At 43.0% G+C, this 62,860-nt stretch overlaps 1 protein-coding gene across 1 annotated transcript; it reads left to right on the top strand.

The window, feature by feature from the left end:
• Nucleotides 1–25,502: 25,502 nt before the first annotated feature.
• On the top strand, nucleotides 25,503–59,613 carry LOC121540154 (mast/stem cell growth factor receptor Kit). Its single transcript, XM_045207719.1, has 21 exons — nucleotides 25,503–25,655; nucleotides 33,744–33,998; nucleotides 35,557–35,856; nucleotides 35,937–36,076; nucleotides 36,565–36,733; nucleotides 36,952–37,138; nucleotides 37,356–37,471; nucleotides 39,765–39,879; nucleotides 42,476–42,660; nucleotides 48,690–48,796; nucleotides 48,999–49,125; nucleotides 49,694–49,798; nucleotides 51,031–51,141; nucleotides 51,518–51,665; nucleotides 51,996–52,093; nucleotides 52,270–52,397; nucleotides 53,089–53,211; nucleotides 55,424–55,535; nucleotides 55,668–55,767; nucleotides 56,104–56,209; nucleotides 57,255–59,613. The coding sequence occupies exons 1-21, from the start codon at nucleotides 25,601–25,603 to the stop codon at nucleotides 57,456–57,458; spliced, it is 2,991 nt and encodes a 996-aa protein (XP_045063654.1). The 5' UTR covers nucleotides 25,503–25,600; the 3' UTR covers nucleotides 57,459–59,613.
• Nucleotides 59,614–62,860: the final 3,247 nt, after the last annotated feature.

The following is a 62,860-nucleotide window of genomic DNA, read 5'->3' as shown; positions in this document are numbered from 1 at the left end:
TGTGTGTGTGTGTGTGTGTGTGTGTGTGTGTGTGTTGGAGTGTCAGTGTTGTATGTGTGAGTGGGTCAGTAGAGTCAAGTGAGTGTGCATAGAGCCAGTGCAAGAGAGTCAGTACCAAAAAATTACAATAAAGAAATAAAGAATAAAAGGGGTTAATGTAAATAGTCTGACACCGCCTGCTATAGACGTCCTGGATGGCAGGGAGTTCGGCCCCAGTGATGTAGTAGGCCGTACGTATTACCCTCTGTAGCGCCTTGCGGTCAGATGCCGAGCAGTTGCCATACCAAGCGGTGAGGCAAACAGTCAAGATGCTCTCAATGGTGTAGCTGTAGAACTTTTTGAGGATCTGAGGGCCTATGCCAAATATGTTCAGCCTCTTGAGGTGGAAGAGGCGTTGTCGTGCCCTCTTCACAACTGTGTTGGTGTGTTTGGACCATGATAAGTCCTTAGTGATGTGGACACAGAGGAACTTGAAGCTCTCGACCCTCTCCATTACAGCCCTGTTGATGTGAATGGGGGCGTGTTCGGCCCTCTGTTTCCTGCAGTCTACGATAAGCTCCTTTGTCTTGCTCACGTTAAGGGAGAGGTTGTTGTACTGGCACCACACTGCCAGGTCTCTGACCTCCTCCCTAAAGGCTGTCTCATTGTCGTTGGTGATCAGGCCTACCACCGTTGTGTCATCAACAAACGTAATGATGGTGTTGGAGTCATGCACGGCCACGCAGTCGTGGGTGAACAGGGAGTACAGGAGGGGACTGAGCAAGCACCCTTGAGGGGCCCCCGTGTTGAGGGTCAGCGTGGCGGATGTGCTGTTGCCTACCCTCAACACCTGGATCCAGTTGCAGAGGGAGGTGTTCAGTCCCAGGGTCCTTAGCTTAGTGATGATCTTGGAGGGCACCATGGTGTTGAATGCTGAGCTGTGATTAATGAACAGCATTCTCACGTAGGTGTTCCGTTTGTCTAGGTGGGAAAGGGCATTGTGGAGTGCAATTGAGATTGCGTCATCTGTGGATCTGTTGGGGTGGTATGCGAATTGGAGTGGGTCCAGGGTTTCTGGGATTATGGTGTTGATGTGAGCCATGACCAGCCTTTCAAAGCATTTCATGGCTACAGATGTGAATGCTACATGGCAGTAGTCATTTAGACAGGTTACTTTGGCGTTCTTGGACACAAGGACTATGGTGGTTTGCTTGAAATATGTAGGTATTACAGACTGGGTCACGGAGAGGTTGAAAATGTCAGTAAAGACACTTGCCAGCTGGTCAGTGCATGCTCTGAGTATGCTTCCTGGTAATGCGTCTGTCCCTGCGGCCTTGTGAAGCGAGCATAGAATACATTTGCCTGTTTGATGGTTCGTCGGAGGGCGTAGTGTCCGGATTAGTGTCCCACTTCTTGAAAGCACCAGCTCTAGACTTTAGCTTAGTGCAGATCTTGCCTGTAATCCATGGCTTCTGGTTGGGATATGTATGTGCAGTCACTGTGGGGATGACGTCGTCGATGCACTTATTAATGAAGCCGTGGCTGATGTGGTAAACTCTTCAATACCATCAGATGAATCCCGGAACTTATTCCAGTTTGTGCTAGCGAAACAGTCCTTTAGCTTAGCATCTGCTTCATCGGACCACTATTGAGTGTGTCACTGGTACTTCCTGTTTGAGTTTTTGCTTGTAAGCAGGAATCAGGAGGATAGAGTAATGGTCAGATTTGCCAAATGGAGAGTGAGGGAGAGCTTTGTATGCATCTCTGTGTGTGGAGTAAAGATGATCTAGAGTGTTTTCCCTCTAGTTGCACAGGTGACATGCTGGTAGAAATTAAACAGATTTCAGTTTTCCTGCATTAAAATCACCCGCCACTAGGAGCGCAACCTCTGGATTAGCATTTTCTTGTTTGCTTATTGCTCTATAAAGCTTGATGAGTGTGGTCTCAGTGCCAGCATCGGTTGTGGTGGTAAATAAACAGCTACAAAAAATACAGATGAAAACTCTCTTGGTAAATAGTATATTCTACAGCTTAGCATGAGGTATTCTAACTCAGATGAGCAGAACCGCGAGACGTCCTTAATATTAGAGATTCTGCACCAGCTGTTGTTGACAGAAAGACACACACCGCCCCCAGCCCCGATCTTACTGGACTCAGCCGTTCTGTCCTGCCGATGCTTAGAAAAAACAGCTAGATATATATATTATCCATGTCCTTGGTCAGCCATGACTCCGAGACGCATAATATATTACAGTTGTTAAAGTCCCATCTATAGGATAGTCTCAAACGGATCTTGTCCAGTTTATTCTCCAGTGATTGCATATTCGCCAATAGAACAGAGGTTTGAGGTGATTTATTCACTCGCCGCCGTAGTCTCATCAAGGTGTCCGCGCGCCGGCCTCTATAGTGCCGTTTTCTCCTTCTACGAGTTTCAGGGATTTGGGCCTGGTCCGAGATAATAAATATGTCTTTCGCCTCCAACTCATTGAAGTAGAATTCTTCGTCCAAATCGAGGTTAGTGATAGCTGTTCTGATGTCCAGAAGCTCTTTTCGGTAATAGGAAAAGATGGCAGAAACATGATGTACCAAAAAAGTTAAGATTAGCTTTAAAAAAAATACACAAAATAGCACAATTGGTCGGGAACCCGTAAAACTTCAGCTTTCCAAATCGAATAAAGCATAGGTGGTCATGTTCCCATTGTATTGTTGTTTTGTAAAAGTAAGGCAGCTACAAAATGCAGCTGTTTCAGCCACGCTCTGTGCTTTCTGTGCTGGAGGGGCAGACAGAGAAAGTACAGAGCGTAGGTGTCGTTGATCTTCTCTGGTTGCACGTGATTGGCTGAGGGTGCTGTCACTCATGGGGATACTACGTCACTGCAGCACCTGCTGGGAGAGCTAGCCAGCAAAAGCCCCTGTTCGGTGCTCCATTGATTTACAGGTGAAGTGCCCACCCAAGAAGGTTCATTGTCATTGGCCACAGATAAATCAATGTCTTATGCCCGGTAACTTTGATTGGACTGATGTGTCAACTTCATAGCTAGCTAGTTGTTTACCACGCACTGTTACCACTTTTTCAAGCTAGGTATCTTAGCTAGCTGAAACATGTGGACTAGCTTAGCTATCCTCTAGCAAATAATTTTTAAACTTAGCATTATGAAGGAAATGTAGAGATAAAACATCTCGGTGCTCATTAGCCACCTAAACTTTCAAATATGTCCATCCATTCAAATAAAGCAAGCTGGAAAATAAGATTCAAGTCGAGTGGTTTGTGGTGGATCATGGAGCAGTGGCTAACATCTGTTTTGAGGTAGGCTAGCTATAATATCCTATAGGCTACATGTCTTATTGTTGATGTTTGATGGCAGACTGTAATACCAATGGAACCACATGTAGAATAATAGTTATAAATATATTTGATGGAACTGTAACTGTGCAATAGATGAAGCAAGGGAATAGCGTTATAAATGTTGCATATTGTTAACCGGGCCCATTTGTAACAGGCAGGCAGACGCACATGCAGTGCCGCAATGTTGCAGACTGATTACTAGCTAGTTTACTCTATAAAAGTATGCTCGACTACTGTGGTCTTCCATGCAATAAGAGCTAAAGATATCGGAAGTAGCCATAAACTGATCATAACCCAAATGTTATAATGTTATAACGTTTGTGTGTGTGGATCATTTCTGGGATTGGTTATTACTAGTGCATTCAATGTGTAGCCACTGTAGTGTATTGGTTTTGATGCATAATGGTTTTTGTTGATTGAGTTTGCCCCACCAATATCTTAATGTTAAAATCGCCACTGGTGCTTGGGGTTATTGTCTTGCTTGAAGATTTGAAGAAATGTAAGCCTCCTGGCAGAGGCAACCAGGTTTTGGCTAAAATGTCCTGGTTCATGTTGTCGTTGACCTTAACAAGGGTCCCAGGATTTCATGCTTGCTTAGTTTCTTTTTGCTTACACATTCTTATTTACAACAATGAGTAGGATTTAGGTTCTTATTTACAACAATGACTAGGAATTAGTTCTTATTTTAATATTGTAACTTTTAACCAGCTCATCCTTCACCAAATTCTGGTTTCTGCTGGTATAAAAGCACCAATAACATAAAACTGCTTCCTCTTTCAATGGTAACCTATTTCAATCACATCGCCATAAACGCCTCTTCATCCCAGCTAAAAATGACATGCCTGGGAAATAGATATGACCCCTGTATGATATAATATTTCATAGTGTCTGTCAGAAGTCATATTCACTGTGGCCCAGAGTACAGTTCTAAAAAGGCAGACCTCACTCCTACTTACTTCCCCTCTCTCATGGCAGTTAGACGTGTTTCGCTACACCCGCAATAACATCTGCTAAACACGAGTATGTGACCAATAAAATTTGATTTGATTTGAATTACTGCTCATTAGGCCCATGGTGATGGGTTTACGACAGATAGCAAACACGGGATCATTTTTACAGTACTATGGAAGAAGTTTACTTCCTTACACAAATAGTGTTATAGTAATTCCTGCTATAGGTGTCTTTCTGTCACCTCAGATTACAATTTATGTTAACACCAACCTCCTGTCCTCCTCTCTGTTTCTCCTATTTTATCCATTGAGTTGTGGGAGGTTGTGCGGAACACAAACATCTCTAATAGTGTTTGGACAAGCGAGAGGAACAAGGAGGAGTGTCAGACTCACAGCTACTGATACAGGACTGACGGGAGAGGAGGCTCCTCAGTGGATGTTCACTAAATCCCATACACACGCTATAACAAGCCCCATCACCCAACTCGACCCCATCATCCCCCCTTCTTTACATTTCAACCATGTACAGCTTGCAGAATGCTGCTATTATGTTAACTATAGCAGCCATGTCACAATGCAGTACATACTGTCTACAGGTTTGATGTTACTGTACCCATGACGTTGTTACTAAGGATCAATGTGGGGTCAACAGAGAATGTGACAAGCGTTCCATCATTCATGCCGGGGTGCCATGGAATCCTTCATACACTAGACTAGAGTAATGTATATATTTTTTTGTATGTCGCCACCCATCATCACTGGTATTCATCACTACAAGACTGACTACCATGGTGTTCAGTTACAACATCATCTTTATATGTCTCTCACCCTGTTTCTCTTTGTCTTTCTCTTTCATTTTTCCTCTCTCTAACCAAACACACACACACGCGTGCGCTGCATGCACGCAAGCTGTTGGCGCTGGAAAGGGTCATGTGAGAGAAGCATATGTGGCATGAGGCACAGTAGACGCTCTGTTTTAGGTGGGATAGTGGGCGGTGTCAATATCCCCTCAATCCTTTAACTTCAAGTAAAGAAATGTCTTTACTTGGATTACGTGTGCTTGCCGAAAGCAAAGACAACTTTAGAAATGCGACATACTTCGTCTTATTATCTGCTGTAGCTCCAAAACCATAAAAGCTACTTTTCACACTACAACAATATTTGCATAAATCCCAATGCATTTTAATGGCCGTAGACTTGAATAGGAAAAATTCTGGTCGTAACTAGTCTTCAACCATTTAAGCTTGAAATGCCATTCAAATGCTAAAACATGCGGACCGGTCTGGAATAGGTTGCTTGTGTAAAGCATTTTGATACCATTTATAATTTTGAACTATAACCTATTTATATTTGCATAAAAGCTCCATAGGCTACAATGGGAAGTATTTGGATTAACCACTGCTCTGAACTGTTAAAGCTTGATGGAGTTTCTATTGAAAAAATCTACACCCCTAAGGTCTAAATGAGGAACTGGAACTCATGTTTTTTCTAATAATGTGTCTAGACTTTAGATGCGTCTTCTTAAGTACGTGTCTCGTCTAAATTTGTAGCCTACAGCACTGATTATGTTGTAGGACAGTGTCTCGCTTGCGCAGGTGAAAGATCTTTTAAACCAACTAAAATAATTATACAAGGAGCTGTTACAACTGCAGGAAAATAGCTTCAAAAGCTTTTCCCAAATACTGGTAGATTCAACAAACAAAAGAATGGACGATCTGACCAGAGAGTTCCAGGACCTGAAAAACAGTCTGCACTTCTTCCAGGGAGTGATTGATGGGTTGAAAAAGGACTGCAGCAACATGACATGACATCAGCACTGTCTGTGAATCTATGTTAACAATGATAGGGAAACAGGATTATCTAGAAGGACAATCAAGGCAAAATAACACTGCTGTGGATGGAATCCCAGAGTCTCCACATGAGACCTGGTCAGAGTCTTAGGAGAAAGTGAGGAAAATAATTGATGATAAACTGCAGATGGATCATAAGAAGATTGAGGTGGAGTGCGCCCACAGGACTGGTAAACCTACTGTATCTCCGGCCCAGGTGACAGACCCCGTCGATAGTTGTAAAATTCCTGAGGTACAAGGACAAGGTGGCTGTTATGGAGAGAGCCAAGAATTTGAGAGAAACCATCATCTTCCTCAACGAGGACTACTCTGAAGCTGTGATCCCAGCCATGAAAGCTGCCAGCGTGGGTACATACGCTACGACAGGCTCATTGTCCACCTTCCCTCCCTAAAGTCTGAAAGGGGTGAGAGAGTTAAGTCGATGGGTTCATAGATTCAGCCCTGAATCCTGATTGACTGCTTGCTTGATTTGTTGTTTTCCATATTATGTCTATCTCTAAAAAGCTACCCAGGAAAGGGCTAAAAATATACCATTATAATATATGTAGCCTTAGAAATAAGGTTCATGAAATCAATACCTTGCTCACTTCAGATAACAATCATTTATTGGCCATCACTGAGACACTAATTCCTTTGACAATACGGCAGAAGCAATGCAGGGATATAACACCCATAGAAGAGACAGGAATACATATGGGGGAGGTGTATATGTTCAGAGCCATATTCCTGTGAAGCTCAGAGAGGATCTCATGCCAAATATTGAAGTGTTGTGGTTGCAGGTTCACCTTTTGGGCCTCTTCTTTTGGGGTGCTACTGTCGGCCACCAAGTGCTAGCAGTCAGTATCTGGATAATATGTATGAAATGCTTGATAGTGTATGTGATGTTAACAGAGAGGTCTAATTTATGGGTGATCATGACCTGAATATAGACTGGTTTTCATCAAGTTGGCCGCTCAAGAGGAAGTTGCTCACTTTAACCATTGCCTGTAATCTGGTTCAAGTTATTATTCAACCTACCAGGGTGTTTACAAACAGTACAGGAGCTATATCATCCATGTGTATTGATCATACATTTATTAATGCTGCAGAACTTTTTTCCAAAGCTTTATCCGCACCAATTGGATGTAGTGACCACAAAACATAATAACTGTATATAGAAAATCCCAAAATTGTTACTCTTATACTGAAGCTGTAAAAACAAAGTGTGTAATGAGGGGCATCCAGATGCTGCACTTCATGCATTTATTAAATTGCTTCTTCCAGTATGCACATATTAAAAAAGTAACTGTTGGAACTGTTAAGGCCCATGGATTGATGAGGAACTGAAAAACTGTATGGTTGAGAGTGATAATGCAAAAGGAGTGGCTAATAATGTAAGTCTGGTTGCACATCTGATTGGCAAACTTACTGTAAATTGAGACATTATGTGACTAAACTAAACAAAACAATTAATAAACTATATTATGAAACTAAGATAAATTATATAAAGTATGATGGAAAAAAGTTTTGGAGAACTTTAAATGAAATCATGGGCAAAAATATTACTTTCAACTCTTTCTTTTATTGAATCAGATAACTCATTCACCACAAAACCTTTTAGTCATTTAGCAGATGCTCTTATCCAGAGCGAAGTACAGGAGCAATTAGGGGTAAGTGCCTTGCTCAAGGGCACATCGACAGATTTTTCACCTAGTCAGCTCGGGGATTAGAACCAGCGACCTTTCGGTTACTGGGCCAACGCTCTTAACCACTAAGCTACCTGCCGCCCTCTTGATGAGGCCTATTATTTTAACTACTACTTAATTGGCAAAGTGGACCAACTCAGGCATGAAATGCCAACAACAAACTGTAAGCCATCATATTCATGCATAAAATATGAATATAAATAATCTAGCGGTTAAGAGCATTGGGCCAGTAACTGAAAGGTCGCTGGTTCGAATCTCTGAGCCGATAGGTGAAAAATCTGTTGATGTGCTCTTGAGCGAGGCACGTAACCCCAATTGCTCCTGTAAATCGCTCTGGATAAGAGCGTCTGCTAAATGACTCAAATGTAAAATACCTGATTATGAAAGGAAAGCAATGTACAGTACATTTAAATATTGTAAAGTTAGTATGAAGAGGTGGGAAAATTATTGTTGTCCATCAATAGTGAGAAACGACCTGGTATTGACAACTTAGATTGAAAGCTACTGAGGATGGTAGTGGAATAAATTGCAGCTCATATTTCTCATATCTTTAATCTGAGCCTGGAGAAAAGTGTTTTTCCTCAGACCTGGAGGGAAGCTAAAGTCATTCCGCTACCCAAGAACGGTAAAGCGCCCTTTACTGGTTCTAACAGCCGACCAATCAGCCTACTGCCTGCCGACTCTTTGCAAACTTTTGGAAAAAATAGTGTTTGACCAATGTTATTTCTCTATGAACAAATTAACAACAGACTTTCAGCATGCCTATAGAGAAAGGCACTCAACATATACTGCACTAACACAAATTACACAAATGAAAATTGTGGGAGCTGTACTGTTAGACTTATAATAATAATAATAATATGCCATTTTGCAGACGCTTTTATCCAAAGCCACTTACAGTCATGTGCGCATACATTTTTACACTTCATTGTAGCCTTTGATATTATAGACCATAATCTGTAATTGGAAAAATGTGTGTGTTATGGCTTTACACTCTCTGCCATATCTTGGATAGAAAGCTATCTATCTAAGAGAACACAGAGGGTTTAACGTAAAACATGTAAAGTGTGGTAAATCAAATAAAATCAACGTTTATTGGTCACGTACACAGATTTGCTGGTGGTATGCAGTGAAATGCTAATGTCACTAGCTCCGAAAGTGCAGTAGAATGTCTTACAAATACAATACAAATACACAATAATTCAAAAATCTAATCAAGAAATCAAGAAATAACAGAACGGGTCCAATTAACCAGTGATGGAAAAAGTACCTAATTGTCATACTGGAGTAAAAGTAAAGATACCTTAATAGAAAATGAAGTATAGTATAAATTGTTTCAAATTCCTTATATTAAGCAAACCAACAGGCACAATGTTCTTGTTTTTTTAATTTACCGATAGCCAGGGGCACACTCCAACACTCAGACATGATTTACAAATGAAGCATTTGTGTTTAGTGAGTCCGCCAGATCAGAGGCAGTAGGGATGACTAGGGATGTTCTCTTGATAAGTGTGTGAATTTGACAATTTTCCTCTCCTGCTAAGCAGTCAAAATGTAACGTGTCTTTTGACTATAAATACATGGTGTGTATAGACAGTATATAATTTGGAAAGAAAATGGTATGTATAGTAGTAGGTATATTAAGATGGGCTATGTCAAGAATACAGTATATACATACACTGAGTGTACAAAACATGAAGAAATGTATTGTTCAAAACTGTTGTCTTTTACTCTCTTTGAGTCAACTACTCTCCACATTTTATGCACTGCAGTGCTAGCTAGCTGTAGCTTATGCTTTCAGTACTAGATTAATTCCCAGATCCTTTGATTGGGTGGACAACATGTCAGTTCATGCTGCAAGAGCTTTGATAGGTTTTGCATGAAATTCACTGAGGAGGATGGTCCTCCCCTTCCTCCTCTGAGGAGCCTACACTGGTGTCTATGTATGATGATGATTCAACCTTATTAACATCAGCGGCCACAGCTGGTGAAATCACTGCAGCTCTAAACAAAGAGTTGCAGTCAGTTTTAGAATGGGTGGGTAGTAATAAACTAGTCCTGAATATATCAGTGACTAAGAGCATCGTATTTGGTACAAATCACTCCATAGGTTTAAAACCTCAGCTGAATCAGATGAATGATGTGGCTGTTGAGCAAGTTGAGGAGACTAAACTTCTTGGTCTCACCTTAGACTGTAAATTGTCATAGTCAAGGCAAATACGGGAATTGTCATGGTCAAGGTAAGTCTGGGGAATTCAGCAAAACAAGGTAGTTTTCTTCACGTCATGGGAACATAGCAGGAGTGAAACTTCGGTACAACTCCACACTATTCAAGGTAGCTCCCTTCATGTCAGGAGAACATAGCAGGAGTGAAACTTAGGTGCAACTCCGTACAATATAATATGTGGTTTTGTTCACGATAGGGGAACTGAGCAGGAGTTAACAACTTTGTTGAAACTCCACATGATTATTGCATTTCCATTTTAGTTTTTGTGTGTTGCACATGCATTCAGCAGCATCTATGAATCACATGATTATGCATAGTATTGTCGTCAATCGGAAGAACCAAGGACACAGATGGTTCCTGATGTTGTAAGATTCTGTCTGGTTTTTATAGAACAACGTGTGCTGTGAGATTAGGATATCAGGACCTGCTTAGAGAAAGCAATTGTAACAGTAGAGCAAAGGATCACAATATATGGGGAAATTAGTGGATGCAGCGTTGCCGTTATAATGACTACATGATGCATGGAATGCTAAGGCATAAATGTATGAAAGCGTGTATTCTTATTTTAAATGTATGTACAGTACCAGTCAAAAGTTTGGACACACCTACTCATTCAAGGGTTTTTCTTTATTTTTAATATGTTCTACATTGTAGAATAGTAGTGAAGATATCAAAACTATGAAATAACACATATGGAATCATGTAGTAAACAAAAAAGTGTTAAATAAATCAAAATATATTTTATATTTAAGATTCTTCAAATAGCCACCCTTTGCCTTTATGACAGCTTTGCACATTCTTGGCATTCTCTCAACCAGCTTCACCTGGAATGCTTTTCCAACAGTCTTGAAGGAGTTCCCACATATGCTGAGCACTTGTTGCCTGCTTTTCCTTCACTCTGCCATCCGACTCATCCCAAACCATCTCAATTGGGTTGAGGTCAGGGGATTGTGGAGGTGAGGTCATCTGACGCAGCACTCCATCACTCTCCTTCTTGGTAAAATAGCCCTTACACAGCCTGGAGGTGTGTTGGGTCATTGTCCTGTTGAAAAACAAATGATAGCCCCACTTAGCCCAAACCAGATGGGATGGCGTATCGCTGCAGAATGCCGTGGTAGCCATGCTGGTTAAGTGTGCCTTGAATTCTAAATAAATCACAGACAGTGTTACCAGCAAAGCACCCCCACACCATAACACCTCCTCCTCCATGCTTAACGGTGGGAAATACACATGCAGAGATCATCCGTTCACCCACACCGCGTCTCACAAAGACACTGAGGCTGGAACCAAAAATCTCAAATTTGGACTCCAGACCAAAGGATAGATTTCCACCGGTCTAATGTCCATTGTTCGTGTTACTTGGCCCAAGCAAGTCTCTTCTTATTATTGGTGTCTTTTAGTAGTGGTTTCTTTGCAGCAATTCGACCATGAAGACCTGATTCACACAGTCCCCTCTGAACAGTTGATGTTGAGATGTGTCTGTGACTTGAACTCTGTGAAGCATTTATTTGGGCTGCAATATCTGAGGCTGGTAACTCTAATGAACGTATCCTCTGCAGCAGAGGTAACTCTGGGTCTTCCATTCCTGTGGCGGTCCTCATGAGTGCCAGTTTCATCATAGCGCTTGATAGTTTTTGCGACTGCACTTGAAGAAACTTTAAAAGTTCTTGAAATGTTCCATATTGACTGACCTTCAAGTCTTAAAGTAATAATGGACTGTCGTTTCTCTTTGCTTATTTGAGCTGTTCTTGCCATAATATGCACTTGGTTTTTTACCAAATAGGGCTATCTTCTGTATACACAACTGATTGGCTCAAACGCATTAAGAAGGAAAGAAATTCCACAAATTAACTTTTAAGAAGTGTGGAAAGCTGTCATCAAGGCAAAGGTTGGCTATTTGAAGAATCTCAAATATAAAATATATTTTGATTAGGTTAACACTTTTTTGGTTACTACATGATTCCATGTGTTATTTCATAGTTTTGATGTCTTCACTATTATTCTACAAGGTAAACATTTTTAAAAATAAAGAAAAACCCTTGAATGAGTAGGTGTGTCCAATCTTTTGACTGGTAGTTTAGGTCTGTCCTTGTGCTGTACTTGTCTATTAATGTTATTTATTATGTCATGTTTGTGTGTACCCCAGAAAGAGTAGCTGCTGCTTTCGCAGTAGCTAATGGGGATCCTAATAAAATACTAGAAGCAGAAACGTATGCTCCTTTTTTTGTTTAGCACGTTTTATCTCTTTGCTCTTTTACCTTTTATGTTCTTTTGAGCACGGATTTAATGAAGTATATTTTTGCATCTCTGCCTCCTTGGTTTTTTCCTTTTTATGGCTTGATGGCGAGTACCTTTTGAACACTTCATTCTAGCCTGAGCGCAAACCCTCATACTTGCTTTCAACTTGCCCGGCTGCCATGAATGCCATAACTTTGTCCATCTTTCACTTAAACAATGGGGCCTACTGGAATTCACTTGCCCCAGGCAATAGAGCAACCCTTAAGGTCAATCCCTGATTACTACTGCCGTCACTACTACTACCTCCACTACAACTATTTCACAACGATAAATACTTTAAGACTAGCAGGCACACATATTTTCTTTAGGAAATGTCATTTTCTAGTTACAATTATTTCCATGAATTACTTAAAACGTTTATGAAACAGTAATAAATGTATGTCATATCTTAAAACTGTTCAAAACTGGTCCTATTCTGAAATATCTGCTAGACCTACATCCAACTGATACACCAACAGATAAGGCTAATGTTTTCTATTGTTTGCATATAAGTTGTCTTTTTCAATAGGATGATGCATATTTGATTGAGATGTATCACATCTGTTGAAATTCATAAGGAGAAAGATCTGGTTGAACATTCACAGCAAATCGATGGTTGGTTACATGAGCGTTCATCTGAGGAGATCTAAAGGGGGGTTAATTGTATGAGATGGTCAGACTGAGTTGTAACAGGGGTCAGGTTTCATAGTATGTTAGCCACCTGACCCGGCAAAAGGGGTCTGCACTCAGGTTATCTAAACTGAGCTGAAGTGTTAGGTTGTAAGTATGGTTGTAAGAAATGCATGCATGCAGGCTTTATGTAGTCCTACCTGTCCTGTACATTATCGCTTGATTGTGTTGCATATAGTGTGTTTTCAATATTTTTATGCATGCCTACTGAGCTTGCGGGCTGTACACACAGTTACATTTAGATATTTTTTTGCAATTAAGATTCAGATTCAGAGTGTTTAATAGTCACATGCACAAGGTTGCAGGTGTGATTGCAGGGTACAATGAAAATCTTAGGCTCTGAGCTCCAACATGCAGGACTAGTGAAATTAAATAATGAAAATGATCATTTAAAAAAACTATAGAAATAGAAATAGCACTATATACATAATAACAACTGTAGCAGTGATGAATAGATGAATGTCTATTTTGGGGAGGAGGCAGAGTAAAGACTGTTGTGGGGGGGAACAGGACATGGCTCGGGTGGCTGGGGTCCCTGATGATCTTCTTGGCCTTCCTGTGACACCTGGTGTTGTAGGTGTCCTGGAGGGCAGGCAGTGTGCACCCAGTGGTGTAAAGTACTTAAGTAAAAATACTTGAAAGTACTACTTAAGTAGTTTTTTGGGGTATATGTACTTTACTTTACTATTTATCTTTTTGACAACTTTTACTTTTACTTCACTACATTCCTAAAGAAAATGATGTACTTTCTACTCCATACATTTTCCATGACACCCAAAAGCACTCCTGCTTAGCAAGACAGGAAAATGGTCTAAATCACACACTTACTGTATTAAAAAAATCCCTGGTCATCCCTACTGCCGCTGATCTGGCGGAATCACTAAACACATGCTTTGTTTGTAAATTATGTCTGAGTGTTGGAGCTGTCACGACTTCGGCCGAGGCTGCCTCCCCTCCTTGTTCGGGCAGGCTTCGGCGTTCGTCATCACCGGCTTACTAACCACTGCCGCCCCAATCATCATCACATTTGTCTTGTCTTGTCAATCACACACACCTGGTTCTAATCCCCTCATTAGTCTGTGTATAAGTGTTCCCTCTGCCCCCTTGTCCTTGTGGGTGATTGTTAGTTGTGAGAGTAGTATAGCTCGGTGGAGCTACTCGTACATTTTGTTGCCAGGGTAGATTTTCCCCTGTGCCTATGTATTATTGGATTCTACCGTTACAGTATATTTGCCAGGGATTAGAGTTTCCCCTGTGCCTATGTATTATTGGATTCTACCGTTACAGTGTATTTGCCAGGGATTAGAGTTTCCCCTGTGCCTGTTTCATTGATGGCTATTTGAGCGCATTTGTGTGTCAACGAAGGAATAAACTCTGTGTTCGGTGATTACCCTTCTGCGCCTGACTCCTTCCATCACACTCATCACAGGAGCGTGCCCCTCGCTATTCATACATTTTAAAAATCAAGAAAATGGTGCGGTCTGGTTTGTTTAATATAAGGAATTTGAAAGGATTTATACTTTTGATACTTACTTTTGATACTTAAATATATTTTAGCAATTACATTTACTTTGATATTTAAGTATATTTAAAACCAAATACTTTTAGACTTTTACTCAAGTAGGATTTTACTGGTTTACTTCCACTTTTACTTGAGTCATTTTCTATTAAGTTATCTTTACTTTTACTCAAGTATGACAATTAGGTACTTTTTCCACCACTGTTTGCACCCAGTCCGCGGCGGTGGATTTGCCGTACCAGGCTGTGATGAAGCCCAATATTATGCTCTCGAAGGTGCTCCTGTAGAACACTGTGAGGGCCCTCGGGGACAGGCCAAATTTCCTCAGCATCCTGAGGTTGAAGAGTCGCTTTCATGCCATCTTCACCACTGTGTCCATGTGGTTTGACCATTTCAGCTTCTCTGACATGTGTACGCAGAGGATTTTGAAGTTATTGACCATATTCAGTGGCCCCGTTGATAAGGATGGGGGCGTGTCCAGCCTGGCTCCTCCTGAAGTCCACAATCAGCTCCTTTGTTTTGCTGATGTTGAGGGAGAGGTTGTTTTCCTGGACCATGCCGTCAGAGTGCCCACCTCCTCCATGTAGGCCGTCTTGCCGTTGTTAGTAATCAAGCCTACTACTGTCGTGTCGTCTACTGTCGTGTCGTCAGCGAACTTGATGATGGAGTTGGAACTGTGTGAGGCCACGTAGTCATGGGTATACAGGGAATACAGGAGGGGACTAAGGACGCACCCTTGTGGGGCCCCAGTGTTGAGAATCAGTGTGGAGGAGGTAATGTTGCCATCCTTCACCACCTGGGGGCGGCCCATCAGGAAGTCCAGGACCCAGTTGCATAGGGAGGAGTTCAGACCCAGAGCCGTGTGCTGGGTAATGAGCTGATAGGGCACTATGGTATTGAAGGCCGAGCTGTAGTCGATGATCAGCATCCTCATATTTGTAATGCTTTTGTCCAGGTGGGTAAAGGCAGTGTGCAGTGCAATGGTGATTGCGTCGTCCGTGGATCTGTCAGGGCGGTAGGCGAATTGGAGAGGGTCGCGTGTGTCAGGGAGGGAGGAGGAGATATGGTCTTTGACTAGCCTCTCAAACCACTTCATGATGACGGAAGTAAGTGCTACAGGTCGGTAGTCATTCAGTTCAGTTACTTTCCCTTTCTTGGGCGTGGGGAAGATAGTGGACATATTGAAGCAGTTGAGTATAGCGACCTAAGCTAGAGAGAGATTGAAAATGTCAGAGAACACAACAGCCAGCTGGTCTGCACACGCTCTGAGGGCACGACTAGGGATGCCGTCTGGGCTGTCAGCCTTGCGAGGGTTAACACGTTTGAATGACTTACATACGTCCTTAGTCGAGACAGTGAGTATGTAGCCCACGTTGTCATCAGGGGCTCTCCTCGGCAGCTCAGGGTCATTGTGCTCGAATCGTGAGAAAAAGGTGTTTAACTAGTCCGGTAGGGTGGGGTTGGTAACCGCGATGTGGTTGGCTTTCTTTTTGTAATCGGTGATCGTTAGGAGCCCCTGCCACATACTCCTTGTGTCCGACCTGCTGAATTCCTCCTCCACTTTGTCCCTGTACTTGTGTTTCGCCATCTTGTGTTACGCCACATACGTCGTATTTGTACTGTTTAACCAAACTATTGTCCCCAGTCACCTTCCCCTGTTTATAAACAGCATCTCTCTTTTTCAGTTTCCCTACAAGGCGGCTATCAATCCACGATTCTTGATTCAGGTAAGTTTTGAAAGACACTATCGGTATCACGTCATCTATGGATTTTTAAAATGAATCCAGTGACTGAGTCTGCGTATTCATTGATGCTATCTCCAGAGGCGACCTGGAACATATTCCAGTCCACGTGATCAAAACAGTCTTGGAGTGTGAATTCTGATTGGTTGGACCGACACTATACAGATCTGATCACCGGAACTTCCCTCTTGAGTCTTTGTTTGTAGGCGGGGAGAAGCAAGATGGAAAAAGGAGGACGGGAGAGGGCCTTATATCAAATCAAATCAAATGTTATTTGTCACATACACGTTTTAGCAGATGTTAGTGCAGGTGTAGCGAAATGCTTGTGCTTCAATCTCCAACAGTGCAGTAATATCTAACAAGTAATATCTAACAATTTCACAACATATACCCAATACACACAAATCTAGTTAGGAACGGAATTTAAGAATATATACATATATGGACAAACAATGACAGAGTGGCATGGACTAAAATACAGTAGAATATTATAGAATAGAATACAGTATATACATATGAAATGAGTAGTGCAAGATATGTAAACATTATTAAAGTGACTAGTGTTTCATTTCTTAAAGTGGCCAGTGATTTCAATAGGCAGCAGCAGCCTCTAATGTGCTAGTGATGGCTATTTAGCAGTCTGATGGCCTTGAGATAGAAGCTGTTTTTCATTCTCTCGGTCCCAGCTTTGATGCAACTGTACTGACCTCGCCATCTGGATGATAGCGGGGTGAACAGGCAGTGGCTCGGGTGGTTGATGTCCTTGATGATCTTTTTGGCCTTCTTGTGACATCGGGTGCTGTAGGTGTCTTGGAGGGTGGGTAGTTTGCCCCCGGTAATGCGTTCGGCAGACCGCACCACCCTCTGGAGAGCACTGCGGTTGCGGGCGGTGCAGTTGCCATACCAGGCGGTGATACAGCCTGACAGGATGCTCTCAATTGTGCATCTGTAAAAGTTTGTGAGGGTTTTAGGTGCCAAGCCAAATGTATTCAGCCTCCTTAGGTTGAAGAGGCTCTGTTGCATTTTCTTCACCACACTGTCTGCATGGGTGGACCATTTCAGTTTGTCAGTGAGGTGTACGCCAAGGAACTTGAAGCTTTCCACCTCCTCCACTGCGGTCCCGTCAATGTGGATAGGGGGGTGCACCCTCTGCTGTTTCCTGAAGTCCACGATCATCTCCTTTGTTTTGTTGACGTTGAGTGAGAGGTTATTTTCCTGGCACCACACTCCCAGAGCCCTCACCTCCTCCCTGTATGCGGTCTCGTCATTGTTGGTAATCAAGCCTACTACTGTTGTGTTGTCTGCAAACTTGATGATTGAGTTGGAGGCGTGCTTGGCCACGCAGTCATGGGTGAACAGGGAGTACAGGAAGGGGCTGACCATGCACCCTTGTGGGGCCCCAGTGTTGAGGATCAGCGAAGTGGAGATGTTGTTTCCTACCTTCACCAAGTGGGGGCGGCCCGTCAGGAAGTCCAGGCCCCAGTTGCACAGGGCGGGGTTCCCAGGCGTGTAGCAGTGGAATATTCGCAAGTTAGACAGTCGATGTCTTGGTAATAATTCATGAGCACGGTCCTTAAATTGCTTTTGTTAAAGTCCCCCATAACAACGAACGCTGCCTCCAGGAATGCGGTCTCCAGTTTGTTCAGGGTCCAATGATCTTAGAGAGAGCAATTTTGGTGTCGGCTTGAGGCAGGATATACACAACATTGGCGATAATCCCTGAGAACTCTCTCGGAAGGTTAAAAGAGTGACATTTGATGACCAAGTATTCCATGTCGGGGAGCAGAAGCTTGCAAGTTCCTGTACGTTTCTCAGTTCACACCATATGTTGTTGGTCATAATGCAGAGCCCACCACCTTTGCTCTTGCCAGAGAGAGCCCACTTCCTATCCACTCGAGAACTGTAAAACCTGCTGGTTGTATATAATCCGTTTGGATGTCGGAGGACAGCCAAGTCTCATAAAAGCAGAGTATGTTGCAGAATCTGATGTCCCTCTGGAAGGAGATCCTCGCTCTGAGTCCGTCAAGTTTGTTTATTAATAATTGAACACTGGCGAGTAGTTTGCTCGGTAATGGAGGACGGGACCCCGCAACGTCTGCCTCTCCATCGGCGTCTTCACTTCCTACTCTCTGGTAAGATTCCCAAGCAGCTCGGCACCTTGCCGAAGAAGCTAGTCCATTGTTCCACCGTCTCAGGGAATTTGGGGAGATCAGGTGGCCTGTGAGTACCCATAGAATCATATTCCAATAGTTCTACCCAGGAGTATGAAGTAATGCACGAAACAAACTGGGACCGTGAGAGGACCCTCTGCTGCTCTCTACCTCCCTACGCTAAGAGTAAGGGAGGGTACATTATTTATAATAAGGGTTACCTCGAGAAATCGGACCTCTCTGAAATTAAAATGGATGGCCCTCCCTTCAGCAAAATATATTTTAACTAAATCCTCCCTGAACGCTTGAAAAAAACCCTCCTCTGTAGCAGAGAACATGCTTACTGTTTACCCTCACTTCTAAGACAGACCAGAGACTTACATATACTGTTATTCGTCCTTTAAGCATTACATGGCAACACAGGAATGTTGATAGCGCACAAGGCTTCGGGCCAGAAGGTTGTGAGTTCGCAGACCACCCTGGACAAGAGTAAGGGTGGAAAGATCTTCTTTATGATAAAAGCATTGGATGAATCTTTCATTGTATTTTTGGGTCTGAAAAAATGTAGCCTTTGATGAATATTTCATTCAATTCCATGTCATTTTACATCACTGGTTACCTTAGCAGAATATTAGTACCACACAAATTACCGAAATTACAGGCTAAGAATGGACAGAGAGATAAGCCTATGCGTTCATCTTATCATATTTCTCCAATGCCAAGTCAGTGTGTCTTGTTTGCAATGAAATTCAATCTAAGACGTCATTATGAAGCTAAGCATGGTAGGCTACTTTCAAAAGTTAGGCCTTTCCACCCCAGACAGAGTAGGCCTACTGACGTAAAAAAAGAAAATGTAAGCTATAGCTGCTGGCTACTCTTCTTCTGTGGCTTAATCCAACGAGCGAAGCTCACAAGTGTTTCCCTAAAAGCTGTCTGGGTTTAAACATCTTCTACTTTACAGAAAGTGAATAGCTCAATCAATTGATAGCGACAGAATTAGATGACCTCCCAAGCAAAGTACATGTTTTGTCTCCTTGGCTATAGAAGGTTGTAGCTCAGCTAATGAATGTCATAGAAACTAAACAAAGATATCCCCATATGCATTCGGAGTCACGTCTTTCCTGGGTATTTTACAGCTGATAGATCAATTAATAGAATCGGATCAATTTGATCTATTTTTAAATCTTAAGCTAATAAGGTGTAGGCATATGCTTTTTGCCATTTTCTTTAACAAAGGGTAGGCCTATGGCATACCCTCTCATACCCCCTCAATTAGAGTCCTGGTTTTAACTTCACTGACACCGAGGTAGGCTATTTAAGGAGTGCATGGTGGGTGGAGGAATTGGCCGACAAATCTATGTATAACCGCCTAGTGTCACGGCCGAGGCTGCCTCTCTCCCTTGCTCGGGCAGGCTTCGGCGTTCGTCGTCTCCGGAATACTAGCTGCCACCGTTGTATGTTTCTATGTTCGTTTGCTTTTGTCTGATTGTTGTACACCTGTTATCGTTTAGTGTAATTAGTGTCCTATAAGTTCTCGTTGTGTTTGTCTAGTGTTGTGTGTGATTGTTTTACTGTCGTGCCGGTAGGCTGGATTATTACTGTTTGCTCGGTTGAGCTATTTTGCTCCTTAGTTTTGGAGTATTTTGTCGCACCTGTTTGTGCGCTTGTGTTTTCGCCTACGTGCGGAGCTTTTGCCTCAGGGCAGTTATTTCGTGTTTGTTTTGCTGTGCATCACTAAAGTCTGTTGGACTAACGTACTGCGTCCTGCGCCTGATTCCACCCACACCCACCTACATCTACCTTGACACCTAGCCTAATTTCGTCTGTCAAACAGGTAAGCCTACCTCTTATTTCTTAAATAGGAAGAAATAGGCTCCAACACAAAGCCCTCTTGTTGTTCGTAAAGTCTAATAAAAATGAAGACGATTTAAATGCATTAGGCCTACTCAAATTTGACTACTTTCCGCACCATGACCTTGCCCATTTCCAATTGAATGTGCTGCGGCTGCCTCTTGAAATTTCAGCACCACAATGTAAATTACTCGAATCTGGCTTATTGTGAGCTCAATAACTCTGATAAATACATTCTCATTGGGCAAGAAACATAACCCTGTTGTTTTTATTCTAATCAATTATAGTAGGAACAAGTTTACCTCCGTCCTCCTTCTCTTTTTCGCACACTCCCCCTCAAACTGAACAGAACATAGGCTAGTCCACGCGCATGATATAGATAAACATTTTTACTAATCAAAAATTATTTTCGGAAGAAGTCTTTGACTCTTCGCCTGAACTGCCACAGTAGGCCTAAACAGCACAGCCATTGGTTAGGCAGCACAAAAAAGTATTTTGATCAGCAAGAGCAGAGCAGGCCGGTGCTCAGGGTTGGGATATCCATTGCAGAGTGTAATGCAGCCTAGTTTTATTTACACCATCCCAGCAGCGCAAAAGACTTGGGAAGAAAGTGAGTTTTCTTAGAAATATAACTTTGCTCTGTGCTTCTCCGAGCATGCACTTCGTATTGCCTAGGCTATGGATTATTTGATTGAGACTACACTAAATAGCCTATGGGCGCACTTGATATTGCACGCCCAGTGGAGAATCAGAGATGAGGGGCGGCATTGGGTTCACATCGATATATAGCCTAATAAGCAACTTATTCTTAAACACTAAGAAGTATTGAAATTACATCAATTACAAATTACATGACCCTCCCCTGGATCAAAAATACTAAACCCTCCCCTTGACTGAAATTGAAAAAGCATGAACCACCCCCTTTTTCCTCCAGGTCCCCATTCTATACATTCTGAACCATCCCTAATGCCGTGTTGAAAACAACTGGAAACTCAGAACTCAGAAATCTCTGACTTCCGACTTCAGTGCGTTCAATACATCCGGGAACTCTGAAAAAAACGAGATCCGACTGGGAAAAATCATTTTGAACGGTCATCCAACTCGGAATTTAAAGTCACACTCTTTCCGACCTGAAGATCGCTGATGTTTTTTTCTGAGCTCCCAGTTGTCTTGAAAGCACCATGACCATCAGATGCAGGTACCATCAGTCCAGTAAAAAAAAGAGCAAATTATTTCCATTTATGCTCAGCTGTGCCTCGCAAATGTTACACCAACTGATCTATTTTGTTATCAATGCTTGAGTTTTGGAAAATAGTATGGTCTGAGAAGAACAATATTAGCAAAACAGGCATATAGCCAATATGCTGTGATAATGTATTAGGCCTACTGCACAAACTTAATTCCTACAGAGCTGTTTTTATTAGGTTAATGTTACATTTTAAAAGTCATGCCTAAAGACATTTCTAAGCGGCAGATCTCGGCTTGCTTTTTGACTGCGAAAGTGATCTTGACTCAGAAAAGGTTGGTGACCACTGGTCTATACACACCACATATTTATATTCTGGATTCTCACACAGGCTCATTCTAATACATCTACTTTGGATAGTTATTTATTGATTTATTTGTATTTCTTGTGTATTTGTATTGTATTTGCGAGACATTCTACTGCACTGTTTACTAGTAACATAAGTATTTAGCTACACCTGTTATAACACTTGCAAATCTGTGTGCATGACCAATAAACTTGTGTGCATGACCAAAAGTGAAACTTGAAAGGCTTTTCCTTGAAAGCTTAAGCTGAGAAAACTGTGCAAAACACGTGACCTGGAACTAAAACACTGGGGCTACAACATCAAAGCCACAAAATTGGTCTACAGTCACTAAGCTTTTCTGGATTATCTTAGTAAATCTGGGCCATGTGTGTAACTGAACCTATAACAAAAATAATCAGAATAAGAAAGTACATGATTAAAGATGCAGTCCGGGATCTTAAGCACTTACAAATTCGTAACATACTGTACGAATTGGAATTAGTAACATATCATACGAATTGCAAAAACAGAAATCTCTATATAATTTGTTTCTTTGCAGGACGTAACATACTGTATCATACGAAATAGATTATGTAGTACAAAATTGTGCACGATGTTCGGGGATCCGTTTTGGCTCGTGAGCACTACTTTCAAAACTACTGGCTAAAATTATACAAAATCTCTGGAGAATCACTTTAATATGACTGTCTCGAGAGTATACCATGACCTAGGATTAAATAGCATTTTGGACATCCTCCAGGGTTGCATAAGGTGTTTCTAGATTTCAAAAGTAGAACATGCCTAGTAAGCTATACCAAACCCTCATACTGTATGATTTATGCAATATGTTTTTTGTTGTTTTGTAAATCGTTTTTTATTTTTCTCATTCTGAATAAATAGGCATATACTAAATTCTGTTAACTCACCATAAATGTAAAACTCAATAGCTAAAACCTAGTCTTTATGGCACTGGTACTGAAATACCTGCCCGGGAACCAAATGTGGCCCATGACAACATTATGTGTTGCCCCTGATGTTCACTAATTTCATAGAATTGCGTAAATGGTGCATAAATACTATAAAACTAGGCTGCTGCTGCAGTAGCGGTGCGTGGGTAAAATCACTGGGGAAGCCAAGCCAGAAAATGCCATCATTTATTACAACCTACAGTATGTGTTGTGATAATTGTGTTGTTTGCTCTATAACCTGTTAGTTCATATGCCTTGCCACCGTAATATATAGGCCTAAAGGCCGAGACAATAAGAAGACACAATGGCAGAATAAATTCAACCACACCTTTGTTTCATCACAAAACCGGAGAGCAACATCTGTCAGGTGAAGTCCACACAGCATATTGCATGTAACAAACAGTTATATGACCTGTAGCATGGTCAAGCAAGTTAATGTTTCTGACATTTTCGGACTACTTAACAACTATGGATTTAGAACCACGGAGAGTTACAGCAAGTCGCAAAGAAAACAGGAGCTACCTCCGCTATTCCTGTACCATTTCATCTTCAACATTTCAGCATCATCAAATCACCTATGCTTAGTCTAATACAGTGACAACTAAAAGATAACAAAAACAATTTAATCCAATCAACATAAGTTAAATATGATGTGGTTCTGTTTCTCTCTCTCTCTCTCTCTCTCTCTGTGTGTGTGTGTGTGTGTGTGTGTGCATCCATTCCTGCAAGTAGAAAAAACATGTTGACTCACCCTACTTGTAGAAACGCCAATGCCATCCTCCTTTCTTTCATGTTGACGGAACGGTTTATGACTGTCATACAGTACACGCTTTTAGTTGTTATCCTAGGCTACCTGGCTAAAATGCTTGCTTGCTACCCTAACTTCCTTTCATGGGCAACGATGAGCCATCTAGTTAACATTAGCCTACTACATCTAGCTACATATTGAACTTCCATCCTCTCAGGCCAGGGGCACAATGTATGAATATATGGTTGGATCAGAATCACCGTTATCATCATTGGTCAGTACGGAGAATGAAGTAAACCACAAGTCCAAATCCCTATTGCCATCCATGGCTAATTTAGGAATGGGCCAATTATAACTAGCTAGCTAGGCACCAGAGGACAACGACACAACGAGATGCAACAATTCACGTTTTTTCTGTCTGACATTTTGCTTTTGATGTGATGTGATTGGTGTGAGGTAGCTTAGTGGTTAAGAGCGTTGTGCCAGTAAAGGTTGCTGGTTCTAATCCCTGAGCCGACTAGGTGAAAAATCTGTTGATGTGCCCTTGAGCAAGGCACTTTGTCACGCCCTGGCTCTGGGACTCTGTTATGTTGAGCCAGGGTGTGTTGTTTCTATGTGTTTTGTGTTCTAGGTTGATTATCTAGCTCATGTGTTTCTGTGTTGGCCGGGGTGGTTCTCAATCAGAGGCAACGAGTATCAGCTGTTGCTTGTTGTCTCTGATTGGGTACCATACTTAGGCAGCCTGTTTTCCACAGTGTTTTGTGGGATCTTGTTCCGTGTATGGTTTGTGTCTGTTACCTAGGACTTCACGTATCGTTTTGTTGTTTTGTTTCATGTGGTGAATCAAATTAAAGGTATGTTCACTCATCACGCTGCGCATTGGTCCACTTCCTCCAACGATCGTGACACACTTAATCCTAATTGCTCTGGATAAGAGTGTCTGCTAAATGACTAAAATGTAAATGTGTGAAGCCAAATCCAAACTGGCTCCACTTGACACTTTTTTTGGGGTACGCCAGGACCATTCACAGTTGAGCTCACTCAATTTAGCTCAATGCTGACAGGCCAAATGCTCGCTGGCTTCCCTTGCATTCAATGCTATGGGCAGCAACAATGTCATACTCTTTTTGACCAGACAGCATCAGATAGATGGGCTACACATAGAGAGACAGAGGGGCGCTGTTTCGCTCAGTCGGATGCTTTATCCCAGGGCTCTCCAACCCTGTTCCTGGAGAGCTATACTCCTGTAGGTTTTCACTCCAACCCCAGTTGTAACTGACCTGATTCATCTTATCAACTAGCTAATTATTAGAATCAGGTGCGCTAGATTAGGGTTGGAGCGAAAACCTATAGGACGGTAGCGCTCCAGGAACAGGGTTGGAGACCCGGCTTTATCCTGTGAGATACATTCAGCCTCTTGCGAATTGAAGGAAAATTCTGAAACACAGAGAGACAAAATATAATTTATTTAATGTTTTTTACTTTGTTTAATTTTTTTGGGGGGAAGCCTGGATTGATTCCCTTGGCATCCATGAATACATGACACTGTCTACTGAACCAGTCTATTGCATACACATTACTACTATCCCCCTGGTCACTACAGACCCCCTGATTTGATTCCAGGCTGTATCACAACCGGTGGTAATTGGGAGTCCTATAGGGCGGCGCATAATTGGCCCAGCGTCGTCCGGGTTTGGCTGGTGTAGGCCATCATTGTAAATAAGAATTTGTTCTTAACTGACTTGCCTAGTTAAATAAAGGTAAAATAAAAAATAAAATATCTGTCAGATCAACTATTGGTGGACTTCACAGCTGCCAATGCAAATGATGTCTGTTCAGGTATACAAGGAATCTAATTAAAATGCTTGTTGTTATTGTTGGCTGTCTGCTAACGACCTCTAGATGCAGTACAACTCAACGTCACCACCAGTTGATCCTAGTACTTCAACACAATACCCCGCTGCACTGTGTCTTTAAGACATTCAACTGCATGTATAGCAAGCCTTCGCTCAGCGGCATTTACAAGCGCGAGCACTTCAGAGAATAGACACTGTTACAGCACTGCAATATAGATGGAATTGTAATAATGGAATACCACTGGGTACTGTTTTCTGTCTTGTTGCAGTTAACCTTCCAAACAGGTAAGACGTAATATTTGTCAACATTGTCTCTTTGCCAACTGTTGTGGGCTAGTTGTTGTTTTACATAAGTTTATTGCTCACAGTTCACGAACATCACCTTGGTCACTACACTAAATTGCATTTTTGCCACTGTTTTGTTCATTATAATTATTTGTTCGTTTTTCATGTTGGCTATAAATATGTAATTTCTATTCAGTTAAGGATTGTATTGTAGCCTAAACTACACACATTTTCAGCACGTTATAACTTTGTATTGTCTATAATTTTGTCAACACAGATCGTTCAGGACGTAGAGATAGCCTGCCTACTTGTTGGTTACCCTGTACCTTGACATTTTCAGTTAGTCACTGAAACCTAATGAGGAAATTGGATATTTGTGCGCTCAGCATCAGTTTGTGCTCCTCTCAATTATTCATCTAGCAGGCCGGGCACAGTACGGAGACATTGGCCAAAAGTAAATAAACAGCGATTTATTTATGGAGAGATTTATAATTGACATCGTTGTAGGCTAAAGTAAAGATTTAGACATTACAATTAGGAATCTTTCTTGAAAGAATGCAACTTGTTGTTTTGATCAACTATATTATTTGGGAATAGGCCAGGTACCCTAGTTATAATGCACAACATTAGTTCAACAGCCTATTTGTATAGGCTCGCTAAATACTTTGTTCCTTTCCAAGAGCCTCGAGTCATTGGCGCAGAAAGCGCTGCGCTGGCCAGTTGCTGTTGTCAAGTCTTGTCATTTCAGCGATGCCGCGGATAACTTTAATTATGGAAATGTCTAGGAATTCCTTGGAAGTATGCTAATAAACACTGGCAGTGGTATTGTCGAAAAATTTGTTTTGCATAGACCTACAGCCTGTGGCTGTTTATAGATTTTCTGTGACCATTATACAGAGGCTTTTGTCATATATATTTTTTTATATCAACTATGTTTATATCAACATACCCATTCAAACTCTATTTTGTAAGCCTTGGCATGGTGTTTTGATGTTAGGACTTCAGGTGCCATGTAAAAAATATTTGACATGATTTACAACATGCCTCACCTGTGAATGAGCAGTATTGAGCTGTGAGTGGTATGCCTATCTCTGCTTGTAATTGCTTACATCGTTTAAGAATCAATCCAAACACCCACTTGAAAACACACAACAGGCAAAGGCAGATAAATAATGTCAGTTATCCTGTGAAGCGATGGGGGAGTTTGTCTGCAGGGTGGGTTTGGGTTGGTTTGTGGTCTGTTACAGTGGCGCGCCGTGCGTTGTCCTTGGCACGTCTTTGTCCTGGATGTACAGCCTAGGCAAGTTCTGTCTGCTTCTCGCCAGTTTAGGGGTTGTTTTCATCAGTTGTATTCTGCAGGTGGAGTTTATTTTGTTCTGCCTGCAAGTGATTTTCCTTTTCCACATACACTCTGCTAAATTCTATTTAGGCTATATTCCAATGGTGGTCAGGCCATTTAAGATTAGGGATAATTTATTTTATTTTTACGAGTGTGCCCTTATTTCCATTACAGCATATTGGATGACCGTCATTCATATTCCATTCACCCAGCTCAATGGAACATCGATAGGTTAATACTACTACATGATACTAGAATTCAATTAGCCCTATACCCATCATGAGGTTGCTACAACCTATCCTAACGGTTGAGAAACAAATTGGAGTAATCAAGGTAACAGATAGCGACACATTCAATACCACCTTGCACAATCTTACCAGCATCTAGCTCAGGGATGGGCAACTCCAGTCCTTGGTGGCCAGATTGGTGTCACACTTTTGCCCCAGTTCCAGCTAACACACATGACTCCAATAATCAACTAATCATGATCTTCAGTTTAGAATGCAATTTGTTTAATCAGGTGTGTTTGCTAGGGATGGGGAAAAAGTGTGACACTACTCCGGCCCCCGAGGACTGGAGTTTCCCCTCTAGCTGATCTGGGGTGTAATCATTAGGCCAAACAAGAGTTTCTATTTGCCAAATTCAGATAGGTCCCTCCCCATTTTGTTAGTTTGCTTCCATTTAAGAAACATTTTTGCAACAGAATCGGCGGAATGAATACACCCATGATCACCCGCACACAGTTCACTTTCATAGCAGCCACATGCAGCATCATCACTTTGCTCGTTTTATAATTCCTTCTCAAATCTACATGCTCTTTTCCTCACCTTTTCCCTTCACTTGTGGACTTCAGTGCACAACACAACAGCTGTCTGTGACCAGGCGCAAAAACCTATCCAAGACAAACCTTCATACCATAACTGCTAACCGCTACACAGCCTACATTGTTGTCACCATATTAACATTATAGTCATCAAACTAGAGCTAACACGATAGTAAACCCACAATCCAATCCATGTGTAAAATAACGCAGTACAGTGTATAGCAAGCAGTTTAGCAGTTACACCTGCGGGTCACGGTGGCAATAAATTCATAAAACTGAAAGCTTAGCTTGACTTGGAAGAGTTGTGGTGTTGGATAGACTTAGCCAGCTAGCTAGCTATCATAAATAGCATTCCTCTCTGTATGAGTCAGGTTGTTGAGTAAATCAAATTACATTTTATTTGTCACATGCGCCGGATACAACAGGTGTAGACCGTACCGTGAAATGCTGACTTACAAGCCCTTAACCAACAATGCAGTTTTAAGAAAAATAAGAGTTAAGAAAAGATTTACTAATAACAACAAAATAGCAATAACGAGGCTATATACAGGGGGTACCGGTACCAAGTCAATGTGCGGGGGTACAGGTTAGTCGATGTAATTGAGGTAATATGTACATGTAGGTAGGGGTAAAGTGACTATGCATAGATAATAAACAGCGAGTAGCAGCAGCGTAAATAGTCCGGGTAGCCATTTGATTAGTTGTTCAGCAGTCTTATGGCTTGGGGGTAGAAGCTGTTAAGAAGCCTTTCGGACCTAGACTTGGCGCGCCGCTAAATTAGCGGCATTATCTAAGTAAGTGAAAGGTAAACTAAGAAGAAAAGAAATACAACAAAATATCTCTCTCTCTATCTGCTGCTTCTCCTTCATTTTTGAATAAATTAATTTGTTCAAAACTGTTCAACTATTGTCTTTCTCTCCCTTTGAGTCAACTACTCACCACACTTTATGCACTGCAGTGCTAGCTAGCTGTAGCTCAGGGATGGGCAACTTGATCAGCGGGCCTACAAAAGCGGGACTCCTTACGGGCCGCCAGTTGCCCATCCCTGCTGTAGGTTGGAGGACGTCCTCCGGAAGTCGTCATAATTAAGTCTATGGAAGGGGGCGAGAACAAGGGATTAACATGGTTAACCGGGATCCCGGGACTGTCCCGGGAAAACTCTTCACATTTCCTGAAAAATAAAATGACAAGACCCGGGAAATTAAAACATTTTCCCCCAATGTCGCACTAATGCAATTCCACAAAATACACAACATGCGCAGCAGCAGATTAGCAAAAAAGAAAATAGCACATTATCCAAACAGGTTGTCACATGGAAGCCTTTAGCCTAGTGTATCTACTTCACACAAAGTCACAATAAATTCAAAGCACACGCATAATTGACACTGCCGGATTGCACACACGAACCATATGCAGTTAATAAACCATAACACCTCCTCCATGCTTTATGGTGGGAAATACACATGCAGAGATCATTCGTTCACCTACACCGCGCACGACAGAATCAATGTTAATTGATAGTCCCGTTTTAGTAGTGTCTGCTCTGTGCGCAATTTGAGGAGTTGCGACATAAAAAGGGTATCGTTAGAAAGGTTAACTTCTGCTCTACTACAGTAAAATAATGTCTCAATGAGTTTGTGTCCATATGACAGATTCTGGTGGACCAAACCTGAAATGCAAATAGAGAGTTGAAACCGCTTGTCAGAGAGGAAGAGGTGATCTCTCATCTTTGTTGTTGTGAGTGGCAGGGGGAGGGTCTTGGTGTAGCTTAGTGGTTAAGGGGGCGGCAGGTAGCTTAGTGGTTAAGAGCGTTGTGCCAGTAACCGAAAGGTCGCTGGTTCTAATCCCCAGCCAACTAGGTGAAAAATCTGTCGATGTGCCCTTGAACAAGGCACTTAACCCTACTTGCTCCTGTAAGTCACTCTGGATAAGAGCGTCTGCTAAATGACGTAAATGTGTGTGAACAGAAAGGAAGATGCAAAGCGAGAGGTTTCACTCTCGCCAAAACTGTCCAAAATAAGCCCACTGTCGCCTGCCTTCCCGCCTTTGGGACAATGACTCCCATTGTTGGGGCGGAGACATGAGCATCTCATTATATACAGATCTCTGGTATACATGGGAAGGTGCACAAAGCACAGAAGGGGCAAAGGAGACGAGACCAAAAAGCGGACATAAACGCTCTTTAAAAACGTAAAATAAAAAAAATCTTGATACATGCGTTTGGAATATATCGTGCAAAAACATACATTAGAATTAATCAAATTTCTTTGAGATATCGTCCTAGCCTATGCACAATTCACTACATAGGCATCTCCGTCACAGACATGAAGTCTGTTAACGATTGAGAGAGGCATGAGGGAAAATTCTGTCTTCTCCTGTCCTAGAGCTTAGGCTATTTCCCTATCCAGTCCCAATCCCACTGAAACCCAAAATCCTGACTCCTGTATTGCATGAAAATTCCTAACTTTATTCTGTAATCCAAAGGTTGTATTATCAAAGCATGTCTCTCACCTATGCATGTTAAAGTACCACTATAACATTTCCCCCGCTTCTCTGCATTATCTCGTACTTGCTGCCCATATGAGAGCTTCGGTAGAGAATGTGTGATCAACAAACAGTACAAGAGTAGATATAAGAGTAGATATGGATATAGTTGGAAGCACAGAATCGTCTAGAATGTCATTGTAGGCTGTAGCGTAAAGATTTCCCTTCACTGGAACTAAGGGGCCTAGCCCGAACCATGAAAAACAGCCCCAGACCATTATTCCTCCTCCACCAAACTTTACAGTTGGCACTATGCATTCGGGCAGGTGGTGTTCTCCTGGCATCCGCCGAACCCAGATTAGTCCGTCGGACTGCCAGATGGTGAAGCGTGATTCATCACTCCAGAGAATGCGTTTCCACTTCTCCAGAATCCAATGGCAGCGAGCTTTACACCACTCCAGCCGACGCTTGGCATTGCGCATGGTGATCTTAGGCTTGTGTGCGGCTGCTCGGCCATGAAAACCCATTTCACGAAGCTCCCGACGAACAGTTATTGTGCTGACGTTGCTTCCAGCGGTAGTTTGGAACTCGGCAGTGAGTGTTGCAACTGAGGACAGACAATTGTTAAGCGCTACGCACTTCGGCACTCGGTGGTCCCATTCTGTGAGCTTGTGTGGCCTACCACTTCGCAGCTGAGCTGTTGTTGCTCCTAGACGTTTCCACTTCACAATAACAGCACTTACAGTTGACCGGGGCAGCTCTAGCAAGGCAGATATTTGACGAACTGACTTGTTGGAAATGTGCCATCCTATGAATGTGCCACGTTGAAAGTCACTGAGCTCTTCAATACTCTATCATTAGTAAATATTGCTCTGAAATCTTTACATAGTGGCGCAGCCAAGCCGACATGGAGGCACAAGCGCTAGCATAGTGACCATATCTTGGTTTAAATGCTGTAAATGGGCACTTCCTTTTTTTGCTGTATTTCCCACGACTATCGGGATAAATATGAATTATTCCCGACATTGAAACTTGGTTGATTTTCGGGGAAATATGAATCCCTAGTGAGAACAATGAGGAGGACGGAAAATAGCTGTCCTCCGGCTACACCATGTTGCTGTTGAAGCTACTGTAGACCTTCATTGCAAAACGGTGTTTTAAATTAATCAGTTATTTTGTGACGTGAATATATTTAGTATAGTTTTATCTAAAATGCTAACTTTTTTAATGTTTCACTATTTTTATTTTTATGAAATTCACTGAGTTGGAAGGTCCTCCCCTTGCTCCTCTGAGGAGCCTCCACTGCTATATTCAGTGTTCTGGTTTTGACTATTTTATACAAAAAAATAAAAACATTTCAGTTGGCTTGAGAGCCAAAGGGTGCCTAGGGAATGGAACGGGAGAGAACTTGGTTGGCCTTCAAAGAAAAATCAATATGACACTCCGCCAGTGCTGATATTGCTGCAGGTAGATTTCAAGTTGTGCCAAAAATTGTACATGGTGCATAGTTTTACATCTTTGCCAAAGCGATAACTCACCTGTCATTTTTCAGTCATGAAGTGGTGTCAATATATTGATGGGAGTGCTATGATAATGATCTGTATTACTATCAAAATGCATGCATAACAAGCTATGAGGCTCTCATCTACCCATCCTCAGTATATACATACATTTCTAACCTACTATTACTGTTGAAGTACCTGCAGTGCACTCTTTGCTGTTAAAGATACAGGTAACTGCTAATATAAAGGAAACACTTGAGTAAAAGGTGTGGTTCCTGATTAAGCAATTAACATCACATCATGCTTAGGGTCATGTATAAAAATGCCCAGTTGCCCATTATTTTGGCTACCATGGCTAGAAGAAGAGATCTCAGTGACTTTGAAAGAGGGGTCTCAAAGGAGCATAGGGGGTTTAAAGGGTGTTTGTGTGTGTGTGTGTGTGTCTCAGTCACCAGATCTCAACCCAATTTAACACTTATGGGAGATTCTGGAGCGGTGCCTGAGACAGCGTTTTCTACCACCATCAACAGAACACGAAATGATGGAATATATCGGAAGAATGGTGTCACATCCCTCCAATACAGTTCCAGGCACTTGTACAATCTATGCCAAGGTGCATTAAAGCTGTGCTAGCAGCTCGTGGTGGCCCAACACCCTATTAAATCACTTTATGTTGGTGTTTCCTTTATTTTGGCAGTTAACTGTAGGTACTTGTATGTCTTACTTATTTGCTCCATTCTGTTAAACGTACCTGTACTCTTAACTTTTCACCCATCTAAACACAAATGAGAGTGAAATTCTCCCATATACAGTAAAACGGAATTATCATTAGCCTATAGATACTGTTCAAGGTCCATTGGAAACTAACCAATGTCAGTCGTGAGGACTGTGGCGTGTTATAATTCAATTTTCAGCAGTGGTGTAGTGGTGCCTGGAGAAGTGGGTTTAATTAAAATGGCCCGCCCGGCGAAGGAAAGGCGCCCTGTGTGAAAAATTATATGAGAAACAGTGACATACACTCTGAATGACCTAAAATGATCAATCCCATGTTGGTCTTTCACAGTCAGGCCAACCCAAGCTGTACTGTGCAGTAAGCTAATAGTAGGCCTACTATTGAAATAGATAAATGAGGGTGTCAACTGAGTCAGAAATTCACCGGTTTCAGATTTCCCCCTATTTTTTCAGGTTTCTGTTCTCAGTCAACATTTTTTTAAACAGAAAAATAGCACAATTCTATGTTCTATGTCCATAACAATACTTAAATCACATCAGGAGACCACTTCTGAGGTCTGGGAAAAATCTGAGAAATTTAGATTTTTGAGTGTAGTTCCCCTTTAATTCAAGTGTGCAGGCACCAATAACTGTTTGGTTTGCAGTGTTTCTGTAGCACATGAGATGGAGTTTGCAAAATAAATGGCCACTGGATTGATTCAATATGAATGATATCATTCTGACAGGTAGGCATAGGAACATTCACGCGTAGGCCTACTGTCGTGTGTACATTGCTGCACCTAAAATGTGAAGAAATAATAGTTAATCAACATTTTAAGCTAAATATTCCGATCTGTTTCATCAGCCCTATTAATGGATAAGGTGTAAACCTCCACTATCACTACTTTGATATGTATCAGTGGGGATTAAGAAGTGAGTATACACTCCATTACACCACTGATTTTCAGTGATTCTGTGTATGATATCCAGAGTACAGGAGGTTGGTGGCACCTTAATTTGGGAGGACGGGCTTGTGGTAATGACTGGAGCAGAATTAGTGGAATGGTATCAAATACATCAAACAAATGGATCGCATGTGTTTGATGCCATTCCATTCGCTCCGTTCCAGCCATTATTATGAGCCGTCCTCCACTCTGCAGCCTCCACTGATCCAGAGTCTGTTTTATCTATACTGTACTGTAATGAAGATCCCAACCATGTTACTACAGGCAGCTCCAGGCCCACCATCACCCCCAGCAACCCCCACCTGGTCATTCCACTCAATGCCCCCTTCAGTCTGCATTGCCAGGGTGACCAGGTGATGCGGTGGCAGCGGGAGGACCGTCCAAAACTGAGGGGCGAGGTGCGGAGTAATGGGGCGTCCGACCTGAAAATCCCCAAAGCTCAGCCTGTCCACATGGGCCGGTACATCTGCCTGGAGGAGAGCAGTGGAGAGCAGAGCTCTGTCTACGTCTTTGTCAAAGGTGTGTGTTTCTGACTGAACATTCATGGCCCTGTGTGCCTGTGTGGGCATGTATGTGAGATGTGTATGTGAGATGTGATATGTTTATGTGTATCAGGGTATCAGTGAGTGAGTGAGTGAGTGAGTGAGTGAGTGAGTGAGTGAGTGAGTGAGTGAGTGAGTGAGTGAGTGAGTGAGTGAGTGAGTGAGTGAGTGAGTGAGTGAGTGAGTGAGTGAGTGAGTGAGTGAAAGAGAGGGGGCGGGAGAAAGTGTGCACATGGGAAAGGTACCTGTTTTGCTCTGATCTTGTGAACATTTCTTTGAGGCAGAACAAGTGATAAAACCTTTTCTTAGAGGGGAATTGTTTGTGGTTGTGTTTGTGCATGAAGGTTTTTACAAGTGTCTCCTGGATCGATAGGTATTTGGATCAGTCTTTGGATCTTCAACACTACTTAGACTAGTACCATGACCATAGGGCAGTACATCTAGATAGAACTGCTTATTTCTTGGAAACTGCCTACTGTGTGTGTGTGTGTCAGTTTTTGATTGATTATTGCCTAAAGAGCAAACTGGATCTGTCTCAATGTTTGGCTAACACAATTAGCACTATCTCCTAATCTCTTCTCTCAGTATTATACATACAGTACATACGTACAGCTTTCCATATACACTGTAAAAAGTGGGACGACGCCTTTGTTAATCTGAAGTGCTTTTACTGATTGGAATGATTGAAAATTATACTTTGGTTTGTTCAACCTATTCTATTCAATTTGTCTGATATCAAATAACAAATTTGACAGATCAATGTGATTTTTGGAATTGAATTGAATGAAAGCTTCTGAATTGCTTTCAACGCTTGCGGTAGGGGCAATGTAGCGGTGGCAGCCTTGCAGAAGATTTGGAGGCGTGACTTATTGGGGGCATGGTTTTCAGGTTGTTCTTTTTGGCTACCCATGAGAGTGAATGTCATCCCAGTTAATGTGGTCTATTGTAATCGACATTCAAACTTAAATTTCTATACTGCCAGGTTTTGTAATGATACTGGCATAAGTGCATGTGAAACTGAAGCATGTTCTATGTTAAGGTAGCTAATATTTGGTTATGAAATTGTGGCTGCTAAATATGAAACTATTTTGTAAGTTATTTCAAGCTATTGAACAAACTTAATTTCTCAATTTACAGGGAGTTTATTTAATTGCTTGTAATCCAATTGAAGAAATTTGGGTAGGTAATTCCAAATTAAAAAGTGAACTTGGAACGACATGGTGGACAAAATGTAATGTATTTACATGAAATATTAGTTTGTATGTTGTTATTTATTAGGTTGAACCAAAGGGGAAAAGTAAGTTGAGTGTTGAAAGAAATAGGTTGCAACTTCAAATATAGGTTTCATTATAATCAAATAAAACAGTTGGCATTAAATCATTTATTTGGTTTCAACAAATGTAGTATTTATCAATTGAGAAAACATAATTAATTTACTTCTAACCAGTTTAAGTGATAATTTTTTAGGTTGATCCAAATATAATTTTTGTACAGTCTACCTGAGGTTGTTTTCATACCACACTGTTGATTTTAAGTTGTTGTTTTGGCAGATCCTGATCATGCCTTTAGAAAGACCATAGTGTTCAGTATCCTAACACATGCGGGAGACAGCGCCTCCATCCCCTGCCTAGCAACCGACCCGGGCGTGGTCAACCTGAGCCTGGAGCCGTGTCATGGCGGTGCCCTCCCTACTGGCCTCCACTATGTTGCCAGCCTGGAGCAGGGCATGGTTATCTACGACACTAAGAAGGCCTTCGAGGGCTGTTATATCTGCACTGGCAGACTTGGCGGCGCCCACGTTAAATCACATCACTATGATCTGACTGTGCGCCCAGGTAAAATAGCATTATATGTGTGTGTGTTCTGGAATGTGTATCCAGATCTTTTATTTTATATTCAAAAAATGTTATCTCAGTCCCAGATGCAGCCCCTGTGATTGAGATGCAGGAACCCAAGAGGGTGGTCCTGACGCGGGGCCAGACTCTTACCCTGACCTGCAGCACCACCAACGTCAACGGAGACATCAAGCTGAAGTGGGCTGCACCGCCCGGCACGGTGAGAACCCTTTGCCCTCTCTCTGGGGGGTTGGCCAGGGAGGCTGGAGGGATACCAAGGACAGATCTCCAACATATTGACTGAAAGAGAGATTGAGATTGGAATTTTATTGGAAAAGCTGAAAAGATAGATGTCAAATTCAGGGATATCAAGTTATAACAAAAGCTCTCAGAACAATGTTTGTAAGATTTAGAGGGGACTATAAGAGTTATGAAGCATTTACAAGAGAGTCCAAAACGCTCCAAGATTGAAACTTCAGTATCTTGAGAAACCAGTGTGATGGCAGGTTGCAGGATTACGTTTCTCAGGGTCGTCACGGTGAGGTGTGTGTTTACGCCTGTGTGTGTGTGTGTGAGAGAGAAGTTAGCCCTCCTATCCCCCTGGCCAGGGAGGGAAGGAATGCAGCCCAGGCCAGGATTAACAGGGTTAATCTCTAGACATCTCTGGGTGTTGATTGACAGGATGCCGTGTGGGCTTCGTATCCACAGCAACCGGCGGTGGAGAACGCCTCACGCATCCTGACTGAGCCCATCAAACACGTCCGCAGCGCTAGGCTCTACATCAACTCTGTCAGGGCACGGGATTCTGGGAGATATCGATGTGAGGGTCAGAATGAGAAGGGGATCAGCTCTGAGTCAATCTGGCTGGACGTCTATGGTGAGTATGGCATTACAGTGTATGGTCAATTATATAAAACTACTGCTGATCAATATTGAAATTCTCAATTTGAATGGGTTGTATTATGTATTTCCATGACGTGAAACTATCAAAACACTAATTTGAAAACCTAAGTGGAAATGAAGTGGTTTTGTTTAGAATATATCACAGGCACTGTGACGTCATTCTGTCTGACGTGTGGGTGGTTTATCTTCCAGATAGAGGCTTCATTAATCTGACTCCGTCAGACAACGGTACAGTGCGTGTTCGTGCTGGTGAGAGTTTGTCCCTGCGTGTGGACATGGAGGCCTACCCCAAACCACACACCTTCACCTGGAGCTTATCTGGCCAGCAGCTCAGGAACACCTCCGACCATGTCATCACCACACAGAACCACCAACACAGGTACACACACACACTAGAAATTAATTAGTGCCTCAGGGCTTTTAGTGAGTGGGAGTATTGTGCAGTTAAACTGTGGGAAAATAACTGGCTTTCTGGTGATAAATAACCATGGGGCAGTTTCTGACCTAGCCAGAGCACTGCGCTGATGATTATTTTCAAAAATCAACTTCTATAACGTGAGTTGTTTTTTAAATGTTGTTGTTGATTCAATCACCAGGTACAACAGTGTGCTGAGGCTGGTGCGTTTGAAAACGTCAGAGAGTGGAGTCTACACCTTTTATGCCTCCAATGGTGATGCAACAGTCAATCAGTCATTTTCGGTCTACGTAATCAGTAAGTCGTAACATTATATTCTCTAAATGTTTTCTGTGCCCTGGAGCCACACATACATTATGTAAGGAAATGGGCAGTTAGAGACTTAATTTCTACATACTATCAATATTAAGTCATTAAGCATTAACATGATGTGGCATTTATGACTAGATTTTCACAGACCATTCACCATGTTAAAGTCCAAACACTTATTCTCTCCCTCTCTCCCAACCATCAAAACAGTAAATCAGAGCATTACAGTTGACGTACAGGCCCATAACTAGGGAAAATAGTTTAGGATATTAGTTTGCCAATTTACTTCAAATCACATTTTTATTGTCACATGCTTCGTAAACAACAGGTGTAGACTAACAGTGAAATGCTTACTTATGGGCCCTTCCCAACAATGCAGAATACAATAAATAAAATAATAATAGTAGGAAAAAGAATTTACACGAGGAATAAATACACAATGAGCAATGATAGCTTGGTTATATACATGCGGTACCAGTACGTAGTCGATGTGCAGGAGTACGAGGAAATTGAGGTAGATACAGTGGGGGAAAAAAGTATTTAGTCAGCCACCAATTGTGCAAGTTCTCCCACTTAAAAAGATGAGAGAGGCCTGTAATTTTCATCATAGGTACACATCAACTATGGCAGACAAAATAAAATAAAAAATCCAGAAAATCACATTGGAGGATTTTTTATGAATTTATTTGCAAATTATGGTGGAAAATAAGTATTTGGTCAATAACAAAAGTTTCTCAATACTTTGTTATATACCCTTTGTTGGCAATGACACAGGTCAAACGTTTTCTGTAAGTCTTCACAAGGTTTTCACACACTGTTGCTGGTATTTTGGCCCATTCCTCCATGCAGATCTCCTCTAGAGCAGTGATGTTTTGGGGCTGTCGCTGGGCAATACAGACTTTCAACTCCCTCCAAAGATTTTCTATGGGGTTGAGATCTGGAGACTGGCTAGGCCACTCCAGGACCTTGAAATGCTTCTTACGAAGCCACTCCTTCAAGTTGCCCGGCGGTGTGTTTGGGATCATTGTCATGCTGAAAGACCCAGCCACGTTTCATCTTCAATGCCCTTGCTGATGGAAGGAGGTTTTCACTCAAAATCTCACGATACATGGCCCCATTCATTCTTTCCTTTACGGATCAGTCGTCCTGGTCCCTTTGCAGAAAAAACAGCCCCAAAGCATGATGTTTCCACCCCCATGCTTCACAGTAGGTATGGTGTTCTTTGGATGCAACTCAGCATTCTTTGTCCTCCAAACACGACGAGTTGAGTTTTTACCAAAAAGTTATATTTTGGTTTCATCTGACCATATGACATTCTCCCAATCCTCTTCTGGATCATCCAAATGCACTCTAGCAAACTTCAGACGGGCCTGGACTGGCTTAAGCAGGGGGACACGTCTGGCACTGCAGGATTTGAGTCCCTGGCGGCGTAGTGTGTTACTGATGATAGACTTTGTTACTTTGGTCCCAGCTCTCCGCAGGTCATTCACTAGGTCCCCCCCGTGTGGTTCTGGGATTTTGCTCACCGTTCTTCTGATCATTTTGACCCCACGGGGTGAGATCTTGCGTGGAGCCCCAGATCGAGGGAGATTATCAGTGGTCTTGTATGTCTTCCATTTCCTAATAATTGCTCCCACAGTTGATTTCTTCAAACCAAGCTGCTTACTTATTGCAGATTCAGTCTTCCCAGCCTGGTGCAGGTCTACAATTTTGTTTCTGGTGTCCTTTGACAGCTCTTTGGTCTTGGCCATAGTGGAATTTGGAGTGTGACTGTTTGAGGTTGTGGACAGGTGTCTTTTATACTGATAACAAGTTCAAACAACAAAATATTGCTTGTTTGTAGGTGACCAAATACTTATTTTCCACCATAATTTGCAAATAAATTCATAAAAAATCCTACAATGTGATTTTCTGGATTTTTTCTCTCAATTTGTCTGTCATAGTTGACGTGTACCTATGATGAAAATGACAGTCCTCTCTCATCTTTTTAAGTGGGAGAACTTGCACAATTGGTGGCTGACTAAATACTGTTTTCCCCCACTGTATGTTCATATAGGTAGGGGTAAAGTGACTAGGCAACAGGATAGATAATAGACAGTAGCAGCATCGTATGTGATGAGTGTGGAAGTGTGTGTGTGGCGAATGTGTTCCTGTGTTATGTGTGAGTGTGTGTGTACATGTTGGAGTGTCAGTGTAAGTATGTTTGAATGTGTGAGTACTAGTCATTCATGCTAAGAATCCCCACCTGGCATCATCACTAACATCTCTGTGCTCCTGTCAGGTAAACCAGAGATTGTATCTCATGAGGGCCCGGTGGACGGACAGGTGCGATGTGTGGCTAAGGGATACCCCGCCCCACAGATCACCTGGTACTATTGTGAACAGCCCTATATGAGGTGAGAACACACACATACTCACAATGGCATGCTATAATTGGACTGCGTTGATAGATCAAGGGAATGTTTTAATGTAACTGTAATTACTTAATGTTACTCTGAGAAGATATTTGTTTCAACCCTCAGTAAGAGGGTTTCAACATGGTCTAATTATCTTGACCTTCCCACAGTAGAAGCAGATGTGGAATTGGACAAGCATGACTTGCTGGTGGACTGAAGGGAGATTACCCTTATGTGATTAGGGATTGGACAGAGATGATTTGTGATTGGTTTGTTGGCTTGGCACAAGAGGACTGTGTTATGATTTGGGGATTGGACAGTATGTTCTAGGAAGTTCCCTTTCAGTCAGTCACTCGGTATAACATACTATGGGGAGTCAATGACCAATCCTATTCGCCTAAAGCAAACTGACATCATGCCCAACGGGCCAATGGATGGCGAGCCCGCCCTCGGGAACCCCCGCCTTCCTGGCTATAATACCGGGGCTCGCATCTATTTCCAAAATGTTCCGCTCTTCAGCTCATCTGAAGGAAGAACGTGTCACACAATTTAGAAACCTTTCAAGCACACAAAGGCTACAAGATTCGGCTCTGACTTAGCTGTCTGTTAGTGGGGAGAAAGGAATTGTCCCTCTAGATGTTGCGAGTTTTGGGTCGCGCTGTGTGTTAGCTATTCGGAAAGAGGGATTTGGTCAACAGCGCAAAGGGCGCTGCATATCAATTACTTAGAGCTACTGACTGTTTTGCTAGCGCTGAGGCATTTCCTTCCGATGTTGGAGGGCCAGCATGTGTTGTTAAGGTCCGACAACAGGATGGTGGTGGCGTACATCAACAGGCGGGGAGGGAGGCGGTCTCACTCTCTCCTAACCTGGCTCGTTATCTGCTCATATGGAGCAGTGCACATTCCCTGTCGCTCAGGGTAACGTATCTTCCCAGTTTTCTCAATTTGGGTGCAGATCTACTTTTAAGGGAAGGTCCTATCTCTATGGAGTGGGAACTGCACCCCTCGGTGGTGGCCCAGATTTGGGACCGGTTCTGCATGGCCGATGTAGGTCTTACGCTTCGCGAGTAAACGTGCATTGTCGTCTATTCTTCTCAATGAGGGATCTGGTTGCTCCATTGGGAACGGATGCTTTGGCGTATCAGTGGCCTCGGCCCCTGCTCTATGCGTTCCTCTGGTGGACCTGATTCAGGCCACCGTGCAGAGGGTCTGTTGTTGATTGTGGTGGCTCCCCATTGGCCCAGACAACCCTGGTTCCCGGAGATAATTCGCTTGTTGGGCGGGGTCCCGTGGGGGGTTCCATGTCGTCGGGATCTATTGTCCCAGGCGCACGGGAGGATTTGGCACCCATGACTGAACGGTTGAATTTGACGGCTAGGGGCTTACCCGCAAACGTGATTACGACTATACAGTCGGCCTGTGCGCGTCTACGAGAGAGTTATATACATATAAGTGGCACACGTTTCAGGGTTGGTGTCAGATTGAGGGAGTTTCTCCTTTTCAGATCTCTTTGGTGGACATTTTGATGTTTTTGAAAGAGCTTTTTGAACAGGGCCCTTCTTTTTCTTTTTTTTATAATACCGGTGAGCCCTGGTATTATAGCCAGGAAGGCGGAGCTTCCGAGGCTGGCTCGGCATCCATTGGCCCATTGGACGTGATTTCAGTTTGCTTCAGGTGAATAGGATGGGTTGTTGACTCCCCAAAGTATGTTATACCTCGTTCCCTCCTTCAGGGAACAGTAGTAATATTCATAACTCCCGGTTATTTATAATGATAAGCATAGCAACACCAATCCAAGGAAACTCTGGTAATGAGTCAGAGGCGATTGGCTAATCATTATCTTATCACTTTCAATTATGATCAAATCGACTTAGAGAGCTGTCCAACTCAAACAAACATGCGTACAGTTACCCTTGAAATGTCTATTTAATTTGTTTGTTTACATAAGGCACAAGGTGATGGTTTGGAATGCCTCAATGTCTAAAATCAAACTTTATTGACACACACATATATGAGAGAGGCACTGAGATAGTTGGGCGATGTCAACCTTTGTCCTATTATGATTATGTACTTTTTTATTGAAATTGAGATTGTTTTCACTTCCGGTACCTCTAAGGTATTGTTGTTTTAGTAGATGCTGACATGGAAGAACATACAGTATATCCTTTAGTTTGGTGTGGAAGACTGGCATTGTAGGGGATGGATTGATTTAGCCTGGCACAGCGAGGTTTTATTTACAAACATTTTAGACCAATGTATGCTTGTACGCGTCATGCCCCAGTTCTGTCCAAAGACTCTCTGTACCTGGCTGTTGTTTTGAGGGCACACATGGTGAACAGAATAGGGAAAAGTTGGGATGGTTGACTCTAAATGACCTGTATCTCAATCAACATTTCCTCACTTTTAAATGTCCTGATCTAATGTGATCCCTTAGTCTCCTGTTTGTATACTCATAACAGCACATTCATCCATGTTACAATTACAACTGTTGTGTTTATAGAGACACATGAAACAAGCAACATTAAATGAAATCAACTAAAAACGACATCCAAATGCAGTCACATTAGTTTGCTTGAAAGTTTGTCCCGTCCCTCAGGTGCTCCCACCAGATGAACGCCACTCAGGAGGAGCAGGACATTGTCACAGTGACATTGTTGAGTCCCTCCTTTGGGAAGACGGAGGTAGAGAGCAGGCTGAACATCACCACGGGAAGATTCCACACGTTGGAGTGTGTGGCCACAGTGGAGGGAGAGCAGGCCTACACACTGTTCTCTATCAGTGGTGAGTTGTGGTGACACACACGCATGCACACACACACTTACACACACACATAGCAGTATACAAATGAGTGGGGGGTTGTTGGGGGGGGAGCTTGTAGATATATATTTTTTATAGATAATACTCAATACGAAAAAACTGAATTAATGTCAGTTATGCAGTACTAACTAAAGTCTAGGCTGTGTTACATTCAGGTCACGAAGGCCATTCAGGTCAGTCCTGCTCTCATTATGTCTAACCTGAGGTGCAGCGTTACAGCTGTTTCTCTTTATGTGGATCAAGGTCATGTAAGTGATCCGTACCATCAACACTCTTCAGTTCAACTTGAAGGATTTCGCAATTAGGTTCAGCTGAATGTTTACGAAATACTTGGGTTTTTGAAATAGATCTTACCTATAAATAGAGGTGCAATATTACACATTGATATAGGGCTGGAGTCTGTTAGGTAAACATAGGCGGAGAGAGATACCACAAACCTGTGGGATTTGTGATAATGTCTCATCACTTACTAGCAGAAATGATAATCAGTGGTAGGGGCATAGTGTAATTTTGGACCACAAATCCAACTTTCTAGAACATTCTGTTTATATACTGTCTGATGCGCTAGTCTAGTATGACGGCAGTTGAAACCAGAGTGAGAAGAGAGTTATCTTAGCGTGGGTATGGAGAATGAGATTGGGATGGTGTAGAGGTGGAGGGGAAGCTGCCTGGGTACAGTGGCCATGTGGGAGGGCAATATGGATGAGGAGTGTGTAGCCAGGCACGACAGGCTTGTGGGAGCTTGTGCCCAGGCCTTAGTGCTCAGTGGAGTAGGGCAGACACGTGGAGACATGCAGGGAAGTCTGGACCACAGTTGGAGTCCTTGCCACTTTGAATGTTTAAACACTGTGGGAATTTTGGACGTGGCCAGCAAAGGAGGCAGGAAGCTGTAGGGAAAGAATAGAGGGATGGAGGGAGAGCTTTAAAAGCCACTGACAGATTTACAGAGGATTAGTTCCTGCAGACTCTGCATTCTAAGATGATTTGAAATGGAGAGAAAGCCTCTTATGGCTAAAGAGCTTATTACACCTAGTGTACAGAGCTAGGAAAATAATAACACCACAAACAGCTACAGTATACAAAGGAAGACTTATTATACAGCAGTTTTACACAACAACAGCAGCAGTACTGGCGCAGTGGTCTAAGGCACTGCATCGCAGTGCTAGCTGTGCCACTAGAGATCCTGGTTCGAATCCAGGCTCTGTCGTAGCCGGCCGCGACCGGGAGACCCATGGGGCGGCGTGCAATCGGCCCAGCGTCGTCTAGGGTAGGGGAGGGAATGGCCGGCAGGGATGTAGCTCAGTTGATAGAGCATGGCGTTTGCAACGCCAGGGTTGCGGGTTCGAAAAAAATAAAATAATGTATGCACTTACTAACTGTAAGTCGCTCTGGATAAGAGTGTCTGCTAAATGACTTAAATGTAAATGCTTCACCACACCACAGCATGCTACATACAGTGCCTTCGGAAATAATTCAGACCCCTTGACTTTTTCCACATTTTGTTAGGTTACAGCCTTATTCGAAAATTTATTAAATAGTTTTTTCCCCTCAACAATCTACACACAATACCCAATAATGACAATGTAAAAACAGTTTATTTGACATTTTTGCTAATTTATAAAAAATTAAAACGGAAATATTACATTTACGTAAGTATTCAGACCATTTACTCAGTACTTTGTTGAAGCACCTTTGGCAGCGATTACAGCCTCAAGTCTTCTTGGGTATGACACTACAAGCTTGGCACACCTGTATTTGGGGAGTTTCTCCCCCATTCTTCTCTGCAGATCCTCTCAAGCTCTGTCAGGTTGGATGGGGAGCGTTGCTGCACAGCTATTTTCAGGTCTCTCCAGAGATGTTAGATCGGGTTCAAGTCCGGGCTCTTGCTGGGCCACTCAAGGACATTCGGAGACTTGTCCCGAAGCCACTCCTGCGTTGTCTTGGCTGTGTGCTTAGGGTCGTTGTCCTCTTGGAAGGTGAACCTTCGCACCCGTCTGAAGTCCTGAGCATTCTGGAGTAGGTTTTCATCAACTATCTGTCTGTACTTTGCTCCGTTCATCTTTCCCTTGATCCTGACTAGTCTCCCAGTCCCTGCCGCTGAAAAACATCCCCACAGCATGATGCTTCACCGTAGGGATGGTGCCAGGTTTCCTCCAGACGTGACCGTTGGCATTCAGGCCAAAGAGTTCAATCTTGGTTTCATCAGACCAGAGAATCTTGTTTCCCATGGTCTGAGAGTCTTTAGGTGCCTTTTAGCAAACTCCAAGCGGGCTGTCATGTGCCTTTTACTGAGGAGTGGCTTCCGTCTGGCCACTCTTCCAGAAAGGCCTGATTGGTGGAGTGCCACCGACCACCACCGGAAGTTATAACCTATACGTGACCTCGTTGATTCTCCTCAGGAATTTGAACGGCTCCACAAACCGCGGGCTCAGCTTCCGGCAGGGCAGGTGGAGGGGCAGATTCCGGGTCGAGAGCCAGACCCGATCCCCCGGTACGAAAACCGGAGCCTCACTGCGGTGACGGTCAGCGTTGGCCTTCTGACGACACACGGCGCGCTGGAGGTGAATACTGGAAGATCAGTCAATACTAAGGTGAGACCATGGTCGTTGTGGAACTGGTAAAGGTTGTAGCTTACCAGCTGGGAGGTGCCTTGGTGCCTTACTCTGGGTGCACACCGAGCAGGAGGAGACGTACACTATCACGTCCTTAGCCAAGGTAGGCCACCAGTACTTTCCGATCAAGCAGCCCACTGTACGACCGACACCTGGATGACCAGAGGAGGGTGACGTGTGTGCCCAGAAGATCAGACGATCACGGATAAGAGCAGGCACGTACCGCAGCCCAGCTGGACACTGCGGTGGAGATGGATCTGTGCGTAATGCCTGCTCTATATCCGCGTCCATCGCCCATACTCCCGGCGCCACAATGCAGGAGGCCGGGAGTATGAGGGTGTTGTCTCTGGGCCTCTCCTCTGTGTCATACAGCCGGGACAGTGCGTCTGCCTTCACGTTCTTCGTACCCGGAATGTATGACAGTGTAAAATCAAACCGGGTGAAGAATAGGGCCCACCTGGCCTGGCGAGGATTCAGCCTCCTCGCTGCCTGGATGTACTCCAGGTTATGGTGGTCCGTCCAAATGAGGAAAGGGTGTTTCGCCCCTTCGAGGCAATGCCTCCACACGGTCAAAGCTCGGACAACAGCCAACAGCTCCCAATCACCAACGTCGTAGTTCTGCTCCGCCGGGCTGAGCTTCTTAGAGAAGAAGGCACAGGGGCGGAGCTTGGGTGGCGTGCCCGAGCGTTGGGACAGGACAGCGCCTATCCCTACCTAGGACACATCCACCTCCACTACGAACGGTAGTGAAGGTGGGCCAGTACCGGAGCTGAGGTGAACAGACCCCGCAGTCTCCTGAAGGTCAGCCTCAGCAGACCAGCGGAGCCGGGACGGCCCACCCTTCAACAGGGATATAATGGGAGCTACAACCTTGCCAAAGCCCCAGATAAACCTCCGATAGTAGTTGGCAAAGCCAAGGAAGCGCTGCACCTCCATGGTTGGAGTCGGCCAATTACTCAAGGCTGAAATGCGATCTCCCTCCATCTCCACACCTGAGGCGGTAATGCGGTATCTGAGGAAGGAGACGGACTGCTGGAAAAACATACACTTCTCTGCCTAGGCATAAAGGTAATTTTCCAACAGTCGGACCAGCACTTTGCGAACCAGGGACACATGCTCGGCGCGAGTAGCGGAATAGACCAGGATGTCATCGATGTAGACCACCACACCGCGACCAAGCATGTCCCGAAACACCTCGTTCACAAAGGACTGGAAGACGGATGGAGCATTCATCAAAACGTAGGGCATCACCGGGTATTCCTAATGCCCCGTGGTTGTGCTGAATGCTGTCTTCCACTCATCCCCCTCCCGAACCCGCACCAGGTTGTGTGCACTCCTGAGATCTAGCTTAGTGAAGAAGTGTACCCCATGCATTGACTCAATCACTGAAGGAATGAGGGGGAGAGGATAACTAAATCTAATCGTCTCCTTGTTCAGTGATCGATAATCAATGCACGGGTGCAGACCGCCGTCTTTCTTCTTCACAAAGAACAAACTCGAGGAGGTGGGTGAAGTGGAGGGACGTATATACCCCTGGCCCAGGGACTCTGAGACATATGTTTCTATAGCCTCCGTTTCAGCCTGCAACAGGGGGTACACATGACTCCTGGGAGGTACAGCATCTATCCAAAGGTTTATCACGCAATCCCCCACCCGATGAGGTGGTAATTTCAGTCTTAGAAAACACGTGCGCCAAATCGAGGTATTCGGGGGGAAATGCGCAAGGTGGAGGTACCGTCTGGACTTTCCACCGTAGTTGCACCAACGGAAACATCTAGACACCTACCCTGACACTCTCGCGACCTCCCCGTGAGAGCCCTCTGCGGACATGAGAAGGTGGGGTTGTTGAGTGCTAGCCAAGGGATACCTAATACCACAGGGAAAGCAGGAGACTCAATGATCGAAAAAATAACCTGCTCACAATGTGTCTCCTGGGTGATCATGGTGACTGGTATAGTGACTTCCGTAACAAACCCGGACCCTAGTGGTCGACTATCAAGTGCTCTGATGGGGAGTGGAATGGATAGGGGAACCAATAAAATGCCTTGACGGCGTGCAAATGCCCTGTCCATAAAGTTTCCAGCTGCGCCTGAATCGACTAGCGCCTTACACTGGGGAACTACCATGTGATCGGGAAAGTGGATAGGTAGGGTACAGTGCGCAGCAGAGGGCTCTGAACAAGTGTGGGTGTTCCATACCTGGGGTGATGTGTGAGTGCCTGCCGACTCCAGGCCCAAAAGAACGTTGACTACCAGAGTGGCACTGTCGCTGTCCTCCTCCGCTCTCTCGGCCGGCGGCTCCATCCAGCTCCATCAGCTCGGGACCGAGTCGTCCGGGGTGGAAACGGGCAGACCCCTACCAGGACGTCCTCTGGCTGCCAGCAGGTTATCGAAACGAATGGCCATGTCCACCAGTTTATTGAAGGACAACATGGTGTCCCAGCAGGCTAGCTCCCATCGGACGTCCTCCCACAGATGGCACCGGAATGGTCGATCAGGGCCCGCTCGTTCCATCCGGACCCCACTGCCAGCGTCCGAAACTCCAACTTGAAGTCCTGCGCGGTCCTCATCCCCTGCCTCAGGTGGACCAGCCGCACGCCTCTCGACCCTCAGGCGGGTGATCGAAGACCGCCCGAAAGAGGCGAGCGAACTCCCCGTAGTCCTCCAACGCGGCTCCTCCTTCGTTCCACACCGCGTTGGCCCACTCCAGGGCTTTCCCACAGAGGCAGGAAACGAGGACGGACACCTTCTACCGCTCCGATGGCGCCGGCCTGATGCTGGAGAAGTACAGCTCCATTTGGAGGAGGAATCCCTGGCACAGTGCCGCCGTCCCATCAAACGCCCGTGGTCGGGATATCTGGATCCCGCCGGGTGCTGGGGTGTAGGTGGCTGGATCCGGTTGGCCAGCTGGTCTCGACAGATCGTGTCCTCTCCTCTCCAGACGTTGGAACCTGAAGAACCCGATCCATCGCTTCCCCCAAGCTGGCCAGCATCGTGGAATGCTCCTGGACCCGTGCCACGACTCCAGGCATGCGCTCTTCTCCCGCTGACTCCATAGCAGGTGGGTGATTCTGTGATGAGTGTGATGGAAAGGAGTCAGGCGCAGGAGGGTAATCACCGAATAGAGTTTATTCCTTCGTAGACACACAAATGCGCTCAAATAGCGATCAATGAAACAGGCACAGGGGAAACTATCATCCCTGGCAAATACACTGTAACGAATATCCAATAATACATAGGCACAGGAAAAAATGGGTCTGAATACTTATGTAATAAGACTTATGTTATTTTTTTTTTAAGTTAGCAAACATTTCTAAAAACCTGTTTTCGCTTTGTCACTGATATCTCTATATCTCTCTGTGTTGTGTGCTTGTCCCTACAGAGAGAACAGTGCCCCATGAGCTCTTCACCCCTCTGCTGATTGGCTTTGTGTCAGCAGCTGCCCTCCTCTGCGTCATCCTCATAGTGCTCTTCTACAAGTACCTGCAGGTGACTCACCTCTTCTCATGCATGTCACACCCACTTCTACTAATGGTTACACACTTGTGTATAAACTTGGCAAATTACAAACAGTAACTCACAGCCAACGATAAGGTACAGTAGCTCACCATGTGCTGAAGTCTCATGATTGATGTTAGTTTTATGGCGTCCTCTGTACTTCTCCTAATATTACTCCCTGCTTGCCTCACAGAAACCCAAATACCAGATCCAGTGGAAAGTCATTGAAGGTATCCACGGAAACAACTATGTGTATATTGACCCTACCCAGCTCCCATACAACCACCAGTGGGAGTTCCCCCGGGACAAACTGCGTTTCGGTGAGTTCCTTGGAATAGCAAAGTTAATCACCAAGCATGGAGGTTGTCCCAGACATCTCTTACAGTATATCCATAATCTCTAATCCAGAACTGTATGATGTTCAGTTTGTTTTTAGTATTACCCAGGTCTATTTAAGATGTGTAGTATCAAGCCATAGCAGCAGCTGTTGAAATAAGTCTTTTGTTTTGGTATTTGGAGCCAGCCAATGTATCTTTGCGGTCTCATAATGATGGATGCACACCCTATTTGCACACCATATAGGGTGTGCAAATAAAGTTTTACACTTTTACAATAGCTGTGAGCATACACTAACTGCATGATGTATTTAATGTAGCTTTTTTCTTAAATAAACAACCTCAACCCCTCCCTTTAAGCAAATGTTCTGTTGTGTTGTTTCTTTCTTTTTTTTTTACCACCCCAAACAGGATTCTGCGTGTCCTGGTGTCTGCTTGCCCTGCCCTTGCAGGGTAAAACTGGTGATCCCTGGTGCAGGAGTCAGAGCTAGGATGTGGGTGGGAAACATGATGGAATAACATTAGTCTGGTTGTGTTCCATGTCTGTCTGCAGGGAAAACTCTGGGCTCCGGAGCCTTTGGGAAGGTGGTGGAGGCTACTGCTTATGGAATGTCCAAAGCTGATACAGTGATGACAGTGGCGGTCAAAATGCTCAAACGTAAGACAGAAGTGATGACAGAAGTGATAATAAAACATTTTGGAGTGGCTGCGTTGCAGAATTCTCTGGAATCTTCTTCCAGATAGTTAAACAACCAACGCTTCTGCGCATGAGCGGGATTCTCTCCCCCTCCGCTGCCGCAACATATCAAAGACACGCAGGACACAGACAGGCAGTCTAAATAGTGATTTAATGTTGTTTTTTTATCATCATTGCAAACATTGATTAGCTAAGCAGGAGGCAGACAGGCAGTCAAAGTAGTAGTGTTATTTTTTCAGTTTTTAATGGTTCTATGTTAGTTGTGGTTAAAACGCAGATTGTTTTTGCCCCAATGCAATGTGTAGACTGTGTCCTGCTTGTGCTACTGAAATATCCTTAGTAACAATTATATCCTTAGTAGCGTCTGCTAAATGACGTAAATGTAATGTAAATGTAAAAAACATTAAGGACACCTTCCTAATATTGAGTTGAGTTGTCTCAAGGCTTAAAAATCCTTCTTTAACTTGTCTCCTCCCCTTCATCTACACTGATTTGAAGTGGATTTAACAAGTGACATCAATAAGGGATCATAGCTTTCACCTGGTCAGTCTATGTCATGGAAAGAGCAGGTGTTCCTAATGTTTTATACACTCAGTGTATATATATTTGTGGAATGTTCATTCAAATCACAGCTAGTTTTTATATCAGCTGTTCAGAAATAGACGTAGGCTACATCATCATGTCGATCAAATTAGTTGATAAGAAGGGTTCAGAAGAGGGTGAGTAAAGTGAACACATACGCACAACGTGATTCGGTTCTTTAGCTCTGGGGAAGAGGCTTCCAGGGGGGCAGAACAGGATGGTTACCTTTGGTCGCGCAGCCTCAGACAAGTTTAATAGCAATAAAAAGAGACACATTTGACAAATGTGTGTATTTTATGGTGTCTGACTGATCAGACCTGGTCAAGTCATACGGTCAGAGAGGACCCCTGGCCCTAATTATGAGTGGTGAACACCCTCAACAGATATTTGACTAAATCTATTTGACTAGCTATTGAGTGTATGTGTGTGTGTGTGTGTGTTTGTTTGTGTGTGTGCATGCGTGTTTGCATTGATGTATGTATGCTTGTGACATCAACAGTGGCCAGAGGTGTTTGTGCTAGCATGAGGTCAAACTAGCACGAGTCCAGATTTTCTTTGATGATGACTTTGAAGCACTTTAAAATGATCATGTTCTGATGGTTTTTCCACAGCCAGTGCCCATGCCACTGAGAAGGAGGCGCTGATGTCAGAGCTGAAAGTTCTCAGTTACCTGGGAAACCACATGAACATTGTCAACCTGCTTGGAGCCTGTACTGTTGGAGGTAAGGGGCAGTAGGTCTGGAGGACTGTACCAGCCTTAGAAGTAGAAGAGTTTATTCAAGATTAGAATTCTAATTCTATGGTATCATCAATCTGAAGGGTGTGGGTAACTGGGAACTGGGTTTGTCAGAGGTATTTGAGATACAGTAATAATCTGAACACTCCCCCCCTTTTTTTATCACCAATGATTTTATGGCTTGTTGAGCATTGGATCATGTTTTATGATGTAGAAGCGGTTATCCTGAAACTTGCTGTGATTGTATTGGCGTGTCTATGAGTCAGAGTATTTTGTTTATCTTTGTTTGTCTTTTGTGTGTTGGTTCTATGTGTTCTATTTCTACTCTCATGTGACATGGCAATTGTGCTCCTTGTCTTCAGGCCCAACCCTGGTGATCACAGAGTACTGCTGCTTTGGTGATCTCCTCAACTTTCTGAGGAGGAAGAGAGAGACGTTCTTTTGCTCCAAGCTAGGGGAGGACTGCTACTACAGGAATGTCATGCTGCAGAGGGAGACAGCTACAGCTGGGTTAGTGTGGCCTCTTTACAATTACAAGGAGAGGGTGGTAGTTGAGTGGTGTATAATTATCACAGCACAGTATGTTCGGTATGTATGTGCTGTTGCTTATGTCATCTCACCTGCTCACGAAAGTAAATACCACTGCCGTTGTTGAAAATTCCCCAATTGAAATAAGCATGAAGTACTCTTTGTTGTTGTTGAGAAAACATACTTACAGTAAATGTATCTGGAGATTCATGATTTATATAAGGGAGGATTTCCTACCCAGTGTGTAGGAGTAATGTGTACTATTGGAATGGCAGCTGAACTGAGATCAGACTGCTCCTTTCCTCCTCACAGAGACAGCAGGAATGGCTACGTGGATATGAGGCCTTCTGTCACTGGCGTCTTGCCCAATGGCTTCTCCTCAGAGAAGAGGTGCTCGATGGGCAAAGCAGGCAAGACATCCACTCTGATATTCATTGATAATTGTCACATTTATAATTTCAGAGAGCGAATGTATACAACCTGCAATGTATCTTCCTCTATAAACAATGAAGCTACCTTTATACACAATGCTGCTCCCTCTATACACCTCTCTAATTATCTTGCTCCATCTCTCTCTTTCTCTCAGGTGGTTCCAGTAGTGAGCCAGATGTGAGTGAGATGCTCCATGAGGACTGTCTCTCTCTGGACACAGAGGATCTGCTCAGCTTCTCCTATCAAGTGGCCAAAGGCATGGACTTCCTGGCTTCCAAAAATGTAAATCTTCATGTCCTCACAGAAGATCGCCTCTCCTAATAAGCTCCTGAAACCCCTCACCACTAGCTATCTAGAACAACAGGTCTATTTTGTAATCTGCAATTAAGTCCAGCTAGTGAAATCCATGATGGTAGATCATGTTAATGTCCAACCATTCTCTGGAAAGCACCCTTTCCACTGGTAAAGTTGGTTCAATGTATGAGAATATTAATGTCCAACCATTCTCTGGAAAGCACCCTTTCCACTGGTATTGTTGGTTCAATGTATGGAAATATGAATGTCCAACCATTCTCTGGAAAGCACCCTTTCCACTGGTATTGTTGGTTTATTGTATGAGATTACATTTAGACACACACTAAGCCGCACACACACATTAGTTCCATCCTCTTTCTTTCCAAACAATACCAGGATCACATTTCCATGGCTGGTCAACAGGTCCACAACGCATGTTTGAGCATGCTACTGAAAAATGTATAAGGCATTAAGGCAAGCGGACACCAGACTACAGCCAGGCCCTGTATTAGTGTCTGGGTGTGTATGGAACAGATTTTGGGAAAGGAAATGCACTGTCACAATGTATTAGTAGTATTGAATGTTCTACAGTATGTTATTTTATCTTATGTTACCTTATGCTATCTTATTACATTATGTTTCATTATTTGTTTGTGTGTGTGTGTGTGTGTGTGTTCAGTGCATCCACAGAGACCTGGCAGCCAGGAACATTCTCCTGACCCAGGGACGAGTGGCAAAGATCTGTGACTTCGGCCTGGCTCGTGACATCACCACTGACTCCAATTATGTAGTCAAAGGCAATGTAAGTCTGCCCCATCACTCGCTGTAGATCTCAATATGAGTTATAGATACTGCCGTGGACATTTTGCAGTGAATACCATCAATGGAATAGTCAAGCACAGGCAAAGTATTGATATAAAGTGTGCCTTCAGAAAATATTCATACCCCTTGACTTATTCCACATTTTGTTGTGTTAAATAAAAATAAAAATGTCACCCATCTACACACAATACCCCATAATGACAAAGTGAAAACATGTTTTTAGAAATGTTAGCAAATGAAATGCATAAATATCTAATTTACATAATTTTTCACACCCCTGAGTCAATACATCGGGGTTTCCCAAACTCGGTCCTGGGGCATCCAGGTGCACATTTTGGTTTTTGCCCTGGCACTACACAGCTGATTCAAATAATCAAAGCTTGGTGATGAGTTGGTTATTTTAATCAGCTGTGTAGTGCTAGGGAAAAAACCTAAATGTGCACCCGGGGGGGGCCCAGCACCAAGTTTGGGAAACCCTGCAATACATGTTAGAATCACCTTTGGCAGCGATTGCAGCTGTGAGTCTTTCTGGGTAAGTCTCTAAGAGCTTTGCACACCTGGATTATACAATATTGGCCCACTATTATTTTTCTAAATTCTTCAAGCTCTGTCAAATTGGTGGTTAATCATTACTAGACTACCATTTTCAAGTCTTGACATATATTTTCAAGCAGATTTCTGTCAAAACTGTAACTCGGCCACTCAGGAACATTCACTGTCTTCTTGGTAAGCAACTCCAGTGTATATTTGGCCTTGTGTTTTAGGTTATTGTCCTGCTGAAAGGGGAATTCCTCTCCCAGTGTCTGGTGGAAAGCAGACTGAACCAGGTTTTCCTTTAGAATTTTGCCTGAAAATAGCCTAATCTTCATGACTAATGTTCAAATTTAGATGTCAAAGTTCAAGGTTCTGGTCTAATGCTTCTAAAAATGTTAGGCATAACAGTTTTCATGGAGCTCTCAACTAGCCGTTCCGTTTGATTTAATCCTAGAAAACTCCCTTCCTCTCCGGCAACTGAGTTAGGAAGGACGCGGACACCTGTATCTTTATAGTGACTGGGTATATTGATACACCATCCAAAGGGATATTCAATGTCTGTTTTTCTTACCAATCTACCAATAGGTGCCCTTCTTTGTGAGGCATTGGAAAACCTCCCTGGTCTTTATGGTTGAATCTGTGTTTCAAATGCACTGCTCGACTGAGGACCTTACAGATAATTGTATATGTGGGGTAAAGAGATGAGGTAGTCATAAAATAATTATGTTAAACACTATTATTCCACACAGTGAGTCCATGCAACTTGTTATGTGACTTGTTAAGCACATTTTAACTCCTGAACCTATTTAGGCGTGCCATAACAAAGGGATTGAATACTTATTGACTCAATACATTTCAGGTTTTTATTTTTAAATAATTTATGAAAATATCGAAAAACATAATTCCACTTTGACATTATGGGATATTGTGTGTAGGCCAGTGACAAATATTATTGACACCCTTGATAAAGATGATCAAGAATGACTGAATCAAATAAATTATTCAAATACTGAGCTATATTGTATGCATTATATTAATGTTATACTAATACAATTAACAAGTAATATTTGTATTTCTCAAAAGTTGACACCTCTGTTTTCAATACCTTTCAATACCTCACCTTACGAAGGTGAGGTATAAAAAAAATATATACCGTATATGACTTGTTAATTGTATTAGTATAACATTAATATAATGCATACAATATAGCTCAGTATTTGAATAATGTATTTTATTCAGTAATTCTTGCTTATCTTATTAAGGGTGTCAATAATGTCGGAGCCCACTGTATATCTGATGGATGTGATATTTTAATGTGCACTCTCTGACAGCTGTGTGTTTATGAATTACTTGAAATGTCACTGGTATGGGGTCACCAGATACAAATGTCTCAACATTCAGTACCTTAGGGGAGTTTTAACCTCTCGTACTAACACAAGAACAAGCAGAGCTGAACATTGGTTTGAAATTCCACATCAACAGCATCTGCATTAATCATTTCCTCTCACTGGTCCTCAAGCCTCCACAGCTGTAGACAGCTGAAGCGATGGAGATGGACTACTTCAAGGATGTCAATAGATTTGCTTTGATGAATTTTCTGAATACATGGAGTGCATCTGACATATTTGACTGGTTGTGATGGTTTGTGTTCCATGCAGGCTCGCCTCCCAGTCAAATGGATGTCTCCGGAGAGCATATTTGAGTGTGTGTACACATTTGAGAGTGACGTGTGGTCCTATGGCATCTTGCTCTGGGAAATCTTCTCACTCGGTACGTACGTACACATTATCCTCTGTGTGTTTGCATCCATGTGTGTGAGTGTCTGTGCGTGTGTGTTTGTGTGTGTGTGTTTTCAATTTTTTTCATTGATTTTTATTATCTTATTTCCTATATGGCCTATAGGAAGCAGTCCATATCCTGGGATGCCTGTTGACTCAAAGTTCTACAAAATGATTAAGGAAGGATACAGAATGGATGCACCAGAGTTTGCACCGAGTGAAATGTGAGTGTGTGTGTGGTGCGTGTGCATGTGTGTGTCTTGAGAAAGAATCAGGGAGTAGGAGCAGTGTATGCGTGGGTGTACTATGCATGGGTGTGAATATGTGGGATTTGAGCAGATGGCAGATCTTATGAATTTGTCTTCACCATAAAAGTTCATATTAAAACTAAAAAACTGTTATTAGACGTTAGCTAAATACATTCAATTTTCAGAATGATACACTTAGACAAAAGCCTGTAAAGTATGTTCAGTGTCACTTTGTAAGAGAGATGAGGGAGATAACAGGTGTATGTGCTTGGTGCCATGTGTGTGTGCTAAATCTGTGTGCTGTGGTTTCAGGTATGAGATAATGAGGTCGTGCTGGGAAGCGGACCCCTTTAAGAGACCCTCCTTCAGCAAGGTTGTGGAGAGGATCGAACAACAGCTGTCAGACACCACCAAACACGTAGGTCACTCTCATCTAACCTGCTTGTGTACACATGTTGACAGACTATGGATTTAAGCTATTCACAAGAGTTTACCAGCAGTAAATTCCATTTCCATATTCTTTTGAGATTGTATTTTGAAGTGCCAAAAGGTCGAAGCACCTTGAGATTTTGCTGTATTTAATAGTAGCGAACTACTATACAAATTCAATAAAATATTACATGCCCTCTTGTTTTAGTAGCGTACTGCCCTAGCCTTTTGTAAGCACACTCAGTCTCCCCATCTCTCTTTGGAAAAACCTGACCGATGTATTACCTTTTAAAATACCACCTATCAATCAAAGCGTCCCAACCGCTGAACACTTCTTATCAGTCATCTAATAAGGCCAGTCCAGCTGGTTGGGAGGCACGTATCAGAGACTGCCTGTTAGAAGGGCTTGGCTGGTTGTTTTGAATTAGTTAATGGGTTACTTTTGACCTCCCTGAGGCAACAGGGGCACAGGGAGTCCAGACAGAGAACAGAGAACATGACTGTGTGCTCCTCCACCGCAACCACCAAGAGCCACACCAAGAGCCACATGTTAAGGATACCACCAGACTAGTCAGCCCTCCAGCCATATAGCAGTTAACACACAGAAATGTGTCAACCGTCCATTAATGCACGCACACCACACACACACTCAGTACCCATTGAACATCACACGACAGTTAGAGAAGGAGATGAATATGATTGATCGATCACTTGTGCCATAATCACCTCTTTCACTGTGTCATGTCCTCTCTGGTGCGAGAGACAGGGGTGTGAGGTGAAACTATCAGTGACACCTCAGGCCTCTCCTCATGAACTCAGCTCAACTCTCACTTCTGAAACATGCCAGTGAGATCTGAACACAGAGCAGGTCTTCTCTTCTCACGCCTCTCCCTTCACACCTTCAGACCAGAGTCCTTTTTACACCGTGCTGCATGTTGCTTACGCAGTAAGCAGAACTGCAATGAAAACACCTCTCCAGCACTACAGAGTATGTTGTATGAACTCTTTCTCTCTGTTTCTCGTTCTCTGTGTAGATCTATCTGAATTTCAGCTCCAAGTTTCCGGTTACAATGGTGACCCAGGGTGCGAGTGTGGACCAGGGGACACAGAACGCTAACGTCCTGCGTCTCAACTCGGTGGGCAGCAGCAACGCCTCCACTCAGCCCCTATTGGCCAGTGCCAGCGATGACGTCTTCCTGGAAGAGATGGCCACCAGGCTCAGGGTCCACCGGGTGTAAGGCCCCGCCCACGATGGCTGCCCCATAAAGTGCCTGTTTAGTGCAGCCCAAACACCCCACCACACCTATCGCTACCATATAATGTGTCTAGCTATTAGCCACCCCCTTCCAACCGTATGTCTAGCTATTAGCATCCCCCTTCAGACAGAGGCTTGAAGAAGTACTGGGTCCTCTCAAAGCCTCTGCTCCTGGCGCCTTTAGTGCATGGACAAGACCTAGGAATGGCACCCACTGTCTCCATGGTATCTGGCCCTGTCTCACAAGCTTGGATATGGGACATTAGCCACACACAGTCTTGACTCTCCAGGCCATTGAGCTACTGTGTATCAAGTTTATGTGCTGAAATGGACACTATATCTTATAGCTCCATAGTAGTGCTATTTTCAGTGGACTTTTCTCAATGTTGCTTTCACCGTTTCTAATATGTTTCATATAATTTTTTTGTTTGCCTCACATTTCTGTTGTCAATGTTCAACTGAATTACTATGTTTTTTGTTTTGAATGTAGTTTTTTTTTCTCAAACTAAATCATATAGCATTTATAATGGTTGGAGTTGAGGTGAAGGCACTTAAATTTGAACATCATTCCAGATGTAGACATCATGTAATGAAGCTTTCACCTTTTTTCTGTTCCACCTTCCACCTTTTAAGAATTAATGTCAGTATTATTCCACATGTTCAGTTTTGGTATTATGTGATGGAGAGACATTTTGTCAGACAATTCTAGGGCCAATGGTTTAAATGATATTCAGTAGGCTAAGTCTCAGAACGTCTCATTCTAATGAACTGATAAGTATGGTACTATGACTTCAGCTTTTCGTTGATGTCCCTGTGATTATGTGTATATATTGACCTTGGGTATGGCTAGTAATAAGTGTATGATGTGAGAGGTAGCATTAGCTTAGATTCAGCATGGGAGGTTGCCTGCTGGAGATTCCTTGTAAATATGTAAATATGTTGCTTGTGTCGGCACCTCTTCTGTCCTGTAGCGTATGTGTGACCCTTGTTTACATTTGTCATCAGACAGGTTCTGCTGTATCACCGTGGTGTTTACTTAGTATACAAACTGTCACCAAAGATGGGGAAGGTTCAAACAGTGCATGGTTATGAGGAGCATACTGTACAAGGAAACAGGCGATTACTATTCAAGGCATTAGCCATTTGATGCTTTCTACTCATACAGATTGTCAAAGAAGGCTTTCTGTTTTGAGATAAAGCCAATGATGCTCGTTTCTAATGCCAATGTGGAGCTTGCAGTACAGACCAACAACCATTTAAGCTAAATGTTCTGAGAAAAAGCCAATCGAAAGTTAGATGTTAGAAGTGTCTAGTCAGACCAGGCTGTGACATGTCTTATAGCTCCCAACAGTCCTGTGGATAGTACAGTCAGTGCTCCCGTCCCAGCAGTCAGTAGCTGATTTCTCAGCCTTCCCTCTGCTCTTTGTGTCCAGCTGCTTCCTCTGACGGAAGTGCTACTTCCACCATCTCTCAACCAGAGCTCTGTATACTCCAGACTCCCATCACTAGGACTTCCCTCTTCCCATACTGAGATATTGTTGTGAAGAGCACCTGGAAAATGCTGTCTGAATGACTGAAAGGGTGTGTGTGTGTGTCTGCAAGTGTGTCTGCATGTGTGAGTCTGTGTGTCTGCATGTGTGCGTCCGTGTGTCTGCATGTGTGCTATTTGTAGGTGCCACTGAATTACATGTATGAAATTTACCCATCAAACTGTTCAACCCTGTCCTTCCCAAAGCTGGTTATTTGTAAATATGTGTGTGAATACGATGCAAGTAATGTGGATGCTGTCTTAATGTTTTCTTTTCTTTTCTATTGATATGGTACATTTAATGCACAACTCTGATATGCTGTAATATGAAAAATGTCATACCAGAAAGAGATACAAAGATACGTACATCCACTTAATATTTACTGTACATCTTCTTCTTTGGAGATAAGCTGCTTGTTTTTCTGTAGATGTGGTAACTACTGTAAACATACTGTACCTATACATAGTCTTTGTTTGGGCTTTGCTGTAGAATGTATTATTCCTTATGTAGTGTAATTTACCCCTTGGCTTGGCACTATAATATAATAATAATATGCCATTTAGCAGACGCTTTTATCCAAAGCGACTTACAGTCATGCGTGCATACATTTTTACGTATGGGTGGTCCCGGGGATCGAACCCACTACCCTGGCGTTACAAGCGCCATGCTCTACCAATTGAGCTACAGAGGACCACTAACCATCGCATGCTGTCTTCTACAAGCAAGCCAAACCATGTGTTATTTCTTCTAAACGCTTATGTACAGCTTTGCCTTACAAATCAAGTTGTTTTTCAACCCCAAACAGGAATGCCTTGTACTTTCATGGAAATTGCAAATATTGTCTAATTTTGCTAATTACAAGAAAGGACAAGTAGGACTGTAGGGCAATAACTTACATCAATACACTGCTCTTTCCCTTCTGCCACATGGAATAGGAAACATGAAAATAGGTAATTACACAGTAATGACATAATAGTTACATGGTTATATCTGTGCCATTCATCAAGCTGTTAAAAAGCACAATCAAAATATTGTTTGATTATCCCTAACAATTTTACTCTAGAACGGTTTATATAATATGACGGTTGATATGATATGATGCTTGTTTTAGAACTTTTAGGACATTTGTATATTTCCCTGTATGAAGATACGTTTATTTTGTGCATTTAGTTGTATATTTATTTGACAAGAGGCAATGTGTGTTGTGCACATTTGCAATGGATTGCTGTCTCTTGTGTTACTGTAATAGAAATAAAATAAACCATCAAAATTGTTTGGTTAATGGTGATTTGTGTTAGACGTAGGTACCTTTTTCATGTCAGAATTGTGTGTATGTGTGCAGTTTAGTTATTTTGGGTGGCATTGCTGTCTACTCTTTTGATCCAGTTGGATAATGTGGTGGAGTAATTTTATTTAGATTGACATGTCACATATTGAATTGTCCCTCATAGATCTGAGGGACATATTGTCAGCCATCTGTGTCGAGCCTCTGAACAGGTGATGCCTCGGGGCACTGTCACTGACGATCTTCTTCCCATGCTAGTGTACAGTCATGCTAGTGTTAAGTCATGGACTGTATCTGTTTTTTAAATCATGTTTCCTGCTCCAGAATGGTCAGGGTCTTTTGCTTGGGTCCAGCGGGGGACATCTGGCTGAAGGGGAACGCCGCGAGGACAGTGGTTTGTCCAGCAGGCCAGGCCGGTGGACGGACAGACGGAGGGGCTTTGTGCCTGTCACTGCGTGGGCTGAGCCCATTGTTCTAGCATCTATCTGATAAGAGAGACAGGAAATCCCACCATTGAAACTGAGTGGTTGAATGAACACGTTTGTGAGACTCAGAGTGGTCGTTTAAAGTAAAAACCAGCTGAGAGAGAGGGAAGAATCTTCACTGTAATATTTCATCACGTTTTGTAGATCATTGAGAGACTGGACTTTGACAGCAAATGCTACTCACCCTTGAGCTACTGTACTGTGGGTCTGGTATGGATTTCTATATGGCCCAGTTGGGATTTTGATATGTATTGCTCTCACAATACAGTCCAATTAGGCTGTGTATTGCACCCCTCTTTTTCTCTCCCTCTTCTATCCGTCTGTCTCTCAGTAAGGGTATAATTCTGGTCAGGCCCTCATTCCAGCAAAATAGTCTCATTTGTTTTCTAACAGCCTCTGGTAAACGATACTTCTGACCAAGATGGAAAAACAAACACCCAATTGTGTCATGGCAGTTCCATTGCTTTTTCTCTAGCATGATGAGGTTACAAGGGCTGAGTGCCAACACGTGACACACTACACTGAGTATACCAAACATTAGGAACACCTTCCTAATATTGAGTTGCACCCCACCATGTTTTGGCAGTTTCAGAGGTGGAACTGCTCTTGTGATCATTGTCATAAAACCACACCCATCCCATTCACGTTAGAAGTTCAGAACGAGAAAGTGTAGGCTACATACAAATAATGAGGATTTCTAGTTTTTAACTACTAATAGGCCTACAACTAAAAACTAAAAACTACTGCTACAACTACTAATACAACTAATAAAAGTACCAATAATATATACATACATATTTACAAATATCTTCACATGGTGATGTTTCTATTAGTTAAAAACACAAACAGTTTGTTCTTAACATTTGAAAAAGGGCTTTCTTAAATTCACTCTGTGAATTTATGCCCTGATTTCTATAGGTAAGTTAAGATACTTAGTCAGTTGCACAAATGAATGCATTCAACCTAAATGTATCTTCCACATTTAACCCAACCCCTTTGAATCAGAGAAGTGCGGGGGGCTGCCTAAATCGACATCCAGATCATTGGCGCCTGGGGAGCAATTGTTGGGGGGTTAACTGCCTTACTCAAGGGCAGAACAGCAGATTTTTTTCACCTTGCCGTCTCAGGGATTCAAACCAGCAACCTTTCGGTTATTGGCCCAACGCTCTTAACCGCTAGGCTGTTATTCAGGTCAGTTGGCCGTCTTACTCCAACCTTATGATGTACCCTTGGAATTGTGCAATTGCTGCTGCTGTTGTTGAAAGGAGTAGTGTGAGTCTTGTAAAGTTAGGTGTTCCGTAATATAAATAGGGAAATTTAAGTTCATACATTTAAAAATAAATTTGTACCAATGCAGTTGGGGAGTGACAGTCAATTTAATGATTCATACATTGTGTAATGATGTGTCTTTTAATGGCATCCAATAATTAATCTGCAAAGATTGTTATAAATGACATCTAATTCGCAAAGTAAGGTCTTACTTGTGTTTAGATAGATGATGTCACCATAGTCTAGGATAGGAAGCAGCATTTGGGTTACTAAGGTCTTTATAATTGATACAGTAAAACAATTCTTAGATCTGTATAGTAACCCGAGCTTATAGTTAATTATTTTTCTAATATAATCAATATGCTTTCCAAAAGATAATTCAGAATCTATCCTCACAGCCAGATGTTTCATACAATCAACACCTTCAAGCACTGTTCCATCACTTGCATGAATTTTGAAATTGCCAGCTGTGGAGTTTATTCTTTGCCGGGTGCCATGTGTTAATACTTGCATGTTTGTATTTGGGGGTGGGTGTGTGTATGTACTTTTCTAAAAACGTATCTGAATGTAGTGTCTGGTGTGCAGATTTTGAGTTCTGATGTGAAACTGTGGGGCTTTATATTTATTTATATTGTACAGTATATGTTTTTGTACTATGCTCCTTTAGTGAAAGCTCCAGTGCTGGTCTGACAGAGTTTGATAGCTGCTATTGCTAAACCCTGTTGTGTTATGTTTTAATGATTGTTTCACCGTCCTGTGGCATTGTGGTGACTGTGGCAGTTTGGCCTGAAAAAAAAGGGGATGGGGACATGGCGAT

The sequence above is a fragment of the Coregonus clupeaformis genome, chromosome 26, assembly GCF_020615455.1.
Source record: "Coregonus clupeaformis isolate EN_2021a chromosome 26, ASM2061545v1, whole genome shotgun sequence".
Classification (NCBI taxonomy): Eukaryota; Metazoa; Chordata; class Actinopteri; order Salmoniformes; family Salmonidae; genus Coregonus; species Coregonus clupeaformis.
This window is presented reverse-complemented; position numbering and strand designations above follow the sequence as displayed.

Bases quoted from the DNA above. Each gene is read 5' to 3' on its own strand.
- LOC121540154 (XM_045207719.1), top strand. From the start codon at position 25,601: ATGGAATACCACTGGGTACTGTTTTCTGTCTTGTTGCAGTTAACCTTC. The intron at 37,472-39,764 runs GTAAGTCGTAAC...TGCTCCTGTCAG, and splicing joins ATTTTCGGTCTACGTAATCA to GTAAACCAGAGATTGTATCT. The intron at 48,797-48,998 runs GTGACTCACCTC...CTTGCCTCACAG, and splicing joins TCTTCTACAAGTACCTGCAG to AAACCCAAATACCAGATCCA.